Genomic DNA, 59,599 nt, shown 5'->3' with positions numbered 1-59,599 from the left:
CTGGCTTTGCATTTCACACCTCATGGAAAAATAATGCGAAGGTTGTCAGTGCCTGGACTCTACCACTGGTGCTTGTCAAAGGCAGGACTGTTTTACCATGCTGCCTGTCTTCATCTAGTGATGTCCTTTTCTCTTTCAAACGCTGATGCCAGTTTTCTGAGGCTTTCTGTATTTACATTGCCTTTTCTCAGGTCTTTCAGAGGGGAAGCTGCCTGAGAAAATAAGCTGTGGTGTACAAACTGCAGCTTCTAGTTTGTTTTCCCTACTGAAAAAAGGGGAAAACTTTTAAATACCTGCATAATTAAGCTAAATATCAAAGCCTTGGTTGGAGGTTGGGGAGAAAAATACTACAGGGTGTCTAGAAGGGGAAAAAAATGTCTCTGCAGCTAGTCTGTGGATATAACTGGATCTAATGCTCTGGGACTGTGTTTGGGTGCCACAAAGGAAGGTAGTGCCATGCAGTCATACAGAGAGCATCTTAGAGAAAATCACAGCTACAAGGGAAGCACGATTTGATGACTGGCTTTGCCAAGGTCGTCCCTGAAAGCAGAGCAGCTGCTGCAGTATGAGATTCATGACTTGCATCAAATTGTTACTGCATCTGGTTCACATGGCTCCCTTCAGCAAAGCATTAACATATGTGTTTCATGTTTCATTTACTTCAGTGTGGGTGATTCACTTACCTAATCGTGCTTTGCGTACTTTCTTCATCAGCACATATATAATCTGCAGCAACAGCAATAACAGCAGGTGTAGTATATTCAGACCCTGACTGTTTGCAGCCCACTAATAGTAATAGTAAGCAATATTTACATTATCCATGCAGTTCTCACCCAGGTAACAATATTGCTTTTGTTGCTGTTACCCTACTGCTATTCGCCATTCTTAGCACACCGAGTATTCACTTGTGTGATATTATTGCACATGCTAAATGGAGCCCTTTTTAAACTATAAAATGTGTGGAAATATTATGAATGGGTGTTGTATACACCTGTGCGTGTCTGCTTTTGAACGCTAGCAGAAAAAGAGCTAGGCAGCAACGGTACTGGAATGAGCAGCTAACGATGCTATGAACATCGTTTTGCACTAGGCGTCTCCCTTAGCGTATTTATTCAAGCGAGAGCTCTATAGTGCCACAGTCAAGTACAGGTAAGAACAGCTAGATGCGTTCGTACAACGGAGCTGTAAACTTACTATATGCACTGAGGAAACATCTAACATGGTTTGGAACAAATTATTGCAGTGGAGACAAGTATTGCTACAAACGACCTAGCAGCACCTACAATTTAGTCTGAGTTAACTGATGCTTAAGCCCCCTTCCCATAAGCAGCCAAGTTTATGTTTTCCTTTAGGGGTATTAGGACCCAATAGCAAATATTTTAACTGCTTTCTGCCAAAACCGTACACAAGATGAGCACAACATTCACAAAAAATGGGGCTTAAAGATGGTGCTGGCTTAAGTTCTGTACCTGAAGGATGAAGAAATTTATAGTCCTTTGCTCTTTTGGTCCTTAGAAGTTTACAAAAGGTTCTTGTTTTTTCATTGCTTATTGGTGAAAACTTACTCTGAAATAGAGTTTTGAAACAAATGAAACAGAATATGAAAAAAAAAATGAAACAGAGTGTTAGGATATTTCCAAGGGTTGGTTCCACATTTCCATCTCCAAAATCCCAAATACTGGTTTGACAGACATGCTGACATACAAGTAGACCTGGGATAGGAGAAAGATCAGTGGGAGAAGCACCTCTGAGTAACTCTTATCTGAGTTGAACCCACCCTTACCTATCAAATTGTTCATGGCTACCTTAAGATACCCAGGATTCTTCTCACACAGTTTCTCATCTTAGCCAGGCATCTTCCCTTACTCAAACAAAAACCTGCTACTAGAGAAGTGGCTTGTCCTCCCAACAAGAAAAGTAACCTGTTTAAAGAAAAATAATGTTCTCTATTCCTGGTGAAGTTTTCATGCATGTGCGAAAAATCCTAAGTGCTTTCCCCTTTCTGTAGCACTGCACTGGCTACTCTCTGTATTTCAGAAGTTATACTTTGTGTTTGTCCTTAAAATTTCTTTCGACAGAGATGTTTGAGAAGTGAATCCTGGGAGAGAGTTTTTTAATTGCACTGGTTTACAAGCTAATCCCAGGCTCCCAGCTGGATTATTACAAGTGCAATAGTTGGTCTGGTTTGGGATGTCAAAATGAAAAGGTTGGGCAAGATTTACATCTTCAGGCTTAACACTGAGTTTTCCTTGATATAAACATAAATTTGTAGGTCTACAAAACACGCCTACTTTGAAGAAACATACTGAGAACTGCTGATGGGGAGGAACTGTAGTATGACTAATGAAGAAACTCTCCATAGCGCTGGGATGTGTTTGGGTATCAACTTTTGCATACAGAACCCAGCTTCACCAAAGCTTTAGAGAGAGGAAGGAAGGAGGGAGTGAGTGAAGAGGTATTCATCTACCCTATCAGCTCTTTATGGTTTCGCTAAAAGTAAGTGCAATTGCTGAATCATGCAATTTCCTTTTAGTCAGATGAGCTGATAAGAGTGAAACTAACTGTTAGAAAGTAAATTAAAAGCAGATTGGAGATTAAACCCCTATGGGATTTTTTTCTCCTGGATTTTGGTTCTTCCTTATAGTTACCTGCTTCCTTAACCTTCTTACTTAATGCTAGATAGCTGCAGGCTTCTAGATTTCATAACTGGCCAATTTTTGCTATGACTCTTGGTATCACAAATTCCTATGTTGGCTTTCATTTCTGTGCATCTCTGCAACAAAAAGCAGCAACAACTGTTCATCTTTTTGACTGCAGGTATTGTAAAATGCACGCATGCTAGGCCAGTGTTACTGGTGGTAGTACAGAGCTTCGCTATTAGCATTCACAGACTGAAGCTTTTTGAAGTCCACCCCTGTCTATACCACAATCAAAGCATTTGCCAACAATACCTGTGCTGAGCTCTTAAACTTTTTAGGATGGTTCAGAACAGGTATCTGTTAGCAACAGGAGCTTTCTTACAATCCACCTCATGTGTAAGGCCTGTTAGTCGTGATCTATGTGCGTAGAGCTTTTAGACTACAGAATTCAAACAGTAGGGGCTGGACATTTATTTATTTATTAGGAAGCTGTGTATGAGTGAAGCAGCAAAAAATTCCAAAAGACATTTCTTACTTCAAGCTAGTAGTTTAGTCTGTTTAGTCAGTGGCTCTGCCAATAAACTTTTTATGAGATGTCTTATCCTGTTTTAAATGTATGTCAGAGATGGGTGGAATGAATGGCATCCGAGGGATGCCTCTAACCCTCTGCTGACTGTGGAAACATTCAGTATAGACTCCGCAGCTTGCTTTCACACAGCTGAAGTTAGAGGCAATGAATCCATCTAACATATATCTAAAGCTTTCTGGTAGTTCAGACTGCATTCACTTCATGGATAAGCAGGGTGAGCTTGGGTCTGCTTGTAAGGCTGTTTAAAAACATCCCCAGTTTGTCCTGGCCTTCTCACAGCTAAGCACATACCAGATACGTATTGCAGCAGGAAGAGCATTCTTACAAATTGACCTACAGTATTCTCTGGGTCTGAAACTTGTTTTACTAAATTCTGGTTATGGAAATGGTTTCACTAATGCTTATGCATAACTAACTGATATCTTCTGCTTATATGTGGAAGAACTCCCTTAGCTCTTCTAAACACAGTTCTGCATTAGGAGATTGTTTAGTTAGTTTTCTTTTATTATCCAATTGTCAGAAAGATTCAGAAAGAATTGCTACTTTCTGAAACAGTGTCTCATCCTGCAATAAAGTACATCTTCTATGAGCATAGTAACTATTTTAAATTCTGAAATTATTCTTTAACTCCTGTATGATTTCGAACACAGACAAGAACACCTCCCTTCTTTAGCTTTTTTTTTTTCCTCCTTAATTCTAAGAATTTTCTTTTCTCATGAAATCTTAAATTTATTTAGAATATTGGAACTCCTAAAGTTAGTAGATGAATAAACACTTCTCCTGCAAAGGAGGTGTATAGTATCATGTCTTCTGCAAGAGTTCCAAAATGTTGCAAAGTCGGACTGGAAGCTTGGCTGTGACAAATACATACCAGAGATATGACGTATAGGACTAACAGGTCTGCAGTACTATTCACTAATAGTGCAGGTAGATTTTAATGTCATTTCTTGCACTCATGTGCATTCACTGACCTTTCATGTATGATTTGCTGCTTTTCATTTCATTGAGGGCTACAAAATTCTTCAATCCCCTATAAAATGCCAGTCAGATCAAATGCCACAAACTGAAAATCTATGGGTAGCACAGCACAGCCATAACTTCAGTGCATAAATGCCACCAACCCTGAATCTCTATTATTAGATCTTACCACTGGATCTTTGGCATAAGTGAATACGATACATGAGCTTGTAAAAATCACATGGCATCCCTTTGGTTCTTGTAATAGAGACAAAAAAGACTTCTTAGATGTCCTGCCTTGGTTTGCTGCCAGTGCAGAGAAACATGAGTGAGTCCTAAGGGTAAATGCAAGCAATAAATTCACTAAGCTGACTGCAGGAATTATCAATTCAGTGTGGTGAATCAGCAAATTCCCAGAGACCAATTAGTTAAAATGCAGTGCACAAGTACCTGCAGGCCTGTGAAAGTGTCTTCCTCTCTGCACTTCTTCTGGGTCCTAATTCATCAATGCATGTGTGGAAGTGCCTTACTGCATCAGGACCAAACACATCTAAATCACAGAGGAAAGGACTACATACAACTAAATGCGGATGATAGGTTTAGGGACACAGATTATTCTGTGATTAAGTGGCTGTATGTTTTATTGATCAGTAAGGAGCATGAAAAGTGACCCTTAAAAATTTATTTCTCCCTGCTTCCACCTGAAATTCACTGACAGTTGTATTTCATTTATATTTTTCTTTGACCTTATTTTTAAAAGTTGGCAAAGACTAGAATGTTAATTTTAGTATGTATAATTTATTGAATCATAAGATATGAAAATGGACTTGATATGCTTCTCTATATGAATGATACTCTATTATTGAAATTTATTAATCAGCACATTCCACTCCATCAAATCCAAATTTTTTGAGGAAGAGGAGGGGAGGAGGTGGAGAGACGGTTTGGAAAAATGCAGTACAGTGGGCCGACTAAATCTGAATAGTTGGTGTCTGAAAATGCAGCTTTCAGTGTAATCTAAATCATACTGATAAAATACAAAACAGTTGTATGCAGTCATAATAACAATTTATATACTGTCAATATTAATAGCAGTGTCTGTTTGAGAATACAGTTTTAAAATAGGTACATAACAATTTTATTAGATATAAAAAGACACCGTGCAGAGCACAATACAATATATTTCATCTTTAATTCTGATAGTTCTCAAACCCAACTATCCTAACTGATATTGTCACCAATAGATCACTGGATTGAATTACTTCTCTGTATAAAACGAGGCTTCTCTGGATGAATTCATGCCATGTGGTTTTAAAAATACAGTTATTTCCCTTCAATGGCTACTTACACTAATCAAACACTGTCAAAACTGTTGGCCAGCCTGCGTTTAGTTTCCGACATATGCTACGATACTGCCCATTTTCCCTGTTTTGCTTTGCCTTGCTCCATTTGAGAACAGATCACTTTAGTCAGAAACAAATATTGTTTCTGATTTGCTCCAAGTTCACAACTAGAACAAGGGTTCAAACCATTTCTACATTCCTCCCGTTACTAAACTTCCACTGACATCAGCTGGAGTTTCTAACATGCAAGGACTGCAAAGTTCTCCCCATAGCTCCTTCTCTCCCCCAGTCTTTTCTGATGAAGCACAGAAGGCATGCTGAAAACTATTATTTCTCTGTAATTCGGGGGTTCCATTTTTCTTATGTTCTTGAAAGTAGATGACATTTACAGCCTTTCAGCTTTGACTATTTTCTTTGGAAAAGCAGACATGTAAACTTAAGAACTTGGTTACATATTTTGTTTGCACATTCCAATTCCATCTGACTAAAAAAAAGAAGTCAGAACTCTAACTTCAAATTGATTTAAATTATAATGTGCGAGTCTTAAAAGAAACAACTTACATTTTCTCCTCTTTAAAATACATTAACATTAGACTGAAAAATAAATTAAAGAATACAGAAAAACTGAGATTATGCTACCACAGTAATATCTGCCATACAAAGCTTGGTCTTTTGCTAACATTAGCTTACTACATTTGCAATACATGCTAAGCAAAGACCCTACTTCTCTAACAGGTACATTCAGACAATATACATTTTATGGAATAAATATATAATATATCCAGTTATAGATTTCTGAATAGTTACTATAATAGATACAAGCAAAACCTACGTTTAAAAATACATTCTAGGATTCCCTAACTTTACTACTAATAAAATTAAAGTTGACCTAAAACTTTGTCACTCTGTTGATGTGTAATAAAATATATGGAAACACCAAGAGTAAAAAGCCAATTGCTTCTACAAATGGAATACTTTTATAAATATAGTAAATTGCTATTTCCAGAGGGAAAATTGAAAATTATAAACAGGAAGTTAGGTTAAAACTGCTCTACGATATATAGTACAAAGAGGCTATGAAGCGTGATGTATGAGTTTGATGTCTGTGGCAAAATTTTGAACTGATGTAGTTGTTCATTTCTGGAGATAATTGTAGAGCAAAATTCTGTCCCCAAAAGCAGCCAATCTTGATCTCCTTAAAATGAAACTTCCAGTGAGTAGAGAAAGCCAACTGGCCAATTTCTGAGAGTAAGGAGTGCAAGATTAGATCAAACACAATTATTTGGAAGCCCTGGACTTTTCTGTTTCACAGGGTTTACCTATCATGCTGTTTTCATTAGGAATAGAGTCACAGAAATAGTATGCATCTGTGACTGCCGTGTGCTGAAAAACCTTATCATGAAGGTACCCTTCCTATGGCTGTCTTAACTGTATTATTCTTGTACTGCACATTCTCCAGGTGAATTCTGTTTCATGTTCCTGTAGTTGTTTCCTTTTGCTGGAATACTGAAGTACAGCTCTGGTTGCTTGATTACTGAAGTGTTGACGGAGGCTTTTTTTTTCTTGAGAATAACCTGGAATTAAAGAAACAAATTTCTCAGAGCAAACTGAAAGAATTAAGGAATTAAGTTGCTGGCTGTACCTGCCTTCCTTTCTTCTATTACAGTTTAAAGAAAGATTTTAAATCAGTAAAAATATCTTACTTGCTAATTAAAAGCTTTAGGCAACCAAAAAAAAAAGAAAAACTTCATGAGTCTGTGCTGTTTGCATGTTTGTCTCCTGCAATGGCTTTATTTTACATGGAAACACAAAATTACATCATGAAATACTACTGTTTATACCTCCTGCCTGAGGACTGTGATGTAAGTCATTGGGACATGCTTCCTACTTGATTTGTGCATATGGAGCCTATCTTTAAATGCATTCATGTCACAAGCTCCCACTGATTTCAGAAAAACTGAATATATAGAGAATCTCTTTACCTCACATACCATGTGTTCTGACTACACTGGGAAACTTGCAAGCCTCTTGGAAGCTATTGTTATATTGAACGTCAGCCAAGAGTGAATGAAATACTTCCTACCAAACTCGAGCCGAGCAATAAGGACTTGCAGGTTCCCTGACGGTTAACCACAGAGTGAAGTTATTGTTTCCTGTAGCAGGGAAGGGTCTAGGAAGACTTTTCTTCACGTGCTAGCAGCAAATCTCGATGATCTGCTGCAGAGTGGTAACAGACTAGTTGAACTGTGTCCAACTCTAGTAGCATATTCTTCCTTGTCATAAATGTTCTGGTTTTTAATTTAGAAAATGTTGCCAGTAATGACAGGCTTCTTACACAGTCTTGCCTGCAGATAAGCCAGAGCTGTACAGTGGTTATTAATCTTGGTGTTACTAGTTGGAAACTGGCTCTAGAATTTCTTTGGGCCTTATCACCTATTTTCAAAATGCAGTTTTACTTGGACAGAACATGTGGAAATGTACTGAAGAATGAGCTCTCCTCATCCTTGCCGCAGTAAAAGCCTGACAGTCCCCTGACTATCTCCCTTGGGGATCTCCTACCCTGCCCACAGCCCAACACCCCATTTCTGCCCCCTGGGGCCGTCAGCCCCTGCCTCAGGGACACCACAGCAGGGCCAGTCTCCAGCTCCCCACAGCCCTGCCCTGCCATGTGTGTCTCTGAGCCAGGCCCACATCTTGGCCTGTCCCAAAGGAGATGCCTGACACCCAGTGCCCCCCCACCCAACCGGCTGCCCTACTCCTGGCTGGGGCTGGGATTGGCCCTGTGGCCAGGCCCTGCCCTGACAGACCCCTGAGCCCCAGATAACTGCTGGCCCAGGCAGGGTACTGTCAGCGGGCTTTAGGGAAGACCAATGGATCCTCTCACCTACGACATATGGTTTTGCTGTGCAGTTTGCTGCTGCTGCTGCTGCTGCTGCTGAATGAGCAGTTGCTGCTGCTGTCGGCGCCGGGCTGTTCTCAGTTTTTCGAAGCGAGCCTCCATCTCCTCCAGCACCTTGGGTGTGTAGCGTACCACCAGTTTGACGCTGTCCTTGGCCGCCTTCAGCAGCTCCACTGCCTTCTCATGGTGTTCTCCTTCCACGCTCTGAAAGCAGAGAGAACAGATTTAATAACAAAAATGCTGCTTTGATCTAGGGCTCTGTCCTCTTTTCATACGGAAAGGCTGCTGGGGTTTTAGGAAGCTTTTTTTCCATTTTTCAAGGGATCGTTAAGGGAAGTGTTAAGTAAGATTTATGCATGCTGGGAATGTGTTCATTTCCATGTTTTAAACAACCCATATCTATTTTATGTTGCATTACAAGCCTAATACCTGACCTGTATGAAAAGCAGGGGAAATAATCAACAACCTTTAAGTAAACAAGAATAATCTTTAAGAACACAAACAAACAGTTTGCAACGCACTAAAAGAAAATCCTACCTAAATGTTGGTAAGAAATGAAGAAATTGCAAGTTTGAAATGGCAATTCCTTTCTTATGCCTTGTCCCTGTTGGGATCCTGCAGAGAGCTACATGTGATTCAGCAGCTGCTGAAAGGAGTATGCACACCATGCTCCCAGGAGCAACCCGCATCTTAGACCACTAATGGTGTTGCTCACACGTTTACCATTGATGTGACACAGATTCTCTATTGGAAGTAAACTAGTCTTTATTTGGCTAGTTGTAAGCAATCAAATGCTAACAACTGAAACACTCCAAGTTATTGATGAGGAAATATATATTTTCCATCCCTTTCTGGAAAATGTTTTATAGTAAGATGATATCTTCTGTGAAATCAAAAGTATTCCCAAAGGGGCTCAAGCTCTGATTTCTATGTAACACTGTTTAAACCAGTAAATTTCCGAAAGGGGGAGGTGACTCAGCTGTGAAAAGAGTATTTAATTTCTACCATTAAGCGGACTGACTGGGGTGCTTTTCAAGCATGTGAATTATTCCACACTTTAAGAGAAAGGAGGAAATTTTCTAGCGGTGGATGACTGCCTACATGTGTTGTAGGATACATTCCAATAAACAAAATTGTCTCTGCATACCAAAAAAACCTCAACAAACCAACAAACAGCCTGCACAACTGAGATCTTCACATGGATTTTAGGCCATTTAAAAACAAGTGATTTTCTTCCCACATGAAAGAAACCGAACTTTTATGACATGCTGTGTTTTAAAACTCTTATGTATACCATGCTATTTAAAATTAAATTATTCTCATAGGCTTCCAAAGAAAAGCAGCAGCATTAAAAATATCTGAAGCTCAATTCATGCAGAAAGAATAACTGAGCATTGTTATAGCAATCATAGTAAGAAAATTCTTTCTGTTTTCACTTCTCTTATTTGACTGAGTAGCACTGTGCAAGAACACTGAGTAAGAATTACTTCTGTGGTGGTGCACAATGAGCCTGAAATAATGACTTAAAAGCTTCAAAAAGCATATACAATACACTTCTACATAAATAATATAAATAACACAATCCAAGCTTATAAGCTTTCTATTTGTCTTCCTTCTCTTAAATAGCATTCAATATATGAACACAGAATAATTTCATGTCTGGGTCAAGTAATTGGACTCAAGAGTTTTTACAGAAATGTTAAGATGCTTTGAAAATATTAATTCAATTTACAGAAATAATGAATGCCATTTCAGGTGCTGAAATGATTACTAGAAACAGAAAAAAATTTAGAAGTAAATATGCATTTGATTGTTGAAATAAATGACTTCACATTTTTGAACTGTGTGTTCAAAGAAATCCTCCTGTAGGTCTCCTGTTCAAAGATCGTCAAGATTAATCTGTGATGACCAAGTTCATTAGAACTTGTAACTGGGATAAATCTGCTGAACAAGCACTCCTACCCAAAAGTAATTTAGAGAAGGAAAGAGTTTCCTTACAAATATTTGAAAAAGAGGAAAATGTTGTTGTGTAAGAAGCAGTGATTGTATCTAATGCTCCAAAGAAAGCTAAAATAAAAGGTTATAGATGAACAGGATATTTTAAAAATTGTTTTAATGAAAAAGTCACAGACACAAATCAAAACCTCTTTCTCACATTCCCTACCTACCTAACTGCTCAATGGCAGAGGAGATCATAAGTAACACATCCTGTAACCAGCCATCTTTCAAAATTCATTGCTTTGTGACTGGCTTTTGGAAACACAGTTCTCATCTTAAGAGGAACTGTATACAATCTGGCATTGTTTTATATTTTATTTTTTGCTTGTTAATTGTGGTCAGTATGACAAATGGCATGGACATTCAGAGGAAATGACAGTGTATTCATTGTTGTCATGATCAGTTTTGCTGTGCAACAGTATGAACTTAGAACAGGCTATGAACAAAAGTTGTAAGCTACATGAAATAGCTAAAATACTCCTTTGCTTTCTAAGAGTTGAATAATAATAAGCAATTGTGATTGTATCTGTTCTGTAGGGGACCAAGAAGGTGGTGTCCTTCAATATTTCATACAATTCAGTAAGCTGCACTTAATTCATGATTTCCTGTTTTCTTTTCCACTTGCCTCTAGCCCTGTTCTTCTAGTTTACAGCCAGTATTTTCTAATTAGAAATTAATGGTTTGACTTTGTGCTATCCAGGTCAATGGAAAAACCCCACTGACCTGAATAGTAATGATACAGAATTAAGCCTATTGCCCTACTGCTCACAGAAAGGAAAACAAAAAAGGCAAACTAGAAGACAGTGCTGGTTAAATACGAATCCTACTCTCCAAACACACCAAACTCAGGTCTAAAGTACTACAGTTTTCAGCTGCTATTAATATGATTGCTATACCTGATCTTAGTATCTTCACTGATGCTTGCACTCATATTTCCAAGGCATTCCAAATGCTCCACCTGCATAGCAGTAGCTGCACAACTGAAATAGCAGAGCCTCTTGGAGTAGGGAAAAGAGCTTACGTCAGTGAAGGAAGTTGTTTTGCTGTTTGAATTCTTCTGCCTCTCCGAGCCTTTGATTCTGTGCTGGTGAAGGACTCCTGCTGATATCAGCCATGCCTATACAAGGGATTTTGCTCGTTGGGAACATTGTGAGGCTGATACGTTACTTTAGAATTGTCCACCAAACATGGGATTTAAGAATTTGTTTTGGAATGTATACCTTTCATACGTAATTTTAGATCACACATGTTTATATATACTTACACCTTTATTTCCATTATTTCATTGGCAGATTGCATCAAAAAAAAGGACGCAAAATACTGCAGAGACATGAACAGCTGAAAGAACTGCAGATATGGTGTGGGGAAACACCAACCGTTATTGTGTTCGGGCTCACAGACTTGTCGTAAATATAAAAGAAAATAATCCTACACTCTTACAGACAAAAAAGAGAATCAGACTGTTAACCGCAAAGCTGAGAGACTAAGGAGAATATTTCTATCATGTATCTGTAAACAAATGTTTGGGTGACAAATTAGCTGTTATAAACCTATTTGGCATCCCTTTCTATATCTGACTCACACCAGGTATCTGACAACTGCAGTCTTTGCCAGATATGAAAAGCCACCAGCAAGTGCCTTTGCTGAGCCATCTGCAAGCTTACTGCTTTCAATTTCCTTTACTTTCAGGGGGTGCGGGGCAAAAGTATGTAACAAAATCCCCATTTCCCATAATGAGAAAACACTTTTTTAACAACCAGTGAAACAACTCAAGGAACAGTCATCCCAGTCATGCTGAATCTGAATTCTGAATCTGGATTCTGAACATACAGCACTAGTTTTATGTTGATAATTATAAAGTTGGATAACCACCAACTGCTGAGCACAAACAAGTTACAGATATTTCATTTTCCACTTCTGAGCCGTCTGTTGTATTGTACATGCTGTATATTATTTGCTTTTCTGCAGCTAAATTAAGAGAAGCACAGAGTGAACTAGTCCCAGTGAATATTGTTAAAATTAGACCTTTCTCCTCATGTCTCAAGCTGTCTGCAAACACATTACCACTTCCTTAATTTTTGCCTTTTTACAGATTATATTGTATGGGCTTAATTCAGCCCAAGATTGGTTTATGAACAGTTGCTCATAGGCATTATTTCAAGCATGCAACTGTAAGTTAAGCTTCAGATTTTGTTGTTTAGACTCTGAACACAAAAATATTTCTGTTGCATCTCTAATTCAACTTTCTTGTGCACCTACAAGCAATTGGGAATTTTATACTGTGGGTTTTTTTGCTACATTAGCTTAATATGTATTCTAGAGCACTTCATGAAGTTATTTGAACAGAGTATCATGAAACAGATATTCTCTTCAAACAGCACAACAGAGTCAGATTCAATGTATCTTGACACCTGAAGGTTCACCACTTTCCTCCCTAGTGCTTTGCTAGATGCTGTTGACAGTAAAATGATTTTTCAAGAATCATCCATCAGTTAGTGAATATAAACTCTTTTGCTCTGCCTTTTTATTCACCTATTGAAAGAAGTGCTGAACAATAACAAAATCATTTGATCTACCTTCAATCAGTGAAGTTCAGGCAATTTACTTTATTAAATGTTCAATTGATTTCTTTTTCCCTGAGACTAAATAATCTTTTCAGTGGCTTTTCTTTTTTGTTTTGTATCTTCTCTTTCTCATTGTGTACTAGGTAAAGCAAGCTTTCAGACCTATTATTTCCCTTTTGAGAATATGATGGTTGATAAAAGAAGTGGCAAAAAGCCCGAAGTGCTGCACTGATATTGTATTTAAAGAGGAAAGGAATAGCTGTTGTTGAGAGAAACAGATGACAACACGAAAGCATGCAGAAAGCAGTATTTCCTCCATTCCTTATGGGCTTGCATCAAAGAAGTTTAAGTTGTAAAGTCTCGCATTTTTGACTGGATTCAGGAATTGGTCTTACGTGCCTTTGGTGCATTTAAATACAAAGTTTAGAAGGAGGTTTTGCAAGAAAAACAATTATGTTTTCATTAAGGGAAATGTAGGGTTATACGAATGAGTATTCTTACCTTTTTAGTACTTCACATTCCCTTGTAAAAGGGAACTAAAAACAAAATGAAAGGCATAATTTGACCCATATCATGTAGTCAGAGCCTTATTTTCCTCTCTATTCCAACAGTCCTCTTATTTTTACCACCATATTGACATTTACAGTGAAAGTACTGCAAAAAGACCCCTGAAGTACTGACTTACACAAAAAAAAACTATGCAAAAAATGTACCTTTTTAATAAGAATACATGCTACCTGTATGTGTACATTTGTACAGCTGAATTTTTCTGGCATAAGTACCATAGCAGGATGAATGTCACTAAAAAGAAATCTGGAACATACTTTCCACTGCAAATCAGCACCACATGGGCTTACCAAATTTCTTCTGATTGTGCGTTCAAAGGCTGTGAAGGTCACAAGATTGCGTAAGTGCTACTGAGGTATTACTGTGCTTGGAAAGGCCTGTATGCCTCAGAGGCTACTGCAAGCACGACAGTTTGCTATTACACTTTTAATGCAAAAGGAATTTTCAAAATTATCAATTAAGAAAGACATCGCTTCCTTGGAAATTAAGCATGTGGTGTGGATTTGAAATGAAGCTCTTCAAGCACCCTCCACTACAACAGAAACTACAGTGGGCACAAAGTTGTCGACGCAGTTTTGCTTAACTGCACCACAAATGCACACTGAAGATCTCTCACAGAGCTAATTCTTGTTTCAAGTGGCTGCATTTTAAATCATAGTATTAGATCAGCTGTGAAAAATGAAAATCCAGATGAAAATGAAAACTATCAAATTTCCACATACCACTCCATTAACTGAAAGCAGCTGGTCCCCACGTTTGAGCCCTCCATGCCTTTCTGCCACTCCGCCAGGAATGATGCGAGAAATGTAAATAGGTGAATTTTGTTCCTTCCCTCCCATGACATTAAAGCCCAGGCCTTCATCAGTCTTTGGCAGCTCGACCACTCGTGGATGTGAATGGCCTTCGCTTGCGGCAAAAGCAGCAACTGTTGCCTAGAAGAAAAAAACAAGTGATTTGACTATGTAGGGAGAACACTGCTAACAAACAACTCTATTGTTCATTTGCAGGAAGAATTAATTCCTGTGAAAACATTTCAGTATCTTACTCTGGCTTTTTCTGATTCTCTGAAAGCATTTTAAAAATCTTAAATTCCATGCCAATGCTTTTGAAATAAAGGAGTAAGCAGAGGAGTAGAGAGTTTAGGTGACTTGTCAAAGATAACGCAGAAAGTTAGCAGCAGAGCCACAGGTAGGCACTGGGAAGCGTGACTGTGTGATGGTGAACATTTATAATCACGAGTGCCTTTCTTATTTGCCTTTTCACAGGGAAAAAAGTTATTATTGTGGGATAACATAATGTGATCTCTACTGTGTTCCTAGTTGAAATAAAGTGCATGAACTGCATTGTTAACTCTCTTCTCTGCTTTTAGAGGTATGGAATTATTTATTTTATTCTTTGGGCACAGAAAAAAGTCTTAAAAGGATATTCTTATTTTGAAAAGTTTAATTTATAATCTTTATGAAATCTTGCAAACAAACTAATTCCTGAAACAGGAATATGGGGTTTTATAAAATAATTGCATCAAAAAATTTGTTGACAAATTAAATATTAAGACAAGGGATTTACAAATCAATTAGAAAAAACCTGGATTGTTAGTCTTACTTTAGAAAAAAGAAAAAATAAAGAGCAACAAACTGTAAAGCTGGAATCCAGAAAAATACTACATCTTATACTTTATTTTTCACTACAAGTATTTTCCTACTTATGGATCTTAGTAAATCATGAAATAAACAAAATGAAAATCTTTTATCCTTTTCAACATGTGTTTGTACTCCAAACTGCTCAAACAGTTCTGCATTACGCTGATGGTTTTTGAGCATCCTGATAATGGTTATGCTTAATAGAAGCTGGTGGATGATGTGACATAATGGATCATTGTCAGTTATATGTTTTTGCACATGCAGACCTTGTCATCATGCATACATTTTATGTCAGACATGAATGCACTACGAGAATGCAATGCAGACAGCCCAGAAATAACCAGGAAATATTGCGATATTGAAACATTGCTCTGAAAACCTGCTGTTCTATATGAGTAAGAAATGAGAATGGCAAACACTAATTGGATTTCTCTGTGTTGTTTATTACACAACATAGCAAACATTTCTATGTTTACCTGCAGTGTAGAAAAATCAGGATTTCACATACATATTTCTCTATATAGAACCACAGACCTTACATATTCACATTCACCATTAACTTTCAATTAGAAGAAGGTTAAAATCAGAACAGCCTACAGAAAAGAATATTCTATTTAGTAAGGAAAATATAGTACAATTTAGTGTATGTTAGGTTACCTGCTGGCTATTGTGCAGCTTGCTTCTCTAAAGCACTCTAGAAATAATTTCGTAACACACTCCTAACCTTCATCTTCTGATACAGCTTTAAATTAAAATCTCTTAACATAAATACATAACGCTAAAATCTTAGTTCCATTAGGATTTCAGGGAGTTTTGTTACTAACTTCACAGGAGTAGGCCCATAAAAAATATGTCTAAAGCAGATTCATGGCTTTTGTGGGTTTACCTGTCTTGCAGAGAATCTGCTACAAGACCCTATAAGATGGTGTGAAGTACAAAACGATGATGGGAAAACCAAAACTACAGTGGATCTCCCTGTTTGGAAGCATCTCTCTTTGAGCACATTATGGAAATAACAGAGCCTATTTCATGCGGGCACATAAAATGGGTTCTTTCATGGTTGTGTGAATTCCCTTAGAAAATTATCATTTTAGTAGTAGTAGTAATGTCATGGTCTAAGGATATGAGAAAGGTGAGTCCACACGGACAAAGAGCCAATATATTTTATTAAATCAGGTAATGCATCAGAAAAAATGGGCTTGCTTTTGGCTGTGGAGTCTCTTGATCAGGCTATTTTTTGTCAGTGTTCAGCCTTTCCACTTGGTCAATACCTACTTGTTCCCATCAGTTAAAAGTGGGATTTTGACTGTTTAGTTTCTATCTCCCAAATCACGATGTCCTCTCTGGATGAGATGCATGGGAAAATAGACCATTAAAATATTGGTTGTTGCAGGCAGGCTTCTGCAGAACGAACCAGTAGATTTGCTTTTGGAAAGCAACTTTTCAAAAAGCATCAAATTTCATAAAATCATTCTCTTTTCTTAAGCTACAGAAGCAGCATAAAGGTTGAAATTTGCCATTATGATTGTTACCTGGGAAGTAGCACTGGTTCTAGACTCTGGGCTGCCACTGATGTCTAAATTTTCTTACAGTGTACACACGAATACCTGAAACACACACGCGCACAGTCAATTACTAGGTCACTTTGGTAACACATATTTCAACAGTTGCACGTATCCTACCTTTGCAGTAGCCCTGGCTCGGAATTCGGGGCAGCCATTAACAGTTATGGTTTCATGCATGTATTGATACACCTAAAATGTTCATGAAAATAAAATTAAATTAATTATAGAAGCAAAACAAGGACTTTATGTTAACCCAGACAGGACAGTTCCTTTCCCTCGTAAGACTATGGTTCATACAATTGCATAGCCAAGCGTCTGCTAAAATTGTGCATGCTTGGGTTTACAGTGAATATCAATCTGTGTTTCTCATAACACTTTGCAAACTTAACTGTACATCTTCCAACATGATTCCCTTCCCACTTCTAGCAAGTCATTTCCCAAAACCAGGACAGCCAGGCTCTGTATCATCAAAACTTAGTGTCTCTAGGCAACTGATTTGAATACAAATGATCTGAACTGATTTGAGTGGTATCTTCATCTCCAACAATGGCTTCTTTGTTCTTCAAACTTTCCTATGAATTAAAGATTTCGGAGACTGATGTTAAAAAAAAAAAAAAAAGAAGAAAAGAAACAGTAGGTGGCTCAGCATACAGCTGCTTAAGAATGGGAGCGAAAATTAAATTAAATTTTGGAGATAGGTCACAGTACTGGTTTCCACCAACCATAGCGAGGAAAGGCAACAAGGGCTAGCAGTCTGATAGGTCAGACAGGTACAAGGGGTAAGATAATCCTTTAGAAAGGAATTGTACATTCACATAAATGGCATAAAATCAACACTGCCAATATGTACTACTTTGTCTATTGTTGTGGTTTTGTGGGGTTTTTTTTTCCTTGTATACACTCTTGGCTCACTTTCTCTGGTCCTCAATTCTCCCTTTTAAACATCTTCAGTATAGAGAAAGGAAAAGACTCTCTCATGCCGTCTTTGTTCTCTAGATTTATCACACTCTTAGATGAAAAAATATCAAAAAATGCCTTAACACTAGCCAGTTATTTTGAAAGCAAACTCAAAATATAAAACTATTTATATAGAACATATGATTTTTTTTTCCTGAGAGACAAAAGGTGAATGCAAACAAACAAAACATTTTATTTAATTTCCTTATAAAGCCACCAAACCTAACGAAATGTTTTTATACACTGCTGATTTACTTTGGGCTTTTTCTTGACCAGCTTCATTGGGAATTTTATCTTTTCATGTGCCTTATGACTCAGGCTGCATTCCTCAGAGAGAACCTCTGCTGATAAAGTGTGTTAGCTTTTACAGCCATCTCTTCCTTAGGATCCTTTTGAAGTACAGATTCAATCATACTTTCAAAAATATATTTACCTTTCATTGACTTGGTGATAATTTAGCAGAAATGCCAAAACTCCCCTCTTTGGTATGTAAATGTTACTTTGGCAGAAAAGGTGTCAGACCCTGTACTTAACTGACCTATAAACAGTGGCTTGTCCTATTGATATGCAAAACCTCCCTATTCCCCTGTCCTGATGACTTGCTTGTTATGCAGTATCATAATAATATATCTCCAAACATGATGTATTGTTATGTATTATAAAACTTAAACACTGATGAACATATTGCTACAAACATCTAAACTGAATTAAGACGTGGCTAATTTCTGATCTCAGTGGACAAACATAATGGTAGTCAAACACTCTTACAGAGCAAAAAATTTGGGATGACTGATTCCAAAACCATTTTTGAGGACTATCATACACAAGGGAAAGGCAAAAAAGGAAAGGACACAACAAATGCAATCCATTTTAGAGATCAGAAATACACTAAACGCTTTCAAACTACAGCAAAATGACTGTCTTGACTATTGGCAGCATGTAAGTATTCTAGGACTTAATTCAGAAAACCTTGGGACAGTAAGAAAACTGGGACAAAGGGGACACGCTGAAAAGTATCCTGTTTTCTTCATTTGAAATTAAATCTTGCTTCCATTGGTAAAATTGACATTGACCCCAGTGGAGGCCACAATTTTGCCCTTAATTTTAAAAATATGGAAAAAGAAAGCTCTTTTATAGCCTCTAAAGCATCTCTTGTTTGTTCTTTGTACTGGATGATGGCATCATAACAATGGGCTGAGTCTACAGACTCAGCATTATCCTGAACAGATCAGTTCAACATTTATTGCATTATGTCGCAGGACATATTCCTGTATAAGAACAACTACTACGTTGTATGAGAATACTGTGTAATTGCAGTAATGAATCATTAAACACTTGTTACTTCAAAACCCATAATGTATTGAACGACTGATAATTTACTGTATTTTCCTGATATCTGCAGGTTCCTCTTCATCTTAAAGCATGAAAGCTGACTGTACGCATTGGTTTTGCTTGCACAGCTAGAAATCCTGTGGTTTGTTATAATGCCTAAAAGCATATATTTGACTATTGCTCTATTATGACATTAAATTGCTTTGAAGCCAGCCCACAATATGTCAGATATAGGAAGAGGTACTAAAAAGTTCTTTAAAATATTGATTACTAAGGTAGAGTGTCATGAAGATAAGCCAATAATGACAAGTTCACGTGATTACTTGATAGGTTTGATGTCATACAACTCCATATTGTCTGCATCCTACCAGTATCTAGCTGGTAGGCTTCATAATATCCAGTATCCTGATAACTGATGTGCATCCTGATGAAAGAACAAAATCACTAGCGTGTGATTAAACCAGTATGTTAAAAAAGAATAAACTGACTCAAAAATTCTGAAAAATACAACCAATAATGTCATATAATCCTTGGGTTAATTTGTAAATTCTCAATGCTAACAGATTGAAAATGGTGTTCTGCAAAGAGTTATCAGTGATCCCAAGATCTATAGCTCAGTTCTTAGGAAAAGAAGTCTTGCATGCCAAATCTCCTTCTCTATAAGAGACAGATGTGACCAGTCTCGAATATGTGTTCAAGGCAGTTGTACATTTAATTCTCCTATCTGAATGTTACCTAATGTTTAATGCAACTTGAGTTTAAGAAGGATAAAACATACACCTGCATAACTTATTATTAAGCCAGTTAAGCAACCAAATACAGATTGACAGTACCTGTTCCACCAAGCCCCTTAAACTCTTTGTAGGGTTCAGATCTAATCATTGCTCATTCTAGCAATGCACAAAACCCCACTAATCCTTGTTTGCCTGTAGCCACACTAACCCCTTTATCTATGCTGTTCTCAGCACCACCTTAGCCGTGATTTGTGCACAACGAATCCATTCTGCCGCCTCTTCTATGTACACAGAACAGACAAACTGAAAATCTCTTTGTTCTCAAACTAAATTCGGTGGCATTTAAATCCTTTCAGAGTGGATACAGCTTCTTGTTCAATCCACTGCATGTGACAAATAACTGAAATGGTTTTATAAAATCCTTCCTTTCAGTGCTTACTGTTGTCTGTACATTTGATTACAGACAACATGTTTACATTTTTAACACATAGCGATTCTCCTGGACCTAACAATGCCACCCGTCAGCTGTCCTTGTAAGCGCTTCTGGAGATTTCTTTATTTGGACTAAATATCACTCGGTACAAAAAAAAGACAAAGATGCAGAATTTAATGATAAGTACTTGAAATATCCCTTAGAATATTTACTAAAGAAATCTTTTAAAACAGTGGTCTTTGTTGACTATGACAGATGAATCATTTCAAAAGACATCATTGTGTAATATAAATATGCTGAGGAAAGACAATTAACATGTCACATGATAACAGTCTGGTTGCAGCTGGAAGGGACCTCTGGACGTCATCTTGTTCAACATCCCTGCTCAAGCAGGGCCACCTACAGCCAGTTGCTCATGATGGTATCTGTATGGTTACTATATGTTACTAGTTTTAAAAGGAGCTGTATATCTATTTTCATATGTACAGCTATTTCGTTTTAGAATGTCTAAAAGACTTCATGGGTGTTTAGTAGTAGTATTTGCTGATAGACTCCATACACAGTGTGACGGTCTAATCCTAGGGAAAAGAGTTTCCACAATTCATTAATTATAGAGATTAAATTACAGGTGAAATGTCAATGTTTCAAGATGCAAAGATGCAGCTGGAAGGTGAATGGTAATGTTTCAGATAATTTCAGTGATTTCTACTAAGATTGTTGGTGCCTGTTCACTGAACATTCATTCAGTAAAAGCATGCTGCAGACGGGTTTGTTCACACAGCTCTCATTTGCACTGTGGAGCTAGACGGATTAAGCTTTGTTTCCTCCTCCTTCCTGTGGTTCAGAGAATACAATGCTCCCATCAAGAAATACTCCTGAAAGCAGGAATACAGATCTCAGACTTTTTCAGCTTTGGCAGGTAGTCTTCTCAGACACTGTAATCTCAAGTTATTCTCCCAAAGTACTCAAAAACTATGGAAAAAGTGAGGGAGGAAAATTACAAATAGAAAATCTGAACTTGGAAATTATTCCTCCTTGTAGTGTGGCAGCTCTTGCTGACACAGAGAAATGTACCTTTTATTACTTTTCCTAGCAGGAGCTGTAGTGAGTCAGATGCAGTGGGTATTACTGTGATGAGGATGGTCCTCATCTCTATGCATTCAGCTGGGATGCAAAGCAGCTGGTTTAGCATTACTGAAGCATGGGAAGGGGGCTGCCATACAGGTACTTGAGGAGCTAGCTTTTTAACAAAAATTAATCCATATGGGCTCATAACAATGCAGCAAGTACTGGGCTGGCCTATTTAAGTCAACATGAAGCTTTAGGAGGAGGGCCAGAAATAACAGTGCACTTAGCAGCCTGTTTTATAAAGGTGGCTACAACCAGAATTCTGTTTACAACCTGAATGATGCAGCATCTCTTCTGCTGAATTCTCGAAGCTGTGTTAAAAATGACAACTTAATGAAAGACAGGACAAGGGGTAACGGGTTAAAACTTAAACAGGGGAACTTTAGATTGGATATAAGAAAGAAATTCTTTACTGTTAGGGTGGTGAGGCACTGGAATGGGTTGCCAAGGGAAGCTGTGAATGCTCCACCCCTGATGGTGTTCAAGGCCAGGTTGGATAGAGCCTTGGATGACATGGTTTAGTTTGAGGTGTCCCTGCCCATGGCAGGGGGGTTGGAACCTGATGATCTTAAGGTCCCTTCCAACCCTAACTATTGTATGATTCTATGATTCTGTTCCGTTAGCTTTGTAAGAGGTATTCAATGCTCCATCCCCTGATGAAATAGTATGTAAGTCACAACCTAAGCGCCAAAGATAAGCAGGTTAAAGGGTGCAATGAAGGAGCAAGTTGCAAAGAGATTGATAAATGATGTTTAACACATACATTGGCATCATCTGGGTTTAGTTTCTTTAGTTCGTCTGTCATGTTTTTATTTGCTTCAACATAGAATTGTATATCCATATTTGGAAGAAGTCTTTCAAGGAAGGGAAGACAGAAGCCTGACAGTCAGTACAGAGGGGAAAGCTAGCCTGAGAATAACCAGTACAAAGAAGACATAATTGGTTTTACTGCATTTATGTAGTCATGTCAGTGGAATATGCAAGTGTGCATCCTTGCAGAGCTGAGGCTAAGCTTCAGAGAATTGTTATTTACTTACACCTCAGTATGATGCTTCTGCCATCAACTATGCTGAATCCCTGTCTTCCTAATTGCCCTCATATGTTAAAAAGGATTAAGTTAATACTGCTCCCTTCGAAGATATCAAGTGGAAAGTAATATTTCAATTGGTCTTTTATCACAGAGAGAAGAGCTCATGTCTGTGTGCATGTTTTCATTATCTGTGCGCATTATTCAGCATAGGTGCTGGCCTCTCTCCTCCCCTCTTCCCAGCACAAACAGGTTGAGTCTTTTTTTGCCCTCTACTTGGTTGTCATCATTTTTACCTCTTCACATACCATTTGGCATTTTTCCTTCCCCACAACTTCTTGCATGTATTTTCCATTCTTACAATATATTTTTGTCTGTGGAAGGAAATGCATTGGTACATGTGCCTGGACAGACACCCCCAGAGCTGTACTTCAACACCCGGTTCAGATCATACTTCTACCACATCAGTGGACAAGGATGTTTTACACGCTGCAAAGACCAGGAAGGACTCTGGTCACTCTTAACCTCTTGTACAGCATAAACCATGGATTCTCATCCGGTTATTTGTGTACTATTCATAAGTTTTGCTTGAACTAGAGTCTTTAGGAAGGTCTGTGAATTTCAAGCCTCCAGCTTGCTTCGGAAACTGATCAACTGGTTAACAGCATTTCCATTAAAAATGGATTATTTCTCAGATAAACGTGTCCAATTTCAAATTATAACTGTTGGATGTAACTAGGTCTTTTTAATCTCTTTTGGTAATCTTTCCTTCTTCTGCACTGGAAGTATTTGTAAGTCTTTATCTCATATTGGATATCTATGCCTGTTATGATAGGTTTATCAAGATTTGAAACAATATTTGCTTTTCTAAAAAATAACCCACAAACCAATATAATTGACTATTTAAGATGACACCTGAACAGATGAGGACACAACAGAAGCAAAACAAGTCAAACAACCAAAAGTGTATGTAAGCAGTGTGGAGGTATGCAGCTTATCAAACCACCCTTCCTCTTTCATAATGACTTTTTGCCTCTTACTTAAGGTCAAAACCAATGTAACAGAGCGCTTCCATTCAGCCATAAACCTGCGGCAGCTCAATGAAAATGAAAAGCTGTAGTGATGGTATTTTTAGTTCTGCGTCTTTTGCATATCAAGTGGAATTTCTGGTTTTGTGCCTGTGTTCTGCTTTTCTGAATTATCACATGTGATAAGCATGCTCAGAAAAGCACAGCTATATCATGAAAGCAAGTATTCTCTGCCAGAGTTACAACCTCTAGCTAAGATGCTGTACCAAACATTGTCATAAACCATAGTCCGGAAAGCAGTAGTTTCATGGGGAAGCTGAAAGCCAGACCATTTTCTTTGTATGATGAGAAAATGAACATGAGCTGGCTTCAGTGTGCGCTTGCAGCCCAGAAAGCCAACCGTATCCTGGGCTGCATCAAAAGAAGTGTGACCAGCAGGTCAAAGGAGGTGATCCTGTCCCTCTACTCTGCTCTCATGAGACCTCACTTGGAGTACTGTGAACAGTTCTGGTGTCCTCAACATAAAAAGGACATGGAACTGTTGGAACAAGTCCAGAGGAGGGCCACGAGAATGATCAGGGGACTGGAGCACCTCCCGTATGAAGATAGGCTGAGAAAGTTGGGGCTGTTCAGCCTGGAGAAGAGAAGGCTGCGTGGAGACCTCATAGCAGCCTTCCAGTATCTGAAGGGGGCCTATAGGGATGCTGGGGAGGGACTCTTCATTAGGGACTGTAGTGATAGGACAAGGGATAATGGGCTAAAACTTAAACAGGGAAAGTTTAGACTGGATATAAGGAAGAAGTTTTTTACTGTAAGGATGATGAGACACTGGAATGGCTTGCCCAAGGAGGTTGTGAATGCTCCATCCCTGGCAGTGTTCAAGGCCAGGTTGGACAGAGCCTTGGGTGACATGGTTTAGTGTGAGGTGTCCCTCTCTCGATGGCAGGGGGCTTGGAGCTAGATGATCTTAAGGTCCTTTCCAACCCTAACTATTCTATGATTCTATGATTCTGTCTATCAACTTGAACAAAACCCCCCCAACATTGTGTTTGCATTGTGTTAATAGCTACTTTTATCTTTGGTAGTAACTTAAAAAAAAATAGGGAAGGGACTATTTTGGATGACCAAAGCGAAAGAGAATTTGAGAAAACTGTCTTCCTAAATCGCAGTCCCTGTGAGGGACATCTACAACATCAGAAAAACACTGGCTGTGGAAGAACACTGTGTTCATGTATACACACCACAACTTGAAGGTTACAATAAATTTAATAATTACTCTTAAATATTATTCTTCATTATTCTTCTTCTCATATAAGATTGAGGAATTGAATCATAAAGGCCTGTTTTGCTACAGGCCTACACCTCATATTTGATTAACCTCAACAGAAGCAGAATTAGGTTATCTCACATCCATGTTCACAGTGTATACTAAACATCACCTTCATTTTGTCCCTGAGAGCAAGTTGAGGTCTTTTTTGTCAGTGTCAAAAGGACAAGTCAATGGATGCCTATGAGTACAGCGAAGGTTGAAGTGGTTGAAAAGTACTTTTGAGAGGAAGGCATGTGATATATTATAGAGCTTACTGACGGTACCAAAAAGTCTGTATTACAGAAGCTATTTCCTGCAGCTACTGAATTTGGACACCTCACAGAAAAGGCTTCTTTGTGACAACCAGTCTGTATTAATGAGCTATTTTTACCTGACAGAATGTGGTCATTCAAGGTTCCTGGCATTCTGAATATTTCTACATGGTAAGTTTTTACTAGCCTGTGAGCAGTTATATGTTTGAATTTGGAAAAATGGGGTATCTGTTTTCAAAACCTAACATCTGCATCATTTTCACAACTGTCATAACAATCCCTTTCCATGAAGTAACACTGAATGGATGTTGCCACATGCAACAGGGAAGCTAACTCATTGAAAAGCTCAAACATGTAAATGAAACTCATTTAAAAACCCGAGGAGATGAGACAGTTTAAATTTCAGAACATGTTGTAAATAATACAAGAATGATTCGTGTCAAGAACTTAGGAATCATTGTTACCAATGCACCTCTGACCAGTGTACCATGTATAATAAATGTTGCTATCAATGTAATGATGGGAAAGAAGAAGAAACAAGGGAATAGACTAGCCCCCTCTTTAATAATTTTGACTGCTAAAATAATAAGGGTGCTTTATGGCTTTGTTTTACTGCTTGAGTGCTTTAAGGAAGGGGTTGGGTAAAAGTTTCTCAACCGGAGACAAGACCCCAGCAACCAAGGAAGGACAACAGAAAGGAGCCACATCGACGTACAGGAGAAGACAGGACTGGCTGAGACCCAGGACCACAAAATATAGAAGACTGAACCCCAAAGACCCTGGTGTGCATCGCTGGCAGAGCAGAGACTCCCTGGTGCACCCAGCGCTGCTTGCTTATTGCCTCTCAGTATTAATCAATTGTAATAAAATAATTGAATCAGATCATGGCTAAGATGAATTTTTATAACAATGTGGAAGAAATATTATGAATGTAAAAGACAACATTTTCAAAGAGGCTATTTTATTTAAAACTTTCCTTCTTTGGGAGCAAACTAGGTCAGTTTTACCAAAGTGAAAAAAACTTATTTGAATCTTGGATGCATAATTAAGCTATCCCTAGGCAGTAGGAAAAAAAACAGCATAAGCCTGAAATACCGTTAAAAATAAATTAAGCTTAATCACCGTAAGGGTATAACATTTTAATTTAGGGTGGAACACTTCATGAAGGCTCCCGTTAAATTACCAAAATATTACTTGCTCTGGCATTTTTTTTTCATTTTTTTGTGTGGAAAAGGGTGGTGCACACTCTGCTCTGACAGTATCTCTGCTGCTGTCTGAAAGCTGACCCAAGATTTGATCCCTGACTTCTAGACATACGAGGCTCTGCCTGTCCAAGAAACAACCCAACAGGGGTTATAGGCTGGGGCCAGAATCTCTTTCCTCCCTTCTGCACAAGCAGAAGAACAGAGCAGATGCACTGGGAAATGCATGCTGTCACATCTCTGCATGTATTGGATGAGTCAGTTGAAACAGTCCTGGTGTTGCTGTTAGGACATACAAAACCTCGGTCTGCCCCCTCTTCTTCCCTCCAATGTCTGGAAACTTTACTCTTGCACTGTAAAGTCAATAGGAAGTTGTTTGGCACCCTTTTAAGAATAATAAAAACCGGACTTCTAGTTGCAAATAAAACTACCTATATGAGTAGCAATAAAAATATGATTAGGTCATTTAGTTTATTTAATGTTCCTTACACTGCTCTAAGTCAATGGCAAATGTCTTTGAAGATAACATTACAGATGTCTCAGAAAGTGTATTCTTTGCAATTACTAAACCTTAGCAAAATACTGTCCCCTAAAAGTCTCTTGGACAAAATATCACTCAGTACAAAGGTGCAGAATTTAATTGTGAGTATTTCAAAGTTCCTTAGGATATTTACTAAAGAAGCAATATCTGGTATCAAAAGAAATAGCAGCATGTGTGATTGGTTAATTCCCATAAAACCACTTGGAATTCATAGCCTATTATTTAAAACTGTCTTAGACCTCACTGCCTGTTACTTTTGAGTTCAAAAATATACCAAGCACGAATAAACACTAATTTCTTCCACTTTTCAGTAAGTCTGTATAAGATGTTGGGGCTGCCCTACGCAACAGCCACATTCTAAACTTTTTAGCAGGTTTGGCTAAAACTTGCCAAAATCAGCGCCTGGATGAAGCATGAGATAACCTGAGGCCATCATGCAAGTTCATCTCAAGTGTGCCTATTGAGCTAGAAGGCATGGAGACGGAAGGAAACTGCTGATGTTTCTTGTTTTAAATACCAACAAAAAATGTAGCTAAAATGAAGTTTTAAGACAGTTTTACAATTTCTTTTCTTTTCTACAGAGACAATTAAAAAAATGAGATTAAGCAGCATTTCTCAGGAGTCTCATTAGTGACATCAGTTAAGTGGAAACAGGCAAGCAGGGGGATACTGAGGCTTCATCAAGACAGAAACAGTGGTGCAGTGGCTTCCAACAACCTGTCAGCATAAATATTCCTGCGTAGTTCACCTTGCTGCTGATTTGTCTCTCAAGGAAGAAGCAGACTTGAGATGAACTGCAGCAAAGGCTCTCTTATTTATTCTTAAGAGCTTTCTGTAATCAAATATGATACTGCAACAATAAACTAAAATGATAATGTGAGTAAAACAAAAGTGATATAAAGATGCACCACCCATGTTCTGCTGGAGTCACCTCCTGCAGCACTTGCAACTGCAGCCATTTGCAGAACTAGGAACTTCACCTGAAACACACATCAGTTTTAGTAAATACGGTACTGCTAGCCAAACAATAATACGAACAAGATGTGTAATCGCTTTGATCCCATACATTGCAGGACTCTTGCAGCACTAAAATAACTTATCTTTTGTGAAAGTCACAACTATGCAAGCAGAGCACAAATTTGAGTAGGTGTACAGCCATCAACCAACTCTGAAAATTGATCTTTAATCAAAACCAATGGGGAAAACACTGATTAAAGACCAGTGATACAGTCTCACCCTGGATTCTGGGGTACTATATGTGTGAAATCAATGTATTTAGCTATAGGCAGCTAAAAAAAAGTGGCAAGAGCAGCTGTTTTAAATCTCCTGCAGTGAAGTCATGGAAGTCGTAGTAATTGCACAGAGACTTAATAATGACTCCTCTCAGATACTGCCTGGGCGGCTTGGTAAGTTCATATAATTGCCATTAATGAAGGCCATCTGCTGAGTGACAAGGTAATCATTCCAAAAGTTCTTATTCATGCCATCCAGGGCTTGCAAGCAACAGAATAATGCTTCAGTCACTTACAGTAAAGTGGTAAATGAAACTTCATTGTTTTTCAAACTCTGTGTAATTCCTAGTTACATTCACTCTAAAAATGTATTTTAACACAGTAGTGTAATTTTATATTAAACAAATCTATTTCCTGTGTTTACTGCTAACTTAAGCTTTTCTGATGAGCTTTCTCAATGTCTAATGCAGCATAGTGGCAAGTCAAAAAGCAGGCAGCCCATCTTTAGAAATTTTTTTTTCTGTCCTAATCTACACACATTACAAATCCTTCTGTCAGCTCATCATTATACAGTACTTGTAACCAAGAGAGGGAAAGCAAACTCTGTAAAACATGAAAACATTACTATTTTGCCATACCATTATCTTTGAATGAAGCTAAGTAATGCCCTTTATGAACAGTGATGGAGGTACTCATTTAGTGAAAATTTTTACCATTATTTTATGTGGTTTTTCACTGCTGGGACAATACTAATGGAAAAGGGATTGAAAAACACAGCAAAAGATTCTTGCAAATGCTACACAGACCCAGTATTCAGGTAAACTGGAGTGGTTCAGCTGACATTATAATCCACCCCAGTATATAAAAAATGATAAAATGCTGAAACTTTAAAATTAGCTTCCAGGAATGCAAATTTTAATGAAAAGGTACTAAGCATGTGAAAAGCTGAATGAATCTGGTCAATTTGCACAATTCTGTATTCGCTACTGCATGAGCACTACTGCTAAATTAACAATGAAGTAATTCTGAATAAACTACCTGGAATACCAGAACAAGGGATAACAAACTATCAGATTAGCCTAAGAAGAACATTGCTTCCCAGCCAGTCTAATGAGGCACCATGCCAATATAACCATACTTGCTTTTATGACCCGAGTTACAAATCTGAGCCGATGAAGCTTGCTCATTTTACTCTTATGAGATGTCCTACTGCCCTTTTGTTTACTAACTGCCTTATCAGTAAGTCCAACATACCACTTTTGCTTAATCGTGACCAACACCTCCATTTTTCATGGGTAAATTTGACAGTAGGGCACTTTAGATGTCAGGCTTCCCACTGAGTCTTAATCACAGTTCTGCACTGTGAATTATAGCAGTAAGTCTTCTCAATACATATATATTTTTTCTCCAAAGTTGCATCTTATCTTATACTTTAAAAACTTCAAAAGTGGGCCTCACCCTGTGGAGATGGAAGACTAAACAAAATTGTGTTTCTCCTCCTGTAACAAATATTCATCTCCCAGTGAAAAGAGTAATTCAGAGCAAGATCTGAACTCTGAGGCTGCCTGTAGTGCCAACCAAGAGAATTTGGACTGTTGAACCTCTATTTTTACAGATAATGGGACTCATAAGGCAAAAAACAATGGAACTATGCTCTCAGAGGCTAGGTCTGGGAGGTGGAGGAACAGCATTATACTGAAAACTGAACAAACAAATCTTGAGATTCTCGAAACACCACGAAACAAGGACTTGAAATGAAGCCTACATTAAAATACTAAATGAGTAATGCTAATAATGGAATTAATGAGAAGTTTTGCCTGAGTCCAGCTAATGCCCAGATTGTTATATTTAGTACAGCCCTTTAAAAGCATGCCACTGTACCAGGATAGCTGAAGTGAATAGATAAGGATTCCATCCAGTCTCGTACTGTCACACAGTGTATCACAGTAAAGTAATGAGCACAGTACCACCAGACTCAGCTTTCACCAGCCAGCAGCCTTCTGGTTCCCTAATATTTGCACAGACATACATCAGGGTCAATAATGAAAAGCACAGATAGGTGGCTTGAGGAAACGACCAGATAATAACACATTACATATGAGCAGCACTGGGATTCCAGGTGTTAAGACTGCTATGGCATGAAAATGAAAATTATTGATTAAAGGAAATAATTCTAATATACCACCTAGGCTTGTTGAATTACCCTACATAGCATATAATGAAGCTATGTTTTGAATATTATATAACATAATCAAATATATCTCCAATGTAAATGGGGTCATCCAGACCTCATCAGAAATGGGTCAGTGTTCTGCCACTGCCTGTAAGTCACACTGCCTGTAAGCTACTGCCTGTAAGTTAAATGTCCAGGATGCCCTGTCCACAAGATAATTTTATAGTATGTTTAAAAGTTTTAAACTACTGAAGCAGAAATGGAATATATTTTTAATGACAACATGCTGTTTCACAAACTAATTTCATACAGAACACATGGCAGCAGAAAATTTTATGTTGACTGCTCCTCCTTTTACGAAAACATTGTCACTGACCTAGTCCTTGTAAAGTGATCTTCCGTGATGACTTAGTATTTTGCTGGAAGTCATAAGATAACAGAATGAAATAATGGTCATTTTTGTGTGTCTGATCATCACACCACATTATAAGGAATTCCTGATCTGATTACTTTTGGTTTTGATAAATGCCTTGCTATAAGTATTTACCAGTCAGATTTTCTTTTAAATAATATTCACGAAGAAAAACACAAGATTTAATTTTGAAATGGAAAATGGAGTAGTGAAAGAAGGCTGGGAGGAAAGCATGATACACCTGAATTTTACATATTTAACATACAAAAAACAGAAAATTAAGAATCAACCTGAAAGAAAACTTCTGTTCATCAGGAGATGAATGGGTTTATCAAGCTGTACCATTACTCTCCTGGTGTTTCAAGTACCAATTACCAGATGTTAACAGTAAATGAAATTCCCATAATCTGACAAGGCATGCCACATTTTCTTGTTGATGACTCACTGTGTTTTGCTCAGCTGTTTATTCTGTCTTTTGCACCTACAGCTCTTTAAGGTTTCTTGCCAGAGCAGAAGTTCACCTTATCTTACAAGTTCTCATAACATCCTTTTCATTGATATACAGCAATTAAAGTAACTTTATCAGTCCAGGTTTCCTATTTTTGTGTTGCATGTGAATTGCCCTTCTCAGTCATGCAATTAGGCATTCACTTTCACAGCCTTATCCTTCATCTCTTCCAGTAAAACCCCTGGGAATCAGAAGACTATACCATAGTAACAGCTTTCAATAAACAACAAAACACATAGAAGAGTAAAGGACTTAATGCTATAATGGACAGGATTCAGGCTTCTTTAGCCAAGTGACAAGGCTGTAGAAAGCTAATTAATTTTCATGTAGCCAGGGAGCTTACAACAGGTAATTTTAAAACACAATTAAATCTTTTTCTCAAAACTCAATTTTAATGTGACAAGACTTTGGTTAATTTGTTTTCTGGTCTAGGGATCTTCAGGTGAAAAGGAAGTACTGAGGGCATTACATACTTCAATTATTTCCCTTATTTTCAGAGCTAATACATATTCTTGCCTAGTGCCAGACAGAATATTTCAGTTGGTGGTACTTATATTTAGCTAAGTGAGAACCATTAATCACCATTTCCTGACAGTATCCTAAAAAAATGCCAAAGTACTTCTATTTAAATTTCATTCACTCAGTCACTTTAAAAAGATTTTATTTCTATATGATCTCAGTGTGGGGATTTGAACTGATGGGTGATTTACGAAATAAGTTCCCACAAATACAGTTCATTACAGCAATTTAATAGATTCCTACACATTAGACCAAAATATATGTAATCTAGTAATGTATGTCATACTTCGAAAGGCTAATTGATCATAAAAGCAACCTCCTGTTTATGTAGCTAAAGAACACCTGTTTGTAGAAAGGACAAGTCACGTTCAATCGATACTGTGTAGATTGTATTTTATCTTTGATCCTTTCCATTAAAATTAATTTCTCTGGGACATATTTTAATAAACTCACTGGATAGTTAATTGTCCATAATTTCTTAAATTGAAAAAAAACCTGGCTATTTTCCAAAGCTCCTCCATTACAGATTTTATAGGACTACAGGTGTCAGCCTTAACCTCTTTTGCTAGATTTTTGATGAAAGTAAGTGAGGCTCAGATATTGCAGGATACAGTGACCACAACACAGTGCAGATCTGAATCTCTGCATACAGATAATAGGCAGCCTCTTCCAGAATTTGCATACTAATACAAAGCCTGCCACTGCTCCTCATCCCAGTTCAATTACTCCTCTCTACTGCTCACACCTGGTCTGCTTCACTGCACTCCAGCAAGGCACTTGCATTCCGAACAACACCCACTTTTCTCATGACTTCCTACTGACTGTTGTGCCTTCTCTTGTAAGGTCAACAACTTTTCTCCTCCAGTCTATGTAGGTGCTAACAGAGGGAATTAAAAGCTACTTGCCACACTCTCATGTTTTGCACTTCCAAGAGAAGATAAACAATGGCATCTGCAGGGAGATTTCTGTCTAGCCTCAGGTATCGAAAGCTGAAATATGCTCAAAAAAAACCTTGTGCTGTTCAATAAAGTAGCTATCAGTGTTTCATAAACTCCACTGTACATTGGAGAAGTGCAAGAAGGGCATCCCTGTTTAATGGCAGGACCCAACTCAGATATCCTCCAAGCCCTGGCTGCAGCGTTTGGACAGGTCTAAGAATGTAATGTGCCCAAAATATCCCATGCTTTTCTTATTATTTTTTTAAAGAAATGGAAGAAATTATTTTCTGCAATTTTCTAACAACTCTTCAACCAGTGGAAAAAAAGTGTTACAGTCTAATTATTTGTCAAGTGCTTAATGTGAGTAACTGAAAGGGGAGCCACATGTTGGACAACCCTAAGTACTAGCAATGTACATATATATGTCAATTCTCCTTCCTAAATGAAAAGTTTTGTTAATGAGCTTTCATATTTGAACATTTCTTCTAATAAAAGACTAACATATATAGTCATGAATGGCAGTAACTATTTTTTTGGGTGTAGAAGTTTTCTTCTCTGATAGTAACATTCTAGATAGGTTAGATTATATATACACAATGTATTGAATATTTTAAAAGAAATAAATATTTTTGTTTATGAAGTTGGTAGAACTGATCTAACTGCTCATTCATCATTACATTATTCTTGTGTACCAACTAGCTCCAGGCTTCTGGAAGTGACTATTATTTGGCTGTGAGAATCTAACAGTAATTAGTCTGTCATGTGTAGGTTGTCTTTACACAACACTCTATGAGGACCTTTTATACCACTGAGATGATTTTGACAAAATCTATTTTCAGTTCACTGAACTGAGAGTGCATTTGTCTAAGTCATTTTCCTATTTCCTAGGCTCTGCATCTGCTTCAACAAGCTTTGTGTTTGCTACTGCTAAGACTATATTCCAGAGATGAAGATTTCACTGAGGACGCTGCAAAGATTAATAGTTGCTTTTAACAATTTGAGGGTTCTGCTATCTGAAATAAAACCCAAACACAACACAACCCCACAACTTTTCAATACTCGGTGGTCAATTAAGGAAGCATTTAGCTGGTTAAATGAATGGACTAGTCAGAATATCCGCTTTTCAGGGTACATAGTGTCATTATTTACTGTCATGGAACACTATTCCCTTTAAAAATCTTTGAAAACTGCCATTTAATGAAGTGGAAGCCCCTCTCTTTCTCACATTGAAGAATATATTCCATAAACCAAAGAGTCTGTTGCATTTTGCTTATTAAACTAATGTCTGTTCATCTCTTTCTCCCTTCCAGCCATGCAGCAGTCCCTCAGTCGATGCACTGCTGTTGCCTAGTTATCAGAAGTCCAGTTCTGTTGCCATCAAGAGAACATTAGTTTCCCCATTGATTTCAGTGAAGACAGATTAGTTCCAGGTAGCAGACAGATAAACTGAAAAAGAAGTTCTTACAGATTTTCTGCTGCAAAGATGTTGCTTTCTTTAAGGCCTTTAGAGCTGCTTCTGTCTTCAGGCTAACAGCACTCAGTACAGTAGGTAAGAAGACTGACACAATATTGTATTAACTCATGGCTTCTGTCTAAGAAACTTGTAACACAAATGTTTGAAATTTAACTGCTTTAAAGATACTGCTTCTATGCATGTAGGAAGTGGGGTGCTTCTTCTCCAGCTTAACTCAAAGAAAAAAAATCATAATTTATATACTGTTGGGCAGAGCTTAGGAAAACCCTGACCACAGCTGGCAGCACAATAATCACAGTTCTCAGCAGTCTGACAAGGACTTCTGACATGTGGAGCAAAGCCCATAGGGACCTGACCACTGACTTCAATGGCAAGATCCCTGTCAGCTTCAGTTAACTTCACTGCTTGCACTGTTTGTCTCTCATAGCATTCTGATTTTATCAGCACATTCCTATCACACACCTGAACTCACAGAACAGGCATTTAAGCCTGCATTGACCCAACCTGGCATGTCCCCATATCCCAGCATAGTGCTGTACAGGTTAGCACAGACCCTGAAACAGTATGAGCAGAATACTGAAGTACTAATTAATCACCCTTCCCCCTTAGCAAGACTAATTGCCTCAGGCTTGATGCCTTGTTGACACGACTGTTCTGTGTCTGCTTTCCAGTAACTTCAGCATTCTGCATGGTAGCAGGCAACTACAGACACATCTTACATCCATCATCCTTTACTAAGGTACTCCTGCTTCTCCAGCACTGAAAGGCAAATACACTTTTCAGAAGAAGGATGTTATTCTGGGAAATAGATAAAAGTCTCAATTTCATACCTCTCTGATAGCTGTACAAAACTCACTCTGCAGCACCTTCTTTAGAGACTGTAGCTTGTGTACTGGTACTTCTCCAGATTCTTGCAGTTTCTCCAGTAACTCAATTGCTCTTGCAACATCTGAGGGGGGAAAAAAGGGAATACAGATCAGTATAAACAGTGACTAATAAGTGACTAAAAGGGGCACACTGATGGTCATTTTAAATTTAAAATCCACTTTACCAACAGATACTTGTGCTATTAACCTTGTGCTATATCAGCTGCAACCAGGCAACAACGCTGTTGTTCAGAGATCCAAATCCCAAAGTATGGACTAACCATGCACGCACACATACAACAGACACACACACAGTGGTTCAGTCTTAATTGCAAACATTCACTGGAACAAAGATACCAGTTCAAAGTAGCCAATCCATATTAGCAGACTTAAATTATTTTACTTTCTGCATTAGAGAAAGTAGCACAGGAACTGTATGGTACTTACTTTCATAAAGTCTGAAAGAATGAAGCCAAGTCTTTATCTAAGCACTCACATGATGACAGCATCTAAGAAAAATATTTGATCTTCTTATAAATTGTCTAGGTTTGCAAAGACCTTATCTGCCACACAAAACCCATACAACCCACAGAAATACACAATATTTCTGGTGGCCTGAGTTTTCCTTAAGTACCTATGTGTTGTCAAGGGGCAAGTGTCTCTGATAAGCAGTCCAGAGGGCTTAAGCTTAAGTGAGTAGCCATATTGTGTGGCGGGTGGGAATCTGGTCCAGTTAAACAGTGCCCCCACCCCCACTCTCATAATATCTTTCCTTTTTAACACTAGCTCCTAATTTACAGTTACTACTACAATACGATCAAAAAAGCCCAAAACAAAATGGGCAACAAACCCATCACATGAAATGCCTAACAATCCTTTATAGCTGGGGACACAGGGGCACAAGAAATAGTGGCCAATCTCATGGAGGCTAGCCTAGTCAAGCAAGCGACATGCTAACTTAGGTGCAGGAGTGAGCTGAGCAATACATATCTTGGTCAGTCTTCAGTGTGATAGAGCTTAAATAGAGGGGTTTCTGCTCCTGTGTCATTTAACACTACCTTGAAGCTTTTCAGCTGGTATGGCTGAAACTGGCAAAGCTGTTGTCTTGATTGTGTGGTCATTCTCATATCTCCTAGTATCTTTTTCATAGGCACCAGAGCTATGAAAAAGTGTAACTATTGGCCTGTTACACCACTCTACTAAATACAGGTCTGTATCATAGTGATGAAATGAATGCGTAGTACTAAATGATAAAACAATACTTGAGGCATTTTAATATTGTGCTTTAACTGCACAAAGAAGAAATAAATACCCTCCCCTCAAGCACATAACTCCAAAATGACTACAATGGCTAGAAGCAACCTTATATAATTCTCCTTTCTGACGACAAAGATTGTACTGTTTGTGACTGGGAGATTATGCTAATTGAAACAGCTCTTGAAATTCTTGGCTTGTAGCTGAGCTATACTGACCAGATGTCTTATACAACAAAGCCATGAGAAGTTTTCTGGAAATAGAAAAGAGATGACAGTAGATAAACTGTAATAGGAATAAAAATATAATCACACATTTGCATTTATAAGAAAATAGTTCCTATCCAGCTGCATCAGTGTTAGGAAAACAGAAGACAACACCTCAGAAAATCTAAAATTTAATTAAAAGGGGCAGGCAACTGGTCAGCACAGTAGGTTGTGCCACAGTAGATTAACACCCAAATAATTATCATGTCTTTTTATAGGCATCTGCCAAAAGACAGCTCCAAGTATGAGAGGAAGCACAGAAGAAAGTAGGCAGTGTTTCTTTCAGAAGGATATTTCCACTTACTGGGGTGCAGTGTGCATGACAGAGCAGTTTCGGAACTCACGAACTTTCAGATGAAACTAACCCTAACCCTGTGTTCAAAGACTTCATCTGTGGTTTTGATTCATGCAGTGCTTCAACTGCTATTTGCTTTCCTTCTCCACTCCACACTACCTGCTGGTAGAGATATATCCAATATCATTCACAAGGGATCAGAGAGACAGAGAGCTGGGTGTGATGGGAAAGGGGTCTGGATTAGTGAAGCAGGTTTGTGAGCTGCATGTACAGAGACAACAACTGAAGCTTTATTTGCAAATGAAAAACAGAAGAAATTATGTAGAGGTGTACCAAGAAGGATCCCTCCACAGCACTTATTGAAGTAAGGAGATCTGAGAAATAAGGTAGCCATGGATATCAAGGAAAAGTAAGATTCTGGAAATAATATGACTGATGGCAACTAATAAATTAAATAAGAAGAAGTAAGTACACTCTTTAGAAAGAACCATTTCAACAGAGTGCAAAAAGAATGTCAGTGCATTAAATAAAATATCATAGAAATGTTTAGGTTGGAAACCTATTATGGAAACCTAGTATGAAGCAACAAACATGATTTTTAATGTTCTCTGTAATAATAATGTCACAATGATTTTCTAAAAAGACTATCAAATCACTTACCTTGGATTTTTTTGTCTAAAGACTGTGTTGTCTCCTAAGACTTGCAGTTAGCTAAACAATAAACTCACACTCCCCAGTTATTAGTACAAGTTGGTGCAAACTGGTACGTCATACAGCACAAAGCATCAGGATGATTTATTCTGAAGAAGCTTCAACAGCCTACCTTAATAGATCAGATAAGGCCTCTGAAATTAATGTCATGCACATAGCTACTCAAATATTCTAAACTAGACTGGCATCTTTTCCTGACAGTTCACAGAAGTTCTGTCTTTCCCTCTGTCCAGCTATACCTGTAGAAGGTATAGCTTCTGTGCTACAGGTGACTTTCTGCAACTGCAACGAGTTTGCAGTTGCTCAGAAATTTCATCACCACACCTGAAGATTCTGTGCATCACCCACATTTGCTCTGGTCCTAAACTAATACTCAATGAAAATATTGTACTGCTTGAGAAATCTTCTGATTCAGAAAGCAACATAATTAGCTGTAGCTATATTAATCAATCTAACAGAATTAAGGACAGGTCTAAACATTTTCCTAGGGCATGGACCAGACTAAATCTTCATTAATCACTTCTAAAGTGATGAGTGTTGCAATACACATTATAAATTCATATTCTGGTTGAAAAGTCTGGCATGGGTGCTTAGTAAATAGTCTCATGAGCAAAAATGGGCACTAAATTGTTGCTTGCCAATACTAGATTACTTGGTAACTAAGAAGTGGTTGGGGGTAAATCAAAAGCACAATATCCCAAGAGCGTTCCCATTTTTCATACTTTCAAATTTACTGACAATGCTAAAATAAATGAATGCTGTTGCCCAAATTCTCGTTGTATTATTCACCTACCATATCTGTTAGCAGTAAGCAGACTTCTTTCTCTTGTCACAATTAAGCCTGTAGCTTGCTCGATCTGGCAATGACTTGTGGGATATTGCCCATAGAAGACAGAATACGGAAAAATAAAGCACTTCATGGGATAAAATTACAGAATGAAAATGAGGCATGTGTTCAGGGCCAAAGCTGTTTATTACCAGCTGATGCTTTTTCAGGAGCAAAATGTAACAGTTGGTACAAAACAGAATATTTTGAGCAGACTAAAAATGTATAAACATGAAACAGGCTGTATTTACTTCCATTAATAACTCTTAAGGGGAGACTTGTACAAACAATTGCCTTAGTAACCTTAGGACAGGTTAAAACATTAAAATTATCAGTGCACGAGTACTCACTTGAGGTGAGTTCCATCTAAAACTAAAGTAAATGCTTGCTCAAAGAAGTGATGTTACTGGTAATGAGGAAGACTACAAAGTTGGGGTGGGAAAAAAATACAGCAGTGAATCCATCCCTGTTGAAGTAAATGAGAATATTGTCATATGTTTGAGAAGAACTGGTATTCCTCTGCTGGGATCATTTTTTTGTTCCCAGTTCTCCTAACTAGCTTTGCCTGCAAACATTATTGCCAAGGAATTGTTCTGAAATACCATTTTCTTACATACTTATGGAAAGAGCAAGCTGATGAAAACAGTGTGTATTTATATAGATATACGTTAAAAAAAATCCTGGGATTATGTTACAAAAATTAAGTTCTATGTAAATAAAATACACTTGCTTTTTATTTCTGATTTGTCCTTCCTTTAAGCAAAGATATTTTTAGACACAACTTCTGAAAAGGATTGTCTTGCCTACTCTCAAACATTTTCCAAAATAAAAAATCCATTATACTAACATTAAACTCATGCTAATGTCATTGAAATCTATCTTCATCTTCCACATTCATATCCCACAGAAATTGGTGGGAAGTCTGAGTAACGAAGTGGGTTGAATCATTCCTGTATACTCTATGATGCATATACTTTAAAAGGGACATGCACTTATTTACCTCATTATACCCAATTCTAACCACATATTCTTTTTACAGTTTTTTTTCTGATTTCCTTATGCACATTTTCTTTCTCATTCTGCTTAATATTCTTTTGTCTTCTCATCACTGTGTTTGCCTACAGCCTTTCAGGAAATAACTGTTTCAGCATGGTGGGTCCTGTTGTCAGTGAAGCGCACAGAAGGCAGGGGACTCTGGTTGGGTGAAACACATTTTATCAAATGCACTCATCAAAAGAAAAGTATGATTTTCAGAAAAAAAACTTCAAGTGTTCTTGTTATTTTCATTTGCATGAAGTTTCATTTGCATTGCTAGTAAGAAGCAAGCAGGAGGTTACTATACATACCCTATGAAAGAGAGGAATCACCGGAACATAGAACTAGCAAGATACCATCTGTGATACAAGTGGAACATTCCCACGGTATACTAAACAAAGTTGAATCATGTATACATAGCACTATAACATAATGCAGTTAAAAAAAGGTCATCTGGCTTAGATATCACTTTGTTTTGTTATATATTGCTTTCACTTGTTGGGTTTCATTCAAATATCTAGCAATGCACAACAAAGACTGACCTGTTTGATTTGCTGGATGTTCTGAAAAACAAATGTAATTTCCAATACTTTGCAATTCAGCTTTTACAATCTGAAAGCAAATTGTGAATTCACAGACAAAATCCTGGCTGGTCTGAACTTAGCGCTCTCATATTACTGTTAAAATTGGGTAGACCAGGCTCCAGCACTCTGAAAGTTGTCCAGACTGGGGTTTCAGTCTGGTATATTTTGTGCAGGATTTGTTTCAGTTTAGTCAGGTTGAAAAGTATTACGAAAAATGTAGCAAATTATTTTAGCATGCTAAATACATCCCATTTAATACCAGAGTACCTCTTCAAAAAGAACTTCTGCACATGATTTATACTACAAAATGTGAAAACCCTTGTATTATCTACCAGTGTCTAACCTTCCTCTCTTGTGCTAGTCTATGAGTCAGTTGATCTGCAGTCCTTAAAATAAATATATTACCCCCTGACTTAGGAGACTATTAGGCAATTAATAGTAGCTACAATGCTGTGTAATATTTGCTTGTGTTCAAACAGTAATTACTCAGAAACACAGTTTTTCTTTAATAACTATTCTTGAATCATGTTAGGATGCTCTCAAAGCCAAAATATGGCGATCAATTTTTTCTAATAAGATACTGCTAAACAGGTTTCTAATCTTCTTGAGTTCTTTCTATGCCTCATTCCTGTTAATTCTGGAGATCTTCACTGCATTAGTAAGCCAGTTACTAGGCAAAGTAAATGCTGCACAAACACTACTTGGTACCTTGAAGAGGTGGAACATCACTACACATTGATAGCAAGGACACTCAGGAAGCGTCTAAAATATTCACTAGCTTCACCATGGCATTACTGAATAATAATCCTGTCAGTTTTCAGGGTCTTTTCTGTCGTGCTTGAAGACCTTTAAAGCTGAAGATGTGTGCTGGGTTCAGCAGTAGCAGTCGTTTTTCTCCTTAGTAGCTGGTGCAGCACTGTTCCCAGGCCAAAAGTCAAAACCACAACCCTGCATCAGCTACTAAGAAGGAGAAAAATGACTGCACTGCTGAACTCAGGACACACCTTCAGCCTGATTAAAGGTCACAACAAGGTGAAAAATTTGCATGACAGAACGGGTCCTTACAATTGTCAGTAGTTTTTCATTCCTCCAGTACTTTTGTTCAGGCTTAGTTACTCATTTAAACTCAGGAAAATACATCCCAGAATTCTTCATGTTATTCTGCCAACTTTTTAACGTAATTCCCAAACCCTACACAGGATGCTTTATTATATTTAGCAGTCCTCTCCAAACACTATCAAATGACAGCAGGTAATCAATGGTTGGACAATCAGAATTCTGTGGTGATTAGTAAAGTTTATTCATAATTCATTGCCAGTAGCCCTAGTATCAAACTATTTATGTGACTTCATGGTTAAAGCAACAGCTTTGGAAAATTTTCAGTGTGCATCTTTTGAAAATTGTCTGTATCACTAGAGATCTGCTGCCAGTCACTGCTTTGTACAACATGGCAATTCTCACTCTGGTGTCAAATACCAGACTGCCCAATATGTCTCCATTCACCTCTTCAGTTCCTTACTATCAGAACAGTGCGCTTTTGAAATACAATAGCTCTCCCATTATTTTTTTTATTTTAATCTAATCTGGAGAGTTCAGAAACACTGAGGCAAAGAGCAGGCTTCTTTTTTTTTTTTCCCATTTAAATTGATACGTTTGTCTTGCCCAAAATTTCATGGTAATCAGGAAGCATAAAGGTGTACTTCACCATGGTAAATCAGACTTGATGTGCAGGGACCAATGAGCTAAGCTGTCAGAGAACAGCAGTAGCATTCAACACTTTATAGTGTGTATCTGTGAGGTCTATTCAAATTAATTATAGCAAGAATACTACTATCAGTGCTTTCACATTCTAGGATGATATGGGTAGCAGTTATAGGTTTAATGCAGTGGCACTTTACACTCCTGAGGCTAACCAATACTATGAATGTACAAATAAATATAACAAAGAACAATCATATAAGAAGTCTCATGATTCATCTTGTGATGAGGGTTTCAATCCACCACACTTCTGATGTACACATCGACAATTCAACGACTCACCCTATACTGCTGTTACAGTCAATGAGGAAAAACAGACGCTTTGAGGCTACAATTCATCTGACCTATTTTAGATGAGATGAATCATAGGCTGGGAGTGCCTGTTCCCTCTGTTGACTAGAAAGTGAGACTCGATGATTGGCTCAGATGTAAATGCCTGCATCCTACATATCAGACATCTACATCAGCATGATGAAACCTACTCCTACTGACCAGATATACAGCAAATGACTCATGCAAATTTACCTTCATGTGGTCCAGGAGACATCGTACTTCAGAACACTTACATCTAAAAAGAACGGTTGTTAGCAGGCAGACTAATGTGGTTTTTAGTAAAAGCTTTTAAAAATGCCAATGATTTTATAGATTTTTTTTCTTAATGTATGAGCAAAATCGACTCTGAAATATGATTGATTGTATCTCTTGTCTGTCTCATTTTGCCTGATGTAAGACGCCCAGTGACATTAATGGCATATCCCCATGGATTTCTAAATACATTCTCCCACTGTCTGGGGCAGGGTCATTTCCTCTGGCTACTCATCAGACCATGTTCCAGTCTGTATATTTCTATGTGTTTTGAGCTGCACTTGGGTTCTGTGTGGCTCTAGCTTCTCAGGTTCACCACAGACACCCAAATTCTCTGTTTCACTGACACAGAGCCTGTGACCCAGCTGTTGCACACAAAACCCGTGGCAGTGTTATGTACCATGAGTCTTCCCAACAGCTTTGGCAGGGACACCAAGCAAAGGTCTGAAACATTTTCCAAAGTAACTTACAGAAAGGACACAGGTTGTTTGCAGGGAAAGCAGTGCCACCTGGGATTCAAACACAGACAGCAAACTGTGGGGAGACCCCTCCACTCAGCATCTTCAAGAGCACAAAAGCCCTGCAAGGCTCTCCCTTAGCAATTTCAGTCACTTCTGCTGTTTCAGGCATTCAGCCTGAAATACTTAAGCACTGCTGTTTTGAGGCATACTGCTCCTGAATACTCTGCTTAGCTTGTTCAAATGCAAAATTCAAAAGGCAGGTTCCCTTAAGTGAAAAAACATGCTCCTTTATGTTCTCTGAACCTGACAATGCCTACAGTATCTTGAGTAATCTCTCCCCCACTTCTCACTCTCTTAACTAGTGATCCCTGTTCTCTTCAGCTAGAGATTTTCAAAGCCTTAACTTACCACAAAGGCCAACTGAGAGAACTCTATTTGCTTTACTTTGGTCAATCTTAACATATCTATTGCTGTACATAGATAGATCATGTCCTATTTTTTTCCCTCGAAATCTTCACATAATTGACATCACAGATGTGTTTTTGTCAGCAATTTTCAGACTTTCGATAGTTGTCTGGGCACAGAACAGAGAGCTTGTGGGTCAGGGTTAAAGGGAAAACAGCAATGGGAGACATTACTGTGGGAATATGTTATAGACCACCAGATCAAGAGGAATCTGCGGATGAAGCACTCCATAGGCAGATAGGAAAAGCCTCACGCTCACAGGCCCTCGTTCTCATGGGTGACTTCAACCACCCTGACATCCGTTGGAATGACGGTACGGCCCGGCATAAGCAATCCAGGAGGTTCCTCGATTGTGTGGAAGACAACTTCCTTCTGCAAGTAATAGAGGAACTGGCACGGAGAGGTGCCATGCTTGACCTTGTGCTCACCAACAGGGAAGGGCTCGTTGGAAATGTGGCACTGCAGGGCAGCCTTGGATGCAGCGACCACGAGATGGTTGAATTTGAGATCCTTAGGACAGTGAGAAGAGCGTGCAGCAAGCTCACTGCCCTAGACTTCAAAAAAGCAGACTTTGGCCTCTTCGGAAACCTGCTTAGTAAGGTCCCAGGGGATATAGCCCTAGAGGGCAGGGGGGCTCAAGACTCTTGGTTGGTCTTCAAGGATCACCTGCTACAAGCTCAGGAGTGTTGCGTCCCAACTAGAAGCAAGTGCAGCAGGAGGGCCAGGAGACCTCCTTGGATGGATAAGGAGCTCCTGAGGAAAATTCAAATGAAAAAAGAGCTTTACAGGAAGTGGAAGCAAGGACAGGCGGGCTAGGAAGAGTACAGGGATGTTGTCCGGGAAGCTAGAGACCAGGTTAGGAAAGCTAAGGCCCAGCTAGAATTAAACTTGGCTAGGGATATTAAGGATAACAAGAAGGGATTCTACAGGTACATAGCAAATAAAAAACAGATTAGGGAGAATGTAGGCCCCCTCAGGAAGCTCTCAGGTGAACTAGCTACACAGGATTTGGAGACGGCTGAGGTTCTGAATGACTTCTTTGCCTCGGTCTTTTCTAGCAAAAGCTCTGACCGCACTACCCAAGTCTTGGAAGGCAGACGCAGGGACTGTGAGAATGGAGACCTTGGGCCCACTGTAGGAGAGGAATTGATTTGAGACCATCTTAAAAATCTGAACGTGCACAAGTCCATGGGTCCTGATGAAATCCACCCACGGGTCCTGAAGGAGCTGGCGAATGAAGTTGCTAAGCCGCTGTCCACCATATTCGAAAAATCATGGCAGTCAGGTGAAGTTCCCGACGACTGGAAAAAGGGAAATATAACACCCATTTTCAAGAAGGGGAAAATGGATGACCCAGGGAATTACAGACCAGTCAGTCTCACCTCTGTGCCTGGAAAATCTTGGAGCAGATTCTCCTGGAAGGCATGCTAAGGCACATGAAAAACAACAAGGTGCTTGGTGACAGCCAGCATGGCTTCACTAAGGGGAAATCCTGCCTGAACAATTTGGTGGCTTCTATGATGGGGCTACAGAACTGACGGACAGCGGTAGAGCAGTTGATGTCATCTACCTGGACTTGTGCAAAGCGTTCGACACTGACCCACACGACATCCCTGTCTCTAAATTGGAGAGACATCAATTTGATGAATGGACCACTCGGTGGATAAAGAACTGGCTGGATGCCCGCACACAAAGAGTTATGGTCAATGGCTCAATGTCCGACTGGAGACCAGTTACGAGTGGTGTCCCTCAGGGATCAGTGTTGGGACCGGTCTTTTTCAACATCTTTGTCGCTGACATGGACAGTGGGATTGAGTGCGCCCTCAGCAAGTTTGCCGATGACACCAAGCTGTGTGGTTCGGTTGATACGCTGGAGGGAAGGAATGCCATCCAGAGGGACCTTGACACACTTGTGAGGTGGGCTGATGCCAACCTCATGAAGTTTAACCATGACAAGTGCAAGGTCCTACACCTGGGTCGGGGCAATCCCAGGCACAGCTACAGGCTGGGCAGAGAAGAGATTCAGACCACCCTTGCAGAGGAGGACTTGGGGGTGCTGGTTGATGAGAAAATGGACATGAGCCGGCAGTGTGCGCTTGCAGCCCAGAAAGCCAACTGTATCCTGGGCTGCATCAAAAGGAGCGTGACCAGCAGGTCGAAGGAGGTGATCCTGCCCCTTTATTCTGCTCTCATGAGACCTCACTTGGAGTATTGTGTACAGTTCTGGTGTCCTCAACATAAAAAGGACATGGATCTGTTGGAACAAGTCCAGAGGAGGGCCACGAGGATGATCAGGGGACTGGAGCACCTCCTGTATGAAGATAGGCTGAGAAAGTTGGGGCTGTTCAGCCTGGAGAAGAGAAGGCTGCGTGGAGACCTCATAGCAGCCTTCCAGTATCTGAAGGGGGCCTATAGGGATGCTGGGGATGGACCCTTCATTAGGGACTGTAGTGGTAGGACAAGGGGTAACGGGTTAAAACTGGAAGTTTAGACTGGATATAAGGAGGAAATTCTTTCCTGTTAGGGTAGTGAGGCACTGGAATAGGTTGTCCAGGGAGGTTGTGAATGCTTCATCCCTGGCAGTGTTCAAGGCTAGGTTGGACGAGGCCTTGGGTAATATGGTTTAGAGCGAGGTGTCCCTTCCCATGGCAGGGGGCTTGGAGCTAGATGATCTTAAGGTCCTTTCCAACCCTAACTATTCTATGATCCTATGATTCTATATGCGTGTGTGTGTGGGAGAGATGCACCTACAGAGCTCCTAAAAACTTTCAGAGCTCATGAGATACTTTAGCATGGTACTGTCACGTTTCTATTGTTGCTTTTTAAAAGAATAATGATAAATCAAATAACAGTAGAGTTTGAATTAATGGGTAATTTAGGATTGCTTCAATGAGTTTCACTGGCTTAATCTGAAGCCTGAAGAGTAATAATACAATTCAGAATTTTCAAAGACAGGCATTTAAAATTAACCTTAAAATGTAATATTTTTAAACAGATACATTTTTTTTTTGTTCTTCCAAATTAGTAGTCTCATTGCCATTTCTAAAGAAATCAGGATAAGGAGGTGAATAAATGAGTTTGAAAATTTTCACCAGAGATTTTGCCATCTGTGAGAAATCAAGAAATTACACATACACCAACCATTTATGTTTGACAGCACCCACTGTTTTTTGTATAGAAGGTATTGAAGGTAGCACTGGTGTGAAAATGTTACCAAATTATCTTTTAAGAGAAAAGATTAGAAAATAAAGCTGAAAATGCAAAGAATAGATGACAATTGAAAATGATGGCAATTAAGAACACAGTACTAAAGAGAATGTCATACTTTTTCCGCTGCATGAGCTGCAGAGAAAGGGGAAAGGAAGGTAAAATTACTTCCCCCCCCCCCCCTTGTGTGTAATTTTGACTTTATATTGCTTAATTATATCTGGTCTTTGTGATCATAACTATGATTTATAGCTAGCCAGTTACTGCTGAATAGAAAAGATGAGACATGATTCTGGTCCGGTTTTTGTCTGGGGTAGTTGGCTAAATTTACGACAAAAGGGATAATATGCATTTAAAAGTTTATTTTGTATTCAAATAAATAAATATATATAATGAACATATGAGCATTTATTAATTCCTTACATTAAAAAATAACCTGTTTCCTGCAAGAAGCAGGATATTTTGCTGTTTCAGGCTTTGTGTCATTTATTGTAATTCTGAGTCTTTCTGTAAGCATTTTTTTAACTGACAGGTGTTTAAAGCAGCTATTTCCTACATAGCACCTATAAAATGGTGTTCTGTCTTGACTTCCTGAAACTACGAAATGCAAAAAGCAAATTCTTTGAAGCAAAGCCGTAACTCCCTGAGGAATTCAGTATGGTGAATAGACCTAGCCTTAATGAAGTAAGTTCCTACAGGTTGAACTACGTGAAAGCAAGGAAGCTGTCTACTGCTTCATGGAGCCACTGATGTCCTGCAAAGAGATGCCTTGGTAATTCTCCACCAGCCACATCTGTCTCCTGTTCACAACATCACTTGATCTTGTAGGATCAGTTACGCCTGAGCAGACACCACTCACCATGCTGGAATGGAGTGGCTTTAAACATTAGACAAAAGCACACTGGACACTTCGCTGAAACTACAAATGTAAACACTTCAGAGGTTCAGATCCCAGATTAAAAGAAAGAAAGGCTGGTATATTAAATACCCCAAGGACCCTATTTAACAGAATGCTTGCTCTTGTATTTTAAACTACAAACATACAGAGAAAAACACTGAAATCAGTGAAGGAATTAAACATTTGACTAAGTTAGAGAAGCAGAAGTAGAAATAATGACAAGGAATAAGCTTGCCTGAACAAAGAAAAACAGAATGAAAATCGGGGGGGGGGGGGGGGGTGTTCAGCTAAAACAGTTTTTGTTTAGCTGAAACCCATTCTTCTGCAGGCCTGCCTAAACAAAAGCAAGTATTTATGTGTCCTATGTGCACATCACAAAACAACAGCATTGGCCATATGGGCAACCTCATGCCTTTCCCACACTGTGTTTTTAGTTTGCATCAGAGAGATTTTTGTTGGCAGGAAAGGACACATGAAGAGGTAAAAAAAGGCCCCAACAGGTGTCTCGCAAAGGGAGGTAAGGTTAGCTTAGGGATGTTAATTCTCCTTCACAACAGGCACCATGTTTGAGCCAAAGCAGTAACTCTAACATTCTTCTCTGCTCAGTCATTACTAGAGTCTCCTGCTGCCTCTCCTCAGTTCTTATCTCTCCAGCTAATCTTAGTCTTAAATCTTTTTCTGTTATTACCAGAAAGATGAGAAACATGGCTGTGGGCTACTGGCAACAGTACACAGTGACAATACAAATTGTCAATTGAAGTCAAGCATCATGATTTTATCACGTTTTTCTAGGTTGGTTGAGACTCTGGTGAGACAACAGTGAAATGACGGCATTTGTGCAATGCAATGGATGCAATGTAGTCGTTACGTACACATAGCTAACATGACTATCTGCAGGCTCAGGTAATAAGAAGAGAGTTAATATTCTCTCCTGAATTTTAGTGGATTTAAGGAAATTGCTTTTTCAGTTTGAATCCCTCTGGTAGCTGGCTACATACTAGTAATTTCTCAGGAAAGAAAAAAACCCTGCTCTTTGAAAGTATGTATGTGAAAAGCTACAACATCGAGAAGAAAGTAATATAAATAAAATCCTTTGTTAATAAATCCCTGCAAAACTACACAGTACAGATATGCTGCTGGTAGGTGTCAACACCTAACCACCGTTAACTTTTAACTTTGAAACAAATAGGATCATAGAAAGCTGTGTCTATGTTGAACTGTAGATGCAATTTACAAACACAGCTTTGAAGGACCGGATCTTGAGCAATGAGGTCTAGTGGAAGGTGCCCCTGACCATGGCAGGGGGGTTGGAACTGGATGATCTTTAAAGTCCCTTCCAATACAAACCACTCTATGCTTCTGTGAAATAGAAAACCCCTCTAAGAAACAGCACACTGTCACTCCCCTTTGCGGTACTGTTCCTTGGTGTCCTACATGTGGAATGATGCTGAGAATAGGAGCCGGAGATCTGGAACTCATCTCAGGTTGCAGCCTGATTTCACAAGGTATCAATCCACCTAAGATACAAGGGCATACCTGGCATACTTTGACATGGCTGTACCATTAGCATGCAAAAGGCACTGGATAAATTAGAAAGTCCAAAGATATTACTATTTGGTTACAAGACTAGCAGGCTACAGAGGGGAACAGACATAAACCCAGCTCTTTTTCCAAAGACTTGTTTCACAGATTTTAAAGCCACCATGCTTTCTTCAAGTTTCTCTGGTCTGTTACACGAGTTTCTCTGTGTAATAAGGAACAGCTATGTTATCCTTTTGTTCCTCTGCTGATTCAGTAAATACCATTTAACAAAAACACTGCTGCCAAATCTATTGATAAGTTAGGAGATGATGGTACATAAATTTCTGAGGACTAAGACTGCTGCTGATGGCCGAGGTCATTCATCTAACCTATTTCAAGCACTTTCTTCCCCAGTGCTTAACTGATTGTTACCTTAAGGTCTAGGAGATTTCCACTTTTTCCGAAAACATGGTTGAAAAAGAAGGAGTCAGCAGATGTGAAGGAGTGATTAAACATATGCTTTTATTGAAAAGAAACAGTAAAAATCTAATTTTGGTTCAGAAGAAATAAATTTAAAGCCTATTTTGGGCAACACTCTTCGTTAAACAATTATCCATGTTTATACAGAAACAATTAAAATCAACGCTTTGCTGCTTTATGCATTCATGGATATTTCAGTATTCCATCTTTCAAATAATAAAGAACAATCCTCTTCTAGTCTCTTCTCGAGACACAGTTTTCTAATCAAGATTTTTTCTTTTCTTCTTACAAAGTAGCACTAGGGTAACAACGCTGTATGCAGTTCCTGTTGAGTTGCATTTGAGAAACTTAAGGTTTATTTAGCCACCCCATTTTGGTTCCTGGTAAAACAAGTTTCCAAATATGTACATAGACCTCCCTCCATATTTAACATATCTATGATCCAAGCTTGTGGCTTAAATACTCAGGAAAAAAGTATGTAAATATGCAATTCTGAATCAAATTTTTTCATCAGAATAGAGAATTAACAGTTGAATGTTTCTCATTCAGAGGCTGACTCTCCAGCAAATGTCTCAAAAGATTAAACTCACTGAGATTAACTTTGAAAATGCCTGGATTTATACATGCACGTACCGTTTACAGCACATTAGTAAGTATTACTTTATAAATGTCAAAAATGCATATCTGAAACAAATTAGCCCTGTGTTATGGAAAACAGACTTTCAAATTTACAGTTATATGCTTCTCAAAACTATCTACGTGCCTTTGCTTTGCTTCCTCTTAAATCCTCAATTTCTCTTATTTTTGCTTCTAATAAACTAACTAAAAGCAATGGCTTTTTACAATTAATATTTCTATTGCATTACGTACAAGAACATTGTACCTGAGTAACACAGGTCAGCCAAAAGCTTCCATTTGTATCTTTTTGCACTTGCTTGAGAGTCAGCTATTTTAATGAGTGATGGGCATGTACATGTCCTGAAACAGTAAACTCCAAGGACAAATTATGCTCTGCACAAAGCTGATGACTTCAGCTTTGTGCAGAGTAATTTGTCACATTTTCAAAATAAGTTTCTGCCTGATAACAACATCAGAAGAGTCCAACTCAAGCAGTATGATGGAATTAAGCAATTTGTTTACCTACAATTACATTAAGAGGCTAATCCTTTTTTTCTGTAATTATACAAATGTCTCTTGGACATCAGTTGAAACTGAAGCTTGTAGGTCCCTGCATGGCTGTTGGTCAGCCACAAGGCTGGCTACTCTTTCAAAGGTGCCACACAAACACTTCCTGACCACACACCTAGCACCAACCTTATTAGTTCCGCGTTTCTGAAGGAAACATGACTGGAAATTTAAGGTAATTCCCCCTCTACACTTCCAAAATGTGACACCTCTTCTGGCTGCTGGGGCACATGGTGGCATCTCTCCTGGGTCAGGCCCATACTGCCAGGGGCGTTTAAGCTGTACATGTGCATTTAAGTTTTCAAACCACATATTTTTACACTGCTTATGGAACCCAGAGATGACATGTAGGTAGGTACTTGCCCCTGCTCCAGCTCCAGAGCTCCAGGAGCTGAACTGCACACTTAACTAGCCAACATTTTGACTACATGGATCCTCACAAAACATCCCAGTCACCACCCATAAATCACAAGCTTATTCTGCCTACTTTAATCCATCCCTCCATAAGAACACATTTAAAAAAATCTAATGTTGAAACACGGATGTAAAAAAAACCCAAACATTTCAGACTGTGACCAGAATTGCCACTTTTTTCTGCTTCTACAAACAATAGGCTTTTTTTTTTCTTTCTTTCTTTGAAGAATGTATTTGGATATTTATATGTCCTCAGTTGGCATACCAAACAGAGAAATGTTAAGACTTAACGCATGAGGCACTTGCCAAAGTAGTTCACAATTTTAGCATGCTAAGCTGAAGCACAACAGAAGACATCCCTGCGACAGACAGGGAGCCAAGCGGGGAGCAGCACATCACTTAGCCCTGCTCCACAGGGCTTCATCCCATGTGAGAGAGATCTGGCCTTATGGTGCTCCTCTGTCAAGGACTGTATTTCACACTTTACGAACCTGATTTTCCTTTCCTGATGAGTATGTTATATATTTTTTTTTCCAGTATTATATATATTATACTAATATATGCACAGTCTACCACAACTTATGTTCAATAAAATTTCTGTTATATACATACATATGGGCACAGATGGGGAAAAAGGCTATGAAGATGTAATGAGAAGAAAAATGCTAAGAGGAGATGAAGAGGAAGGAAGGATTAGTCTCGCAAGTACCAATGTATATTAATGGTCAGGCATACTCCAGGTACCACAACTGACAGTTTGTCTATCACCTCTAACAGCCAATGGCAATTCCAAGCTCATTCATATTCTCATTTATCATCACTGAACATGGTGCTTTATAAAAGATTTTCAGGGAGCTTTGGGACACCCACTCTACCGGAAGAATATTTGTTTGCATTCATAAAAGTCCAAGAGAATTTACTTCTACTTTACAACCAAACAGCAACAAGTGTTTCCAGTTTCCAAGGACATACTTGAAAGTGAGAGAAATTTAGCTGTCAATAGCCAATAGCTATGAACTTGTGATGAAACTTCACAGGGATTAAAATATTGGCACTGTATATTCAGCCTATTCAAATGTCTTGCTTTATTCTCAGTCACATGAAGACGTGAAAGCATCAGTGACATGAAGAGTAACTATATAAGGAAAACATAATAGGTCATGGATTATTAACAAAAGACAGTTGAAAGCCCTTCTTCACATGAGACGATATTCCCTCTCTCTTATTCATGAGATGGTCTTTGCACAGGCTAATTGTATAACATTTTCAAAACCAACTTTTGAAAGTGCCATTCTGAAGCTGCCGCTTTCCTGGTCCTGTGCAGACAAGAACCGGGACTGAGGTTTTGCAACAATCTGAGCAGCTTTCTTTCAAAGCAGATTTTCATCTTGGAAAGACAAGCACAAGTAAAATTCAAAGTAAGGTAAGCTTTATGAAAAATTTGCCAGCTGTTTAGCAAAATAAGAAAGTTCAGATAGAGAGGAACATCTATTATGCATAGCTGGAAAGATGTCTGCTTCAATTTGCAGACCTCCATATCACTCCTGAAATGAGTGCCAAGGGAAGCACAGCACTCATTTCCTCCCAACATCTTTCTGGGAGTGTAATGGTACTTGCAGAAAATGTTTCCATCAGGCTGCCCTAACACACCCTTTAAGTGATCCCACCCACAACAAGCTTCCTTTAATTTCTAATTGCTCACAATGTGTACCTACAGCACACAGGAACTCACAGGAGGACCTCGGAGAACCATGAGGAAGCTTAGCTGGCTGGACAAGATGACATCGCGCCTGGAGAAAAGCAGAATATTGACGCTGGATGTGTATGCTGCATTTGAGACAGCATCAAGCTGGTGAGGTGCTGATGGTCATGGACGGCAGAAGAAAAAGGATTACAGGAGAAAACTGGGTTGCTGAACAGTGAAAATGCATAGGATTATGAACAATGCACAGAGATATTGCACTTAAGCTTTGAGAAGAGCAAGGCAACAGAAGACAGCATGCAATGGACACGTGGGGCTTTGGACAATGAAGGGGAAGGCAGCAACTGTGGATCGTGGGGTAGGCTGAGGCAATGCCTCTGTGAAAGACAAAGGACATTGAGAGGAGAGGCAAAGGCAGCACTGCCTGGCCCATATAGAGAAGGACAAGATGAGATGTGGTGAGTGGCACGCTCATAATACAAATAAATACTGTTGGAAAATGCCAACTAACTGCAACCAGAGATGTGACCGAAATCAGTGTCAACCATGTTCTTACTACAGACATACCTGTGGTATAAGCGAAAAATAAGTGTACAGGTGTTTTTAAACATTTCCCTTTTGGTTTTCAGTGACCACTTTGTTTTTTTTTAATGGAGCTAAATTAAGCTGGGAACATACTTAAAAACCCATAAACCTGAACATAAAATGAAAAAGGAAAAAAAAAACCCACAGAAAAATAAACCAAACCTGACTTTTTTTTGCTCATCATTTTATGAAAGACAGCGCAGTAACTTCCCATCTCAACATGGAACAAGGTAGAGTTCCCTACACTTTTAGGGTTTAAGCTTTGAATCAACATAAATAATTGCCCCAGCTAGCTCTGATGGACACTGGAGATTACTGATGGGGTGGTACAGATTCAGGATGCAAGACATTTGCAGTAAAGCTGAGGAAGGGTGCTCTTTTTTATGGAGAGACTTACTTGACTGTTAGAAGACACCCAGCAGGCAGGTATCAGGCAGCTTTTCCCTTCCAAAGGTCCCAAATGCTGGGGTCACCCTCCCTACGTGGTACCCACACATAGCTCCATCCATTTTTGTTTCCTTCCTGAATCAGTTGCTGATTCCTGCCTCTCTTCCCAGCAGAGCACCACGCAAAGGTCAGGCAAAGCCTTTGAGATTAAACTGTAAGTGATTAAAATTTCCATTATTTTGTGAACTTGTTCCACATATTAAAGGGCCCTAATGGAACTTGCACACATTTGAGCAGGTAGAAAGGCACATGATGGCAGGAATTAAGGAAATTAATTCCTGTGCTTTGAACTGAAGTAATCTTCCAGAATGTAATTGGCTTTCAATCATTCATACAAAACATGCCCTTCACCTTTAAATGGTAATTCATTTTACCATACAGTTTTTGAATGCCATTTACGTCAGGCTTTAAGAAAGCTCCCATCTCCTTACTAGAATACAACATGTATGTTTTATCCAGGAGGAGATTGTGTCAGAATTTAATTCAGACTTCTGATGTGTACCTATATGATGTATGTACCTATACGTACCTGTATGTACCCATTTCGGCAACCCCTTAGCAGAAGGAAATGCAGAACACTTCGTGGACAGATATCAAGCAACAATTTCTCCAGCAATGCAAGGTTATTAATGGCAAGTCTCCCAAAACGTTTGTTTCCTTGCTGTGCTGAGCTCTCCATGAGACATGGCAAAGTGAGTATGAGTGTACAAGACTTTCCAGGGCTGTGCCTAAATCACACCAGATCTGTGCAAATCATAGTGACAGTAAACATAGCTGTATCTGTTTCAACAGAACCAACTGAAATCACACCAGATCTGTGCAAATCATAGTGACAGTAAACATAGCTGTATCTGTTTCAATAGAACCAACTGAAATCTGGAAAATCTCACCGTATAGAACTTTCCTTCTGTAAAAGAAATACTACGGAGGAAATACCTGGAAGCACTGGGCTTGGTACAATTGCTTCTGGGGTTGCTTCAGCCCACTCTCTTCAGTTGACATAGCAGCAACATGTTACAGATGAAGAAGTGCATCCTTCTGACGAAATGGCCTTCTGCAAGCCAGGTGCAGTATTTAAATCTTTTTTTTTTCTTTTTTTTCCTGTATTTTCCTTTTGCACGTCACATCCTATCATTCAGCAACGTTTTATCTCTCTCACACTAATATCAGCCCTGGATGACAACCAGGGGACTGATGTTGGCACCCCTGCCAAATGGTTAGACATATCCTGGACACTGATAACAGATGCTTATATTTAAATTGGGAGTCATCTGCATCTCTGTGTACCGTGGATTTTTTAAAGCACAGTTTTACTAATGAAAAGAAATGTGTAATTCTGAAAGAGTAATACTTTCGTTTGAAAAGCCAGGTTTGCTAATGGATTGCCATCTGTTCAACCCTTTGCCAGGAAATAGATTTGTCCCGCTTACTGAAAACAGTATTAGGGTGAAACTGTAGATTACACACTGGATTTCTGAACCGTTTAATTTAAAGCACTTTGTTATTTCACTAAAAATAACTTCAGATTCTCCTCCACTACTAATGTTGGAATTTGAGTCATCCAGCAAACTGTATTCAGAGTACTTTGTGAGGTGCCTTGCTCTCAATTAGATTCCAGAAAAGGTACCTAGCTGCCCTTTACCATTTTGAAACAGAGTTCATCAGGTTTCTTTTGCACAGATTTTACAGCAAGAAGCTCTCTATCTTGCTTCAAAAGCCCATCTTAATCCTCCAGAAAATAAAAAAATAAATAAAAAACCTTTTTTAAAGGCATTTGCCTCAATCATGCTTTCAAGACTACATGATTTGGATGAGCTGGGAGCCTCTTGGAGGCTCTGGATGCAAGTTAGGAAGGTCACCCTGACAGTTCAGGATGCTGTATCAGAAGCTGTTTGGCCTCTCTAATTGATGGAGCCATAGAGGCAAACCAAATCAGAACAGTAAATTACTCTCCTCGGTAATCCACAGAAATCTAATAACATTTTTGCAGAGCCTTATCACAGGCACAAAGGCACTGCAGGGGAGAGAGCCAATTTTTACAGCCTGAAGCTAAAAGTTTAATTTAAACGTAACTTCAAGATTTCAGCACCCTCGTGCATTACCTTGGTGAGGTTACTGACACACTGTCAAGGCTGGCAAAGCACCAGCAGCTCTCCATACACGGACTACAGGAGTAGTTATCTACATGAATACACAGACGCGCTGCAAGGTTGAGGAACATCACCAACGCCAGGGAACGGGGAAGTTACGTTCACTGCCCTCTTCCCCACATTCCTCGCCCCTTCGCCAGCCCCCTAGAACGCCGCAGTCAGGCACCAAAAGCCCGTCTCCTCGGGAGGTGCGCGCTCCCAACTCACTGCCGGTACGGCCGGCTCCCCGCCACGGAGCAACCGCCGCCGAGCCACCGGCGGGGACGGTATCGCTGGGCCACCAAGGGGAAGCCCCGCGGGGCTGGAGCAGTGGAGTGAGCGGCACCGAGGAGCGTTCCCGGCGCTCGGCAAAGCGGCGCGGAGCGGAACGCCGGCAGCGGAGCCACATCCCGAGGGATGCCAGCGCTACCCCATACCCGGACAAAGTTTTATTTCCTCCATTTCAGCCTTTCTCCTGACTCCCACCTGAGCCCCGCGGGAAGGCGCCTCCCCACTGCCCTCCGCCGCAGCCGGCGCTGCCAGCAGAGCCGCCGCGGCAGAAGCGCCCGCCGCGCTGGGACCTGGGGGAGAGACCCCTGGCTCCGCCGCGACGGCCCCCGGGCACGGCGCAAGACTGTAGGGCGGCCGGGCGGCCCGGCGGTAGCGCGGGAAGCGGCGGCGGCCGCGCTTACCTCTGTCCAGCGTGAGCGGCTGGACCGCTGTCAATGTCGCCATGTCTGCTGCGGGGCTGGAGCCCGAGTGACGCGCGGCTCCGGCACCGGCGTGGAGTGCGGGGAAGGGCGGGGAGGAGGCTGGAAGGGAGAGGGGGCGGAGGAGGAGGGTGGCTCCGTGGGAGGAAGAGGCGAACGGGGCGGAGAAGGTGCCCAGCGGGGGGCGGCCCGGCACAGACGGGGCGCCACGATGCAGCGGGCGGAGGGCGGCCCGGCGGGGCCCGCAGCGGGCTGCCGGCATCGCTGCGCCACCGGGGCTGGGCCTGGCGGGGAGTCCTCGCCTCACCGTGCTCGCCTCAGGGCCGAGTCCCAGAGCCCGCAGGGGCCGCAGCAGCCGCAGCAGCCGGGCCGTGCGTGGGGGTGTGGGGCAAGCAGCTGCCGGTCCCACCGCCCCGTGAATGCCGCAGCGGCCGATGGCGGCTGAAAGAAGGCTGAGGGCGGGGAGCTCTGCAGCGCCGCGGGGCGGGGAGGGGAGGACCGGCGGGGGCCGAATCCGGCGGCGCGTCCTTGCCTGGGCCGGGGGCGGTGGGGAGGGACGAGCTCAGCTGCGCTGCGGCTGGAGGGCTGTCAGGCGGCAAGCGGCGAGGAACTGCCTCGAGGGCTGGCCGCAGGGGATGGAAGTCTGCGTGAGAAGTCAGGAGAGGAGGTATCTGGAGCCTGTGAAGGGCCTTGGCCGAAGGGACGTGTCCTGTAATGGCCCTTTTGGATGGATGACACTGTCGGCCTCATCCTAAGTCCGGCCATCACCTCTTTTCGAACTGCTGGGTAAAGCTCAGCCATCCTCGAGAAACCTGAAGTTCTCCATAAAGCAAACCCAACATGTCTCCACAGTGTGGGGTTGGATCCTCACATTCACAGAGCAAGCCTTGTGTGGTGACCATGCATGGTGGCCACCTCTTCCCCATCAGCTGCAGCTTGTGTGAGCTTGGAGACCTTTGTGAAGACCATCCGTGAAGGTGGAATTCCAGCCCAGAGCTCTGCGAGGTTTGTTGGCAGCCCTCTGGTTGTTGACCCTCCTCGTTCACATGAAGTCAAAGGAACCTGTTCAGCTGCCATCTGGGAAAGGTGCAACAGTGTGGCAAGAGTACCACAGAGTTTCTGCTGCCTTCCTTGAGGTGGGCAACGATGTAGAGGAATGACTGAGTGAACAATGGCATCCTTTTTTAAGTATTTATTGCCTTCTGTAGTACCTGTGGTCTTGTGTTCCCCCAGGGAGCACTGGGATGGGGTGCAGCATTACTCCAAAGGGGAGTGGTACTCAGCTACCTGGCAAGCCGCAAGTGACTTGAAAGTACAGCAAGTGCAGTTGTATGCAAGTAAAAGCTTTCAACTGCAAGAGTGTTTAAGCACTAGTATAGATACTGAGGGAAGGTGTGGAAACTGCCGTTAAAAGTTTTCAGAGCAGATTAAAAATTCATTTGGCCATTGTAAAATTAGAGAAATTTAAAATAATATGTATGAACCACCCATTTCTGATAAAATTAATTCAGCACAAAGTTCTTTAACAAACAAACAGTAGCCCATTTTTGGTATCTTGACAAGAAGACGTTTTAGTTGGCTAAAATACCAGTCAAGAAGTCAGTTCCTGGCAAGCAGTCAGTTCTTAAAATCAAGCTTAACATAAAGGTTTTTTATTCCACAGATTTTACGTACTTGCATAGTAGCTGGATTGACATAACGTGTAACAGCAGCTCATAAGTAGTCATATTACCCAGTACTGGATTCATAGTCCTGAACAGAGAAGTACACATTTGAAGCTGTAACAGCCTAATGTGACAGCACTCAAACTCTTACGACACTTCAAAAGAATCTATTACAGATATAAAAGTATGTTTAAATAATATCAAAAGCAAGGTGCCAAGTTAATTAGCCATCCAAGTTGCTTTCTGTATAGGACTTAATAACCCTCAGACTTGCTCTATTAAACTGCCATCTTGCAAACAGACATTTTGAAACAAAATACAATTATAACAGCAGCTTTTCTGTCAATAAATACATAGTGTTAATGCCAAATATGTAGCTTTTTAGAAACATACAACTTTGGAAAAATCAATGTTTGAGCCTGAGCAGGGTGACTGTGGAAAGCAATAAGCTTATTTTGGGTTTATCCTTTTTCATCTACGGCTGGTCAGATTTTGTGTGCTCTGCCACAGGGGCTAATTGGTACTTGGATGAGGGACTTGAATGGGAGTATTAGCTGCGCTCAAGGAAGATGAAAAGCAGCATTTGCTGAAATTAAACATTTCATAATCAGCATAACTGCATAGTTAATGCTCAAGAACATTAAAGACCAAGCTGAGGAATACTTTAGGAGGCTGAACTGGGAAAATTGCAGAAGTTATCCATCTGAATTCAGTGACTGGATAAAGGGTGTGAAATGAGGCAGAGAACTCTTGCTTTGCCACCTCCCAGGGGAAATGGTGGACTCTAATAGCAAAGGTTAGCAGTCCAGAAGAATGACTGCTAGCCTGCTTGCTATCTTGGAAGGTGCTTTTTAGACAGAAGCAACTTGTCTGACTCTCAGTCTTCTTGCAGATTCCTTGGGGTGTATTGGAGCTTTTAATTAAATTACACATGATGTTTACTGAACCAAGGAAACTAGACCAAATTAACAGATTTTTATATTGTATGGACTGCAGACTGGCTTACTGGTAGATCTTTAACATGTAGTCAGTGGTCAGATGCCACTGAACAAGGCTATTTGCTTATGAGAGAGCTGTAGAATCTCTGTGGCTAAATTTTGAAATAAAATCTAGTATGCCATTCAGAGATCTAAAATGTGGACATGAAGGCTTCAGTGGCTATGAGTTTACACAACACAGATTATTAAAAAATAAAAAGGATCACTCTGAAAGTGGGTAAGCTTTGAAAGCTGTTGCCCACTGAGGCTGTGAAACCTCAGTCCCTCAAGATTTTCAAACCTGACGGGGAAAGAGCCTGGGGAGCCTGTGTTAACTGGGAAATTTGACTGCTTTTGAGCAAGAGGTTGGGTATTTTTTAGGCCCTTTTCAACCTAAATTATTATATGGTTCTGTAATAAACTGCTCAAATTATTGGTAAGAATTATCTGAATAGTTGATTGAATTGTTACAGTTTAAAAAATTGTATGTTCTAATGCTGCAGCTAGCAAGTGGTGAAGAATGCCATGATTACTTCTGAACTGGAGATTGTTTCTGGGAGGGGTGCACTTGCATAGCAGGCTCAGCGTAAGTTC

At 39.6% G+C, this 59,599-nt stretch overlaps 1 protein-coding gene across 2 annotated transcripts; it reads right to left on the bottom strand.

Annotated features, from left to right (window-relative positions):
• Window positions 1-5,352: 5,352 nt before the first annotated feature.
• On the bottom strand, window positions 5,353-56,843 carry LIN7A (lin-7 homolog A, crumbs cell polarity complex component). Of its 2 annotated transcripts, none has more exons than XM_061369358.1 (6): window positions 56,347-56,843; window positions 34,811-34,929; window positions 16,879-16,950; window positions 14,279-14,488; window positions 8,417-8,631; window positions 5,353-7,102 (listed from the first exon to the last, which is right to left on the bottom strand). In XM_061369358.1, the coding sequence occupies exons 1-6, from the start codon at window positions 56,624-56,626 to the stop codon at window positions 7,060-7,062; spliced, it is 939 nt and encodes a 312-aa protein (XP_061225342.1). In that variant the 5' UTR covers window positions 56,627-56,843; the 3' UTR covers window positions 5,353-7,059. The 2 variants fall into 2 exon arrangements, with proteins under 2 accessions (XP_061225342.1, XP_061225341.1); XM_061369357.1 differs by having other exon boundaries at window positions 8,413-8,631; window positions 56,347-56,822.
• Between the last annotated feature and the right edge of the window lie 2,756 nt (window positions 56,844-59,599).

Source organism: Neopsephotus bourkii, unplaced genomic scaffold (genome assembly GCF_033783945.1).
Source record: "Neopsephotus bourkii isolate Nb327-2 ecotype Australia unplaced genomic scaffold, CSIRO-AGI_Nbou_v1 NB_1493, whole genome shotgun sequence".
In the NCBI taxonomy this organism is placed as follows: Eukaryota; Metazoa; Chordata; class Aves; order Psittaciformes; family Psittacidae; genus Neopsephotus; species Neopsephotus bourkii.
This window is presented reverse-complemented; position numbering and strand designations above follow the sequence as displayed.

Coding starts and splice junctions, on each gene's coding strand:
- LIN7A (XM_061369358.1), bottom strand. CDS start 56,626: ATGCCGGCAGCCCGCTGCGGGCCCCGCCGGGCCGCCCTCCGCCCGCTG. Junction 16,951..34,810: donor TTTGTACAGCTATCAGAGAG/GTATGAAATTGA, acceptor TGAACATTTTAG/GTGTATCAATACATGCATGA. Junction 7,103..8,416: donor GCACAGCAAAACCATATGTC/GTAGGTGAGAGG, acceptor CTTTAATTCCAG/GTTATTCTCAAGAAAAAAAA.